Source organism: Leptopilina boulardi, unplaced genomic scaffold (genome assembly GCF_019393585.1).
Source record: "Leptopilina boulardi isolate dan_hultmark-lab unplaced genomic scaffold, ZJU_Lbou_2.1 LbouV2_120, whole genome shotgun sequence".
Classification (NCBI taxonomy): domain Eukaryota; kingdom Metazoa; phylum Arthropoda; class Insecta; order Hymenoptera; family Figitidae; genus Leptopilina; species Leptopilina boulardi.
The window spans coordinates 327406-399494 of record NW_026137664.1 but is presented as its reverse complement, the minus strand read 5'-3'; the positions used below and the strand labels follow the sequence as shown (position 1 = coordinate 399494).

Genomic DNA, 72089 nt, shown 5'->3' with positions numbered 1-72089 from the left:
TATTGCTACTGTAATACGTAATAATAAAATTATTATTTATTAAGAAAAGAAGAGTATAAAATGGTGGTTCTCTGTAGTTGTACATTCCCCTGTCCGAAAATGTTGTCAAAATGTCTATTTTCATAACACAAATAAATTTTTCTAGAAAGTTCTCATTCATCTGATGACAATGATGATTCTGGCTCCAGGAGAATTGAAAAAACTCCCTCTCCGAGCATAATAAAAAGATCTGCTGACAATTTTGGTAAAATAAAATTCATATCATAAGTTCTTATAATTTTTCTTCAGGGTTTGAAACACATAGTATAATAGACTATGGTTAAAAATTTTTACATCAAACATTACTTAATTAATAAAGTATTTCGTGTTATTTATTTTGTAAAATACTGTAATTATACAGTTTGGATAAATAGTTTCCCGATAAAAAGGAGTGGATTGAATAGGAGAGAAACGCTTCTATCTAGTTTAATGTCGTTGTTGTCCACAAACCGATGAATTCCAAATAGAGAAAAATCAGGAATTAGATGACATTAAAATGCTAACAGTCATTGCAATAGAATACTCTATTGAAAAACCCTGTACAAGAAAATGAACATGTTCAGCAGCTGAACTTGTACCTGTTCTGGTGAGAACATGTACACGATCCTGTACAATTTCAGCACCAGAATTTAATATTTGTATACAACAAAATGTACATGTTCTTGTAGAAGTGCATTAAAAATTTTTTTTTAAATTTGAGATTTTAATAATTTAGAATCATTAAAACCTTTTACTGATGCATGCCAAAAATTATTGCGCAAGAACAAGAACTTGTTCCATAGTCTGGTGCCGAAATTGTACAAGTTCAGGTGCTGAACATGTACACTTCCTTGTAAAAGATCTTGTACAGGGATTTTTAATAGAGTACAAATAGTATTTGTAAATTTAATTTAAAATTTCTTAAAAGTTACCATTAATCCTTAAAAAAATATAATTATGCATAAATTATTATATTTTTTAAATTTATTACATATTATATATTTATTATTTATCATATTTAATCCCCAGTGAAAGAACGACTTCTATACCAATGGTGATATACCAGTGAAAACTTGGTAAATGCTACCCACAAAAATAAGTATAATTAACCTGTTCAAAATGAGTCACAATAAATATTATAGTTATGGTTCAGGTATTTCAGTATTTATTCAAAATAAATTATTTACATAAGTCGAAATAAACATTTAATGACTTATTTTCTTTAATTTGAAATATAAAATTAAGAAACTATTTCACTCCGATGCAAAAAACAAGTAAAAACACTCCACAATGTACCAAAAGAAAGTAAGGTAAAATATTCTTTTACTAAAAGCATTTCACGTAATAAAAGCACGATTTCTAACCACGACGTGTTCATTTTTAAGGACAATTCTTCGAGTTTTAATGTTTTACTTTGATAATTAAGTACTAAACACAACACGATGTCCCTACGACACGCAACACAAGTGATACTGCAATTCCTCTTTGAAATGACAAACATGGTCATTTTTACCATAAATTTAGTGGTTGATTTTACTATACTTTTTTCTATCTTATTTTTTTAAAGCAATTAAAACAAACTCAATTTTAATGCGATTAATTTGATTACATTTTCTCTTACAGTTATGTCATAAAATTTATTTCAATATTAAATTAGATTTCTTTGCTACAATTCGTATTTTGATCACAAGAATTAAAATAATTTTAACTTTTGTAGTAATTTTACAGAACTCTACGGTTTTAAACTGATTTCAGTTTACGCTATTAAGATAACAGTCGTTTTACCAGAAAATGAATTGAAATGAAACTGGACAAAAACGACATTCATTAGAATTAAAATGTGTTAAATTTCATAACAATTTGAATTCACGTTTATCGATTTTAATTCACTCCTTCTTACCAGGTTGGTTGCCGTTACATTGCAAAAAAGAAGTATCTTATTTAAGACATTCTGATAGTCCTTTTTTAGTTATTTGAAATATCTCATATTAAAGTTAATTATTGGGCCTTATGTAAATTACTTTATGTATTTTGTACTTTAATGAATTAATATTCTGATCTATCTTATGATTCACAAATTTCTTATTAACTCAACATCTTGTATGAAACATCTTAGATATTAATAAGACACATTTCAAAACATCTTGTTCTAAGATAGAAGATACTAATTTTTCAACATTGCATATTACTTTAAGATATCAACTGAGTTGACTATTTTTACAGTGTATTGATGCACGACGAGAAAGTTTTCTTTCATAAAATTTCGCCGCCGCTGTTTCAGAAATTTTGACCTAGGAGGGGGGGGAGTCCCCCCTCCTAAATTTTGGGGTTATGTACGTTTCTAGACTCTGAATATAGCCGCAAGTCCCCTCCTCTCCCCCGCCAGAAATGACCTAAATTTTGAGGTTATGTTCGTTTCAAGGCTCTGAATATAGCCGCAAGTCCCCCCTCCCTCCTCTCATTTCCCCTCCTCCGCAAAAATGGCCTAAATTTTGAGGTTATGTTCGCTTCAAGTCTCTGAATATAGCCGCAAGCCCCCTTCCCTCCCCCGCTTGAAATGACCTAAATTTTGAGGTTATGTTCGTTTCAAGGCTCTGAATATAGCCGCAAGTCCCCCCTCCCTCCTCTCATTTCCCCTCCTCCGCCAAAATGGCCTACATTTTGAGGTTATGTTCGCTTCAAGTCTCTGAATATAGCCGCAAGTCCCCTCCCCTCCCCCGCTTGAAATGAAAATAATTTTTGAGGTTATGTTCGTTTCAAGGCTCTAAATATAGCCGCAAGTCCCCCCACCCTCCTCTCATTTCCCCTCCTCCGCCAAAAATGACCTAAATTTTGAGGTTATGTTTGCTTTAAGACTCTGAATAAAGCAGTAAGTCCTTCCCCCTTCCCTCAACTGTCACGTCCATGAAGTTGGCGTCGACGCTCAGCGCCGAAAATTGTTTTTCACAGGACCAAAAATGTAAAATTATTTTCAAAAAATAATTTTTGGTCCAAATAATGCCTTGAGAAATATTTTTCAAAGTATTATTTTGACCCAAAACCTTTTTAAAAATAAAATTTCATATTCTTGATCCCATAAAAAATAATTTTCAACGCTGAGCGTCGGCGCCAACTTCATGGAGGTAAACTGTCACCGTATTTCCCGCCAAAAATGACATAACTTTTGAGGTTATAAAAATTTCAAGACTTTCAATATAGCCGCAAATGGAGGTGGAGTTCCCGCCAAAAATGACTTGAATTTAAAGGTTATGTTCGTTTCAAGACTTTTTAATAATTTATTGGTTTTTAGGCAATTTCATTAAAATTATTTTTAAAAATAATTTCTTAATGTCGATTTTAATTTATTTAATTATTTATTTATTATTAATTTAATTAATTTATTAATTAAAATTTAATAATTTTAATTTTAATAATATTTATTCAGATTTCAATGAATTTGTAATAATAATTCTTTGAAATAGGTGGTTCATTTGGAAAAATAAGATCAACGGAAAATTTAAAAAGAAATGATTAAAACAGGGGGTTGGCGCGCGAAGCGCGCAGGGGGGCGGAGCCCCCCTAGTATATATATATATATCATAAAATTAAATGATTTTTTATGAAGCTACTTCATAGATTCAAAAAATACTTAATTATAGAAAACTTGTTAGTTTGTATTAGAAATTAAAAAAGTTTTCTGTGAAATATTTACAAAAAAAATTGCTTACAATATTAATAAATTTTTGTAGAAAGTTCTGAATCATCGGATAATGATGATAACGATAATGATGATATCAGCTGCAGAGGAATTGAGAAAACTCCCCCATCAAGCAAATTTAGAAGAACTGCTAACAATCTTGGTATAATAAATTCTAATGAATCCTTATAATATGTTACTTTATATTTCTAATTACACTATAACGCCGCTCATGCGAAATGTTCGTGGGTGTAGTCCGTACGAGCGACCAATACCTCAACAATACTTTATTGGTGACAGGTTGAAGAAAAGCTATGTTTTGATCCGACAACCCCTGAATTCCGCTCGAGCGACGTTCCAGTGTAGTACCTTAAACTATGGCACTTGTGGCAGGTTGTGTTAACTGAATTCTGATCCCACACATCAAAAGGATATCCCACGGATATTAAAATTTCCATCCCGTGGGTAATTCGTGCTGTATATACCAAGGATATCTTATAGGGGATTTACCGCAGTATTTGAAACGGAATATCTCACATTGGATATTTCATAAAGACTATCTAAAATAAATTGAGCTTTTTAAATTTTCTAAAATTGAAATAACAAAATTATGAAATGCACAATTATAATCATAATACTTTTTATTAAATTCTCTGTCCATCAAATATATAAATATTTTAAATGATTTACATTAAGTATTTTTGGAAAGACGATCCGGAAACTTTTACACTGTATACATCTTGTCAGCTGTGTGGAAATTTCAGGGATATTCCGTGCGATGTCACACAGAACGGAAATTTAGATATCCTATGTAGGTTATCTCAGGGATATCCCAGGCTGTAAGGGAACTGAATCGGACAATATTCGGTTGAGTGTACCCAAGTAGCACGATATATCAACCAGATGTCACGGTGATATCACCGGGGAATGTCACCGTGACATCAGGAAAATGTCAAAATGTCCGCCTTACGGTGATATCACACGGTGACATCGAGGTGATATCACAGTGATATCACATTCATATCACGGTGATATCATGGTGATATCATGTTGATATTTTACAGGGACTTAAAATTTTTAATAATTTAAAAAATAATAATAAATAAAAAAAATAAAAAAAAAAATAATAATTTTTTAAAAATTTTAAGTCCTTGTAAAATATCAACATGATATCACCATGATATCACCGTGATATGACTGTGATATCACCTTGATGTCACCATGATATCACCTCGATGTCACCGTGTGATATCACCGTAAGGCGGACATTTTGACATTTTCCTGATGTCACGGTGACATTCCCCGGTGATATCACCGTGACATCTGGTTGATATATCGTGCTACTTGGGTAAATTATTGATGTTAATCAGTAAAATAAACTATTGAGAATGTATATTCGAGAGGTTAATTTTTGCAATAATTAGGAACAGTCTATTAATAATTATTTAATAATATGTATAAAAGTGTTAATACTTTTTCTTAATTAATTACGTCTTAATTTATCCTAATTATTCCATAAATCAACTCTCAAAAAGTTTAGTTATAATTTCTAATATTTTATTTCATCATATTTTATCGATTAATATCAATATTTTTCATTTAGCTAAACCAAGAAGACTAGAGACAGGAGAGTCAAGTAATGGGGTGGAGATGAACTAGAAATGGAATACCGCTTGGGCGGCATCTCGTAACCTAGCCTGCGCTTAATGCCTTGTTTTGGCGTTCTGCGCATATAATACAAATTCGAAATTTCGTGCAACATGTAACACGTGCAATTTACATGTGTATATAAACTTAGTGCAAAAGTGAAAAATTATATACATATACAGTCATGTTTTCATGTCATCCTAATTGCAAATTAATTAAAGTTGTTGTGAGATCTTTATTTTTATTTATTACTCACAATAATTGTGTTTCACGATTAATTTCACAATAACATTCTACAACACTTTAAATGGATTTTCACTATTCTTAAAATTATATTTTGAAAATGATTAAAAATGATCAATTATTTTGCTTTCAATCGCTTTATGAAAAACAGCTGTCAGCTGAAAGTTGTTGTCATTCACTGATCACACGTGAACAGACTGCGCAGAAACCATAAGTGCTTTTGACGCAGCATAGGTTTCTATACAGTCACACCCAAGCGGTATCACGATGCAACTCCAAGCTCCCTGTGGAGAAATACCGAAGTTGACTCCCCTATCTCTACTCTTCTTGAGCTAAATCAATACTAATATTAACCGAATTAGATCAGAATTCTGTTTTCCTACAATCGACTAGAGAAGCTAGTAAGTTTATCTTAAACATTAAGAAACATACCCCACTATGTTTATAACAAAAATTATTCATAATATAAATACATTTTTACAGAAAGTTCTGTATTATCGGATGACAACGATGATCCCATCTCCAGGGAAATACAAAAAATTCCCTCGACGAGTAGTTTAAAATTTGCTGACAATTCTGGTATAATAAAATTTAATAAATTCTATATTTTTAATTTTTCTAAGCAAACTCGATTTGAACCACGATAGATTCATTTTGAGTAGCTTGAAGTTCGTTTCCTGCGTAGTTTTCAGATTGACAAGGGGGTTAAAAACTTAGACAAAATTAAAAATTTGCATTTTGTATTCTCCCAAATTGTTTTGTTGAAACCAGTATTTGTAGCTTTTACAGGGCTATTAAAACATAACATGAAGCCTAAATACATGTTTATACTGGCTACATCACCGGTGAGATACCAGGCCGATACTAATAATCCACCGGCAGGTATTGGTCTGGTAAACATACATCATTTGGCTTAACTCATTTGGCGGTATAAAAGAGAAATTCAAACTTGAGTATCGGACCTGTTATTTAAAAGTTATTTTTTTTCAACCGGCCCGGCACCAGTATATCGACACCGATAAAATATTTTTTTCACCGAGCCGGTATCATACCGGTCGTTTTACAGTATCTGGCCCGTTACCACATTGCCGGAACCGGTATTAGTGCAACTTTACCACCGAGCCGGTACCATGTCTCTTGACTCCTATTTTACAATTTTTATCCTCGAATATAGTAGATATTTTTAACCGTAAAATGGAAATATTATTTTTTTACCCTCTTATGGAAAAACGGGGTGGTTTGGCACTCCAGATTTATAACATGTGTGTAAGGTTTCTATTTTAATGAAAACAACTTTTATATAGTAGATTTTTTTCGTTTTTTAATAAGGAAGGCAATGACATAATGCATTTCTAGTAAAGTGGAAAGAAATTATAAAAATGATGCAAAAACCTAAAAAGACAGGAAAAAAAAATTTTGCAAAATTTATCTTTTAAAATTTCGAAATATTCAGCAGTTTTCAAAAGATGAATAGAGACATTTTAAATATGAAATATTGACGTTTGCATTACTTAAAAATATAAAATTTAAAAAAAAATTAAGCGACGAAAATTAAGGAAAAATGACGCTCCAATCACTTCCAGAAACATATCTATCGCTCTAACCCGCCAAAATCAATTGTCAGATGTATAAAATGAATTATGGTTAGGATTCCGAACCAAAAACAATAGTGGTTAGGTCGTGATCGCACCTTAAACTTTGCGTGCGGTTCCAAACCACCCCAGTTTTCCATTCTGGTTAGAATATGTATATTTAGAGTAATAAAAAGGCTAATAATTGTCCAAATGAAATAAAAAAAGCTAAAAGCAGGTCTTTGGAGACTTTATAAAGAGTTTAAAATTTCAACTGGTGTAAATGCAATACTTTCAGTATTACAATATTAAATTTTACTCATATTTCAATAATTTAATTACATTATTTAGGGGGTTGTATCGTGTGATAAGTCTGAAATAATATATAATTATTGATTCTTTATTTAATTTTATACATATAATGTTTAAAATAATCAATAATATTATAACTAAGTATTAAATTTCTTCACTGGAAGTTAAGGAATTTTTAAATTACTTTGCAATTAAAACTTATTGTATGGATTTTACTAAATATTTTGCAGTATTTTAAGTTCTTTCTAATGCAGAAATAGTCCATAAATTATAATTTTTTTGGACTGTTCTTCTGGAAAATATTAGAATTTTTATTAATTCTTCATTTTGCATTATATTTTACTTACCTATGTATGTTAGAACATTCACTATGATTAACTCCTTTTTTAATAAATAGAAGATGTTTCAAATCCCAAGATGTTTAGTTAATAAAACACTTCTTTATATATATAAAAAAACAAAAAAATGGATAACTAAAAAATAATTTTCATGAAAAGTATCTAAATCTAAATTGCATTAAGGGTATGTGGGCAAAGGACGTTTTTTGTGGTTTGAAACTTTCTTTAAAATAAAAAATAATTTCGGGTTAATATGTTGGAAAAATGATTTTGTTTGGTGCAAGGAATCTCGCTGTTCTTCTTATTTACTGTAACATAACGCAAAAATAATAAAAATAAAGCAATAAATAGTAAAATAATGTTTTTTATCATAGTTCATTCAGCGGCCACTTACTCAAATTGGCGCTATTTAATGAAGCACTGACACACTCAAGCAACGTCTGTGTATGCGCAGCCATGTCTATTTTCATTTTCGTTTAAAAATGACACTTTTTAAACTTCATTTTTTAATAATTTAACGCAAAATTATGTATTTTTCGGAGAACAGCGATATTCCTTGTACCCAAATCTATCATCCCTCAAAATTTTAGACAAAAATCTTTTCTTATTTTAGAGTAAGATGTATACTACCAAACCACATTTTCCCATACTAGGTCACGTGGGAGATTCCCACATACCCATAAAGTTAAAACCTACGTTACAACTTTTAAACCTATGGAAAACTTAAGGACTTTCAAAATTCTGGTTCAAAATAGGGCTTAAATTTTGACTCGGGATACTTTTCATAACAAATTTTTTTTGGTTATCCATTATTTAGTTATTTATACACTGAGAAAACTGTTTGGTATCATGTATCAAAGTTTGGTTTTCCCTACCAAATTTTTTATTTGATATATGTGCAACTAAACCGTTTGGTTGGGAGTACTAAATTTTTTTGTCCAACCGTTAAATTTCGCTCAATTGAATTATTTAGTAGGTGTAACCAAATAATTTAGTCTACGTAATAAATACATTTATTAGAATGAAAAAAAATGTGCTGTTGACGTAAATAAAATTTAGTTATTTCAACTTACTGTTTTCGTTGTTTAAAAAAAATTTTTTTGTAGAAATAACTAAATAATTTATTTTATCTAAAATAGTTTCTTTGGTCTTTTTTACGATTTTGCATAAAAAATAAGGTATTTTAATTCAAGAGAGATGAGATTAATAATATAACTTTATTAAATTCATTATGCTTAGACATTACAAAAATAATTTATCTTCCCGTAAGTACACACTACGCGCGTTTCATGAAATATCTCAAAATGATATCGCATAAAATTGAGGAGCAAGTTTTCAAAAGTTGATACATAAATCCATTTTCCAAAAAAATTTAAATAAATACTGATTTAACATATGTTAAATGTTGCCACGAGGCATTCTAACCCCCATTCTCTTAGCAAACGTTTTGTCACTTCGTCAGCCATTCTTTCGAAATAAAAGAAACACTTTCAGTACACTTTTAAAAAATATATATTTATAAAACTTTAATGACACTGCTACGATAATAGACCAGCCGAACAATAAAAACACATGACATAAATGATCGGATAAGCATAACGCGGAAGAGGTCCACGACTGACGCCACATTTACGAGAACAGCGCGTGCGCAATTCTGCGTGCCAGCGATTTAGTACGGAGAACCAAACTGTTTAGTTCGTAGACATGAAACCTTCAAAAATATTTTTTGGTAGAGCAAACTAAATTTTTCGATTGATTGCCACTTTCTTTTCTGTTGTGCCAACCATACTTTAGTAAGGCCAACTAAAAATGCTTAACTAAATTATTTTCTTATTATTACGATATTATTTTTCTCAGTGTATATAAAACAAGTGTTTTATTAACAAAATATTTTGGAACGCAACATACATCTTAATCTGAGATACTTTAAGTAGCTTTCTAAAGTAACTTAAATTCAAAGATAGAAAACGATAGTAGATAATTAAGGACAAAGTTCATTAGGAAACATCCACAGAAAAACTAATAAAATAAAGTAAGCTAATCTCACGACATGACCCTTTTTCTGTTTTAATTTCCATAACTAATAAACAAATATTACTTAGATTTGAAAAAATGTAATACAGATGATCACGGAGGTTACAATGCTTTTGAACCAAATAATGGTATGAATTTAACACTTAATTATATAAAAGAACAACTTCTTTAATTTCAATATTTTACATTAAAATTCGCTTTGGATGAAAAATTTGTAAAATTCTGACAATTACAGTCTCAAAAAAATCACTCTGCGATGCAGAGAAGAGTATCCTACTCCAAGTATTATGGTATAGAGAACAATAAAAAGTGAGATTCTCTCGACTGCATCAGAATTTTTCTTAGTTCGAAAAACATGGCAGATTTTATAGGAACGTCTAATTCTTTTACGCTTAAAGCCAAATTTTTTAAAATTAATATGGAAATCTAATAAAATTAGGTTGAAAAACCAAAAAAATTACATTCATAAACCTTTATTTCTAGAGGAAATTGGGATAATTTATTTCTGAGTGGAGTTAAAATAATAATAATAAATAATACCGGAGTTCAAATAATCAAATTTTATTAGATCGCCTTTTTCTACACAGTAGGCAAAAACCATGTTCGTTTTAAGAACGTTTCATGTCTGTCAAATAACGTTCTGAAAGATTTTAAGAACATAGATGTTCAAATAATGTTCTAGAACATTATTTGGCAGACATGAAACGTTTTTTAAACGAACATGGTTTTTTGCCCACAAGGTAGATACTAAATTTTTTAAAAATATAATAATTTAAAAAAAAACTCGCGCGCTGTATGAACCCTCATTTTAAACATTCGTAATCTGACATTATAATCGTGTTCAGCGACCTCAAACAACATCTAGACTCTAACTTTCATGTAAATCCATCAAACTTTAAACACATTCATCAGTAGAGAATAAAATCAGCCATGTTCTTTAATGTTAAAAATCTTTATATTAAAGAACAAATTTGACTGCAGATTCATGTTCAGTACACCAAAATATAAGTATGGGGGTAGGGTATTTTCTTCTGCCGCACAGAAATTTTTTATCCATCTTTCTTTTTCTAAGCTTAATAATTACTTATTAATTTTTATATAGGAATGCAAGAGGATATTTTATCTGATACGTCTAGCCATGGTAAGAATTTGGTTATGGTAAAATGAATAATAATATAACTATAGTTTAAATGTTTCAACTTAAATACTTACTTAAATATTATAATCATAATTATTAACACAGTAAAAAACGAGAAATTTACAGAATTTAATATTTTTATCTTTCCATAGAAAGGAGTAAATTTTTAAATCTTTTTGAATTACATTTAAGCTAAGTACTTGGATGTATTTTTAGTAAATACTAGCCTTGGGGCCTATAATTTACAAGAATTGAACTAAACTTATTTTCAGTCTTTCCAAATAGATACAAAACAATTGAAAAGACTTCAATTCAGAAGAATTCGAAAAAATTTTCAATTTTTAGTTTTTCGCTTTTTACTGAGAAATATGAATCTTGCTTTTAAAATTCAACTAAGGGTTGAAGAAAGACAAAAAAATTCATTTTCTTTATTCATGCCTGCAAAACTCTTATTTGCAAACCACTTTCAGCTATCTAAAATAGCAACTTTGCTCATTTTGCGCACCATGTAACAGTGTGCAAAATATTTTGCTCATCGTCCATGCGTGTGAGAGAGTCGGACATTTTGAATAGCTGTAAGTGATTTTCAAACGAGGTTATGCCTGCATTTATTATGAAATATATAGTTTGATACACGTAGCCTCCCTGCTTTAAATTTCGGATAAGAAACTGACACAAAAGTCTGGTTACTTTTCAGATAAGATCGTTCAAAATTCGGACAAAAGAAGTATAGCTTTCGAGCAAGAACGTATTAACTGCGGATAGTTTCTGATGAGCATCGTTTTATTCTCTTTTTTTAATTTTACTGACGGATAGGATTCGTGCAAAACCGTTCAAATGTCGTTTTTATAAATTAATTCTAAATTTCTTAGCCAGATTAAAGACAGACAAAACCTCAAAAAAGCGGACAAAATTCAGACTATTTTATGTGGTTCTGTCTTAAATGTTATCCGACTTTTGTGTCCTGTTCTTATCCGACATTTTAAGCAGGGCTCAGGAACGTTTTGCAACTTGTATCGAAATATACTATTGTGCACGGAGAAAATTTGTTCTGAGAGTTTTACTGAACTTAGTTCGGTAAAATTGGGATAAAACAGCAAAACGGTAATTTTCAATAATTAGTACAGTAAAATGAATTTCATAAAACTGTAATGCAAAAGCATAAAATATTATAACACATATATTAGTGTCTCAAGTTCAGTTCGGGAAACCGTAAGGTACTGGCAGTACATAAACTAGAACAATAGCTAAGAATATTAAGGTCCGTTTTTGATAAATCAGAATTGAAATTTCATAAATTATTTAAATTATTAATGAAGAGTTCAGTAAAACTTCAGGCAGAAATATAAAAAATAAATATTACCATTACTGGAAATCTCAATTCACCTACTTTAATGATTCTCTGATGGTTTACAATTTGATACTCACATATACGAATTGAAACAGTACATCATGTTAACCTTACACCTAATACACGCAACACATTTTTATTTAACGTAATACATACTAAACGCATACATATATAATCGCTCGCTTTACATTGCTTCAGAAGGTTTGACCTGTCCTTATATATTAACCAGGATTTTAGTTTACCGCTTGTGAGAAACGTTCAAACAATTTATTGTAAAAAAAATAAAATAATTTAGATTCAATTATTTCTGAATATGACAACTAATTTTAAGACTACATATGACAAAATTAGGAAGCAAACTTATTTTTTTAAATAATTAATTCATTTTTTCTGAAATTTTTATTTAAAATTTATTTGTGATTTAAATAGAAACAAATTAATGAAAAAAAATTATTTTCTTTGTATATTAAAAATAAATTATTTTCCCTAAAATTTAATTTAAAAATATGATTTAGTTTGAAAATACATCTGAGCAAAATTCAATTTTTTGTTTATTTCACCTCTAATAATAGTTAATGAATTAAAATAATTTTTATTATGTTTTCTAAAAAATTGAAAAAAGACTGTGTAATAATAATAATAATAATAATATATATATATATATATATATATATATATATATATATATATAAATACAAGGTATAAGTTCATAAAAAAGTACTTCAATCCTGAAAACAAATACGATTAGAATTGTACATAAGTTTTACCGAACTGGACTTGAATTATGTAGTGCACAGAAAGGAAATACTCAGGAGAGCTGGCTATAGTTATCGTAATATAAACCAATGTTTAATGATTCAAATTTTTCATATATTTACAGTACTAGCTTGTAATAAATTAAAATATCATATCAAGTTTAAACTATCATCACTACAAAAAATAAAAAAATATTTTGAAAAATTCCTTTTGTGCAACTATATCCCAACTTTCAGTTAAAATTCAGTAAAATATCCGGAACAAATTTTCTCCGTGTGGGTTAACCATCAATATTATTAGTAATGTAAAAATTAGGCTTTTTAAATGATAATCACTAATAGATATTTACTTTTAGATACTTCAATAGAAAATATTCCCACAAAAAAACAAAAAAAGAGAAAAAATTGTGACTCTGAATCAAAATTAGAAAAGAAAAAAAATTTTAAAATAAATACAGAAATTTTAAGTGAACCTGGTAAGCTTTTATTAGCTTTTCTTATTTTGAGAAAATAATTTGACGAATATTTTTTAATGTCAAATACATTTTCTTTTTAAGGTAGTATTACACTTTATACCGACAAATAAAACGATTTTTTTCTTGAATTTTCATTTTTCAAATCAACGCGATTTTTGGGAACAATATTATTAAAATTGGCGGACAACATAACTCGGGTTCAATTCATCCAAATAATAAATAAATTTGACCAAAACTTCAGTGCCCTCTGATGACCAGAAAGATCGAATAAAATTTTTTCATGAAGAACTATTTGTTCTTAATATTGTACAGAAGGTTTCTTTCCTTTAAATAAAGTAATTAACGAGAAACAAATTTTTGTTTCATTCTTTTTTTCCTGCTTGAAAACTGTAATACTACCTTAAATAATAATACTTATATTTAATCTGAAAAAAAATTTTACAGGCATTCAGAAAAAATAAAACTTTCTTTAAAAAATTATTTTCTTAACATTTTTAAACTTTCACAAAAATTCCATTAAAAAAATTTCTATATAACCCTGAAATTAATCAATTTTCAAATATTTCTCTATTTGCTTTGAAGCAAAAAATATTTTGTTTTTATTAACCCTGGAAGGAGTATATGAATTCAATAATCATTTAAGAAGTAATGGAGTGTTGCAACACATCTAACTTAAACCCTGACTTATAAAATTATTGTTTTGCCATTAGATGTATCAAAAACGTCGTTTTCAATGAAAAAAATAAATATTAAATTTATTTAACTTTTTAGAAAAATTCATTATTCAAACGGAAACAGACATCGGAAATTTTAATTTTGCTAACGTGATTAAAAAATTGACACAAAAGGCTTTTTTATTTCAAATTTATGATTCGATATCGCAGTTTTAAGATATTGCATCCTTTTTTGTCATTCTTCAGGTCCATTTTAATCATTTTTCCCCCTATCTCATTAATTCTCTACGTTGCCTCATCCTATGACAAAAATTTTCAATCTGGAGGAATTTTTTCATTTTTTGGAATACGTATAACTTATTAATTTTTTGTTCAATTATTTTCCAATATATAGCAAAAACATTGCATTTTGACAAATCTTTTCTGTCATATATTATCAGAAGCGAAATTTTTCCTACAACGAAAATTATAAACAAAAGTTAAAAATTTCTTTCACGTAGACGGTCTTTCCATATACTTTAAAATTAATTTGTTTAGTATTTATGAATAATAATCAATATTCTTTAGATTTTTCCGATGATAACGATAATATTCAATATGAAAAATATGCCGTTATATCAGTAAAAAACGCAACAGGAAATAAAGAGGTTAATATAAAATTTTTATAATTATTATAAAATAATAAAGTATTAGAAATATATATATATAAAGTATTATCCTATATTTATATACTTAAGGGCAGATTACGGTGATTTTGAGGTTTATTTCAAAATGTTTTTTTATAATAAAAAAAATATTTATTAGTTACAATTTTTTATAATAAAATATACATCTTAAAGGGTCGAGAACAATTTCTTTTTTAAATAATCTATTAAAAAATGTCTGTCAAAAGTGATACACTTCAAATACAATTCAAATTCAAATACTCTTCAATCTCAAATGAAAAAACCAAAATTTTTTTAAATCTGTACTATTTTGATTATCGTGTAAACTAGAATCAGAAATATTTATTTTAAAAAACGATAAGCAGACTTTTTTAATTTTTCGACAAGAATTTTGCAACTTAAATTTGTTTATAACTTTTAAAAATATTAATGGATTTTAAAAATCCTAGTTTACACGAAAACTACACATGCAGGGTCACATGTCTAAATTTGAAGTTAATTGGTTGAACAGTTTTAAAATAAAAGTGTGACAAAATTTAAAAATATGTGACCTGGACAGTTAAAAGGGACCTTTTGTCCGAAAAAATCGATTTTTTATTGATTGGTGTTTCTGATAGAGAAAATTTTTTTCTATCAGAATCACCAATCAATAAAAAATTAATTTTTTCGAACAACAGGTCCCTTTTAACTGTCCAGGTCACATATACAGTTTGAGTAAAACGCGTTTAAAGTTTCTAAAGATTATTTTCAAGTAATCTAATACCAGTCAAGTAGCAGTGAGTGTCTCTGGGTCATTTACTGCTGCCGGACCAGTATAAACGCGTACGTTCGTGCACTCGGTGAGTTGTTGCATCTTGCTGCTCAATTTATACCAGTTCTAGACCTTGGAAATACTTTACACTGATTTTTCCGTTTTCTTAAATAGTTATAAACTAAAAATGAAAAAAATCACCGTAATCTCCCATTAATCTAAATTTTTTTGACCGTTTTTTGTTGAACAAAACATTTTTAATTACAATTCATAACAGGTAGAAAAGATCCATTTAGGAAAGAATGTTTTAATTAAATATGAAACATGGAAAATAATAAATGTCCTAGATGATTCAAAATTTGTGAAATACCTAGCTACTGCTATATGGACTCGTCACGAATTAGCAAATAGATGTGTTAAAACAGTTAACAATATAATAAATATTCCTGGAAGATCACCAAGAAAAGTTTTAACTCCTCAAAAGAAACGTGTCTTAGAAGGTATGTTCTAATCAGTGACCCCAAAAGCCCCCCCAGTAGAGATTTTCAGGAGCTTAGCACCACTTATACTATTTTCGACTAACAGATTGGGTCCGCAATTTCGTATTTTTAAAAACTGATTTTGGATTTGTAATTAGCAATCCTAAAAAAATTAGGATAGTTTTTAATTTAAGGGATATATTTTAAGGTTGAATTTTTGAATTGGAACTATTTGATGGTTATGAAAATCAAGTCTGAAGTTGAGAAAAGTAAATTGTTTATTATTATGCGAATTCGTTATTCTTTTTTTTTAAACATCAATATGATCTTAAAAATTATTCTAATATAGTATTGTATAGTTTCTTCAAAACTTAAACTGCAATTAAAAATTTTTATTATCTTTGAATTTTAACAGCGAAAAAATTGTACTAATCTTAATCTTTCAAACTGATACAATTTTTTTGAGTCACTCAGCGGCTAGAAAGTTTTGCTAGTCGTAGTCACGCTACTGGACCTTATACTGTTAAAAACATAACCATAAAACAATAGTTAGTAATTTAAAAAATATAAGGGTCTGTTGGGGTAAATGGGGACAAGAGGTGTTGGAGCTTAATTTACAGTTTTTAAATTAAGTTCAACGTCAATATTTTAACATCAAATCACCTACAAGAGGTTCTGAGTATTGCCAAGCTTTTATTTTGACAATTGGTAGCAAGATAATTTAAGTTATCGCTTAATGCATAAAAAATTAAAAATCAAAGTCAAACTGTTTCAGTATATTTTGTCTCGCATTTCAAAGAAAACAGACTTAAAAATCATACAAAATTTTTTCTTTTCCTTATGACTCTTATAACAGAAATTCACTTAAATATTTGATTTTTGGCAATTTAATTAATTGAGCTGTCCCTATGTACCCTGAGTTTTCAAATTTTTGGGGTAAATAGAAACAGCTTGCTATTTTTAATCAAATTAACAAAAATAAAAAATGCAAGTGAATTTCTGTTATGGGAGTCATAAGGAATAAGAAAACATTTTTGTATGATTTTTAAGTCTATTTTTTCAAATGCGAGATAAAATACTGAAACAAAAAAAAAATAAAAAAAATTCAATTGGTTCAACTATTATATATCTACTACAAATTTTTTTAAGTTTTTTCATATCTTAATATAATATATACTTAAGGAAACTTTTTTCTTAAACCTTTCTTTAAAACTATGCCTCATTTACCCCAAATTTTAGGAAATTTTCTAAATCTTGTGGTAAATGGGGACAGTCAGTTTCATGTGTTTGAAGCTTATCTAAATTTTTTTCTGCTGCATAAAATTAATCCTGGGAATGTAAATAACAACTTAAAAAAGTAAACATGCAAATATTAGCTTTTAAAGGAAGAAACTTACGTAATTTATGAAAAATAGGGATTTTGTCCCCATTTATCCCAACTGATCCTATATCGGTAATTTTAAATAAATTTTCTGTAACATTTTTTAGATTGCTTTAAAGAATATTATTATTCTTTTACATTATATTTTGTTTCTTAGAATATAATCGAATGTAGTTTTGTAATTAATTTTGTAAAATACTTATGTACACAATCTTAATTATGATTCTTTTAGACATAAGTATTAAAAATTAATTTCCTATCATTTCTAAGTAATAAAGCAAGATATTTTATTAAATCAAAATAATTCTTTTTAGTTGCCAAAACTTCTTTATTTTACTACGTCTAATAATATTTTTAAGATGTAAATTGTATGTTGGTTAATAAAATTTTGTTCCTAAATAATAAATATGAATGTAATCAAATAAAGTATAAAAGACCCCGCACAAGAAGGGGAAAAAAAGCCTAAGTCAATTTTTTTTGTACTTTGCAGTTTTGTAGCTTATAATCCCCTAAACACAAAAATGTTAATGGAAAAACACACAAAAACCAATAGTTTTTGAGCTACATCACATTTAGTCTTAAAAACTGGTCTCAAGTCTTAACTGTGGGTTGAAGCCTGATTGTGGATCACGGCTTGATTAGGGCTCAAGGTTTGATCGTGGATTGAGTATTGATTCAAACTCTTTATCATGGATAAAGAGATGATCATGACTCAGAGGTTGATTCGGCTTCTGAATTATGGCTTAAGGCTTGATTCTGACTCTGAATCATGGCTCCAGGATTGACCATAGCTCGAGTCTATCCACACAGCACATTATATTTTCTAAAAATTTAATGAACATTTCCTTGAAAGATTTAAAATATTTCAATGCAAGATGCATGAAATATTGATGAAAACAGGAAAGAATTTAAAAGATTTTTTTCATAATATGTAACTGTTTCATTGTTGCATTATACAAACATTCAAAATATTGAGTTCAAAGAAAATAGAATTACAAGTTCCAGAAAGCATTTAATTTTTATCACATTCAAAGGAATTCCATGTCAAAATTTAAGAAATTGCAGATAAAAAAGTTAAGTAGCAAATATTTAATAGATTAAAATTTTAAAAATTAGAAGAATGTTGTTAGTTCTGGTTCTTTTTTTGTAAAATAAATCTGTGTATAAAAATGGTTATTGTAATAGATGTGCACAAGTGACCACCTAATTTTTCATTGTAATTACACATTTGACGTTTTAATGAATACAAACCGTCATTAAATTTAATTTACAGTTATTTTTAATGCATTTGAAAGATGTTTGGCTCCAATGTTATATAAAATAAGATAATGTTGCAAAAGTCAAGAAACAGTATAATAAAACGGAATTAAATGCTTAAAAAGTTTCATTTTTACCATTTTCATTAAATAATATTTCAATTAAATAAATAATTATTCAATGAATATTTAAATTATATGATATTTAATGAAATTTGAGAAGTTTTAAGATGATTTTTTCAAAGTAAATCACTCCCTGTCTATAAAAAAAGATGGGAAAAAACTTTGTAAAAAACGTCCAGAAAAATTTTCTATGGCAGCCCACACAGCACAGTATATTGCTGTAAACTTACCTCAAGCTTACATGTAATTTTTGTAAGCTAACCCTATAAGCTTCAGGTAAGGTCGAGGTAATATAAAAATGTCCGACATACAGTAAGCTTACACAGTAAGGCCATAGTAAACTAACATGGCAAAGTCACTGTAAGGTTACAGTAAGCTTACACGGCAAGTTTTCAAAGGTATCAATAAATAATTTTTTTTAAATATTTATGCGCAGTAGCTTTCTATGGCACTTACGAATGCGTAGTAAATTTTTTTAAGCAAACCCTACCGGGGTTTTTTATATAAATGACAAAATAAATATAATTGTGAAAAACAATTTATTGTTTACTGTAAGTTGATAAATTAATACTTTGTTATTTGTTAGCAATTAATATAAGCTTACCGTGTAAGCTTACTGTAACCTTACAATGATCTTACCGTGGATTCGTTCTGCGTGGATTTTTGAAAAACAGACAAAAAATTAAAGTGCAATATCCTCGTGGAATTCTCGAGGATTTTTCAAAAACAGATAAAAAATTTAAAGTTCAAAGTCCTCGTGGATTCCCTGAGAATTTTTGAAACTCAGAAAAAAAATTAAAGTACTAAGTCTTCATGGATTCCCTGAGGATTTATGGAACTTAGACAAAAAATTAAAGTACTAAGTCCTTGTGGATTCCGCGAGGATTTTAGAAAAAAAGAAAAAAATTAAAGTGCAATATCCTCGTGGAATCCTCGTGGATTTTTGAAAAAAGAAAAAAAAATTAAAGTACTAAGTCTTCATGGATTCCCTGAGGATTTATGGAACTTAGACAAAAAATTAAAGTACTAAGTCCTTGTGGATTCCGCGAGGATTTTAGAAAAAAAGAAAAAAATTAAAGTGCAATATCCTCGTGGAATCCTCGTGGATTTTTGAAAAAAGAAAAAAAATTAAAGTACTAAGTCTTCATGGATTCCCTGAGGATTTATGGAACTTAGACAAAAAATTAAAGTACTAAGTCCTTGTGGATTCCGCGAGGATTTTAGAAAAAAAGAAAAAATTAAAGTGCAGTATCCTCGTGGAATCCTCGTGGATTTTTGAAAAAAAGAAAAAAAAATTAAAGTACTAAGTCTTCATGGATTCCCTGAGGATTTATGGAACTTAGACAAAAAATTAATGTACTAAGTCCTTGTGGATTCCGCGAGGATTTTAGAAAAAAAGAAAAAAAATTAAAGTGCAACATCCTCGTGGAATCCTCGTGGATTTTTGAAAAGCATACAAAAAAATTAAAGTACTAAGTCCTTGTGGATTGCGCGTGGAATTTTGAAAGAAAAAAAATTAAAGTGCTATATCCTCATGTATTTCGCGTGGATTTTTGAAATACAGACAAAAAAAGAGGACAAAATCCTCTTGGATTATCTGAGGATTATTGAAATACAAAAAAAGAAAATTATAAAATCCTTATGGAAATCATAAAAAAGTTAAAAAAAATTTTTGCATTATATAATTTTACGAAAAATATGATAAGGAAAAAAATTCCACAAATGGTAATGTTACAATTGTTTGAAAATTAAAAAAAAATTTGAGGAATTGTCGAGGATTCCTCGTTTATTCCCTGCCCAAATTAACTCGCGGAATCCTCGTGTAAGTACGCGAGGATTCCACATGAATTACACGCGGATTTCCTCGCGGATTTTTTTGATAGGGAGAAAATATATTGTTTAAATAAGAGAATAATAAAGTATAAAAAAATGAAGTATTAGAAAAATAATATGAACAAAAGAATCTCTACAATGCAAATAAAATACTAAACTCTAGAAAACATTACTATAAAAAAACTAGCTGTTCCAGTGGAGCGTTCGCTGAGGCTCCGATCACGCTCGTCATTAATCCACAATAAATTGGATTCAAATATTAACACGTTTGCGATGATGTTGGTCACGAAGGCGAATATTACTTTCACGTGGGGTACTTTCTAGAATTTACCCCCTAGACGACGGTACGGACGGATACTAGAGTCGTGCACGCGAGGTCGATTATTATTCGTAATCGGGGAGAAGCTAGATATTGGATTCGATTCCAATATTCATTCCCGACGCGAAGCTAGTGCAAAGTAATATTCACTACGTGTCTCCTCCACCCGAGGGGCGCTCGAGATGGGGAATCGACCAAGTGCATGATCTTTGTCAAGAGAGGAGCGCCTCAACTCGACAAGGACTGTCCTGGTAGATGTGTGGGTAACCTGATTCACCAGTCTTCCACGGGAGCGCCCATAAGAAGTCCGGTTCACCAGGTGGAAGGAGGGCGAAAGGTGTTACTGTTCCGCAGGAGCGCCTACAAGAACAAGTAAAGCTCCTTCTAGGAAGTGAGGAAAGCTCTGCACATCTACTGACCACCAGGTAGCCAGGAGTAAGTCGCTTCCACTTGGTCAGAGAGGCACCTCTAGACGAGTCGGAAGAAGACTGAGGAAGAAGGTGCGAGACGAAAGGTATATCACTTGCAGCTGGGTGACCGCGAGTGGTGGGGAAGAGAGTAACACTACTACTTACGCTGTCTACTTTCTCTCTTTTCGCCGGGCGACTATACTACGATACTCTATCGCTACAAAGTGTTTAAGCAAAAAAATTTGAGGTCCTGAGTTAAAACATCTAAAAATGCTAACTTGACTGGTCTATTCCAAATTCCGCTAATTAAATCTTTTACGCAATTAGTTAAGCATCTCAATAACACTGAAACTAATTTTTTACTTTATTAGATTTTAATTCTAAACTGTCATTCTTCACTTTGCGGATAATATGTAAGAACTAAAAACATCTTAAAAAATTTGTTGCTAATAAAAATAGAAATGTATTTGTAGGAATTTATGTATTCGTTTTTTATTTTATTTTTTTACACAATAATAATAATATTAATTTATATTAATTTCATAAGTTACTTAAGCCAATTATAATAAATTAATTGAAGATTCTACTTTAAATCAATATTTCATCTCAAAGTGGAACAAATATTATTTCATTCAACTAATATTCTTTAGCGTTAAAAATATTTTTATGATCCTCGATTATTTCTTTGGACAAGTAGTAGTTTATTCAGGTTTTACTTATTTTGTGTCGTAAGTTCTACGATTTTTTCTTCTTTTTCAAGTTTTGAAATTTTAATAGATTCGTCAAACGAATCTTTGTGTTTTTTTGTTTCAGTTGATACTTTTTCATTATTTCCTATATTAGAAGGTATATGTCCATTCAAAGATTCTTCCTCTATAACTTCAATTCCATCAACTTGAGAAGATTGTTGTGCAGGTTTAATAGTAGGGTTTACAATATAACTACAATCATCTTGTCTCGTCTTCACAAAAAATGTTTTGGAGATCTTATATTTATCGAAGACAGCATAAGCCTGAAAACATAAATGTACATAGAAGTGTTAGAAATTTGTTCTTTAATTAATATGATTAATGTAATTTTTTGGTTTCTTGTAAACAAAATAGTCTGGAGCTTTTAAATCTATGGATGGAAATTCAAAAAAACTAATTTTATTAATAATAACAATAAATAAATAGGGGAAATGGTGTCAAGACGGGGGAGGACACGATGGAACATGGAGTTTATTTTATCATTAAAAATGTATAAATGTAAATACAAGCGTTGAATAGTTTTGTATAAATGTTTCATTATTCTTACACACGAAAAAAATAGTTCGCGAAACTTTTGTAAACTAGTTTTTCACTTTTGAACGATCCCAAAGTTTAGAAATCTTTCATTAACTTTTTTCAAGATTTCACGAACGTTCATCACTCTCTTCATGACAATCAATGTTTGCGCACGCGCACAAAAAAAGTTAATGAAAGATCTCGAACTATTTTTTTCCATGTAGAAAAGTAAAAAATTATAAAAGAAGGATAACCAATAGTTATATTTAACTAGCGATATATTCCTCGCTCCCTAGCGCTCTCTCGGTTGAACTTGTACTTTTTGTTCTTTACGTATTGTAGTTTATTTATACGTAATATTTTTTTTTCTGTTTTAAATTATTATTTCATTATTATTTTATAGAACAAAATCTCGATTTTGATAATTCTTATTGATGGATAAAATAACAATTGATATCAAATACTAATTCATAAAAATGTGTATTGAAATTATCGCTTCTAACGAACAAACAGAATTGAGTTATTCTCGATTATTGGAAGTGAGAAATGAAACACCAAATTATTATTATAACAAAAGTAGTAATAACACAGGTCTATAAGGTATTTTTTTTGAAATATCAAAGTGGTTTCCAATGTATTTTTGTAGGATAAACACGTTCCCGGGTTTCAAAATTGCGTATCACTTCAGGATTTTGAGTAAAGTGGGAGTAAAGTCTCCAAAAACCGTGTCTTTGAGGGTTTTCAGTATTTTTTTCTCCTTAACCTGACGTGATAGACACTTCTATATAGGCTTAAATTAAAGCTTATATCTTACACTTTAAGACTCAAATGCTCAAGATAAAAAAAAATTTTCATTTCGAAAAAAAATTAGGTTTAAATCACCCAAAAAGATTATTGGGGTCATTACCTCCATTTTTTCAAAATTAAAAAAAAAATTTATTATGCGCATATGGGACTTAAAATGTACGTTTTTAACTCTAATTTAAGCCTACATAAAGGTCTCTATCACGTTTGGTTAAGGAGAAAAAAATACTGGAAACCATAAAACATACATTTTTGGGGGTCTTTACCCAAATTTTTTTTTTAAAACAAAAAAAGATGATTGATGAATTACATAATTAAAAATAAGTTAATAAAAAAGGACCGTAAAATATAAATGGTTAAAAAGTTTGAAAATTTAATTTAAGAATACATAAAATATGAATTATGAAGAAATGTTAAGTATTAAGGTGCGTAATAATAAATTTGAGATATTCTACTTTTAACAACAAAAATGGAAACACAAAAAATTAATAATTTGTTATTTATTAATTATTAAATAAACAATATTAATTAAAAATCATCGTTTTCAACCTATTAGAACAATTTTAAGACTTTTTATTTAATGTTTTTTATCAGCGACATAGTACTAATTCGGTGTGTATGACAGTCTACTTCCAGTACTGGTTTTAATATTTTTTTACCTCCGACATAGTACTGATTCGGTGTATAAGTCAGTGCACTGTCAGTATTGAAAGTCAATACCGAGGTCAGCATTGGATCAGTACCATACTTGTGTTTAATTCCGGCGAGCTACGGACATTTCTACTTGTGATGTGATTGCTTTTGACAAAAAGTTAGGAAAAATAACTTGCTTAATTACCTTTTGAAGAACATCTCCTGGTGCAAATGGTTTTCTAGTCATAATCCATGCACTTTGTGCATTAAATGGTCCAAAACCATTACAATTCCATAGAACAGCGTAACTTTTATAATCAGTTTCTAAGATTGAATATTTGTATTCAGGTGTTAATGGTATTCCAGTATACTTTATATGTAGTTTTCCTTCCTCAGCTTTAATTGTTGGTGGTTTAATTTCTCCATCCCAAACTCTTTTAATTCCAGTTCTAAAAAATAAACATAATAATTAAAAACACTCTTTATCTATAATAATTTTGTAGTGTACAAGCGAGCATTAACAAAGAGAAGAATACAGTGAAAGAAATATATTATTTAAAAAAAAGTGTTTTAATATTTTATAGCGTACATATAGTTTGCCAATTAACATATCGAATTGTACAAATCTACAGTGAAAGGTACATATTTATCATTACATTTATCCATGAACGTGCATGGAGAAATAAGAAGAACATATGGGTGTACTTCCGAATAAAGGGGACCACCGATTTTAATAAAACTTGGTATTCTAACGTATTTTGATGCGCTGCTTATAAAAATGATAGTGAAAATTGCCTCCTCCCGCCAAGGTTTTTTAAACATGCAAAGGGATAGAAGTCTAAGCGGCCCAAGGCCGCGTACTTTGTATCGCGTTTTTTTAAACGCTAACGAGAAAAACCGTACATGGCCGAAGGCTGCGTACATCGTGATATATTATTATGTATTAATTAAAACACCCAATATTTTTACTAGCATTAAGGAATAACACCACTCTAGAGGCAGAAAAAAAGACCTATCTGTGATAATGTATTTTGGGAAAATGAAAAAAGGAATAGGATTTCTTTTTAATGTGCTTATTAACTACATATTGAAGTGTAAAAAAATTTTTACTTGAAATTTTACTACACAATGGCGGCGATAGTTGCCATATATTAGATCGACTACTTATTTTTCAGACCAAAACCGGCGGAAAGGTTTCATGAGCAGTTTAAGACCTGGAATAAAAAACCAAGAAAAATGTACTAAAAAGTTGTGACATTTCAATAAAAATTGATATAAAAAAACCATATGTACATCCAAAGCTAATACTTAGGGGAGGATGGGGCATGAATAGTTAGATAAGACGTTTCCGAATCTAGCGACCAAACCTTAATTTGTATCTACAAACGAGTAGTACCTTTGGAAAGCCTGGTTATTTGGCTATAATTTTGCTATACATTATTTTGCTGTAGACTGCTATCCCTACGAGATACGAATGAAAAAGTAAAAAAAATTTTAACTATTCTTGCCCAGTACCGGGGCAAGGATAGTTAAAAAAATCCTGTTGCTCAAAATGTCATAGAAAATCAGTAAATTTTCGTTTTCTTTTTTTTATTGGATTTAGACTATTCAATATTGATATATCAAGTATTAATAACATGTTTTGAACATTTTCTAAATATCAATTATTGCATTAAAATTCGTCTGAACTAGAATCTGAGGTTTAACCAATTTTTTTCAGATGATCAATTTCTTGGTCAATAAGCTTCGTTTTTCGTATATAATTACGCACCAGTATGTATATCAACCTAAAAAGAACAATTAAACATTTTTGGTTCCTCGTGGAGGAAGCTTTGTAGTCCTTTCGTTTATAAAATTTTTAAAAATGGTAAAAACAAATTTTCCTCTATATAGAAACATGTTATATGAGATCCTGATCAATTGTCCGGATGTATGTATGTGTGTGTGGATCGTTTTTGTGAACACGGTATCTTTAACAGGTTTTAATCGATATGTATATATAAAGTATATGTTACACCCAAAATTAATTAAAATTTTTTTAATTTTTAAAAAAATTTAATTAATTTAAAACAGTTTTCAACTCAAAATTTTTTAAATCAATCAATCGAATTTGAGAAATTCATAGCTTCCTCCACGAGGAAGCAAATTTTTTGCTTCACACAATGAGGAAGCAAAATGTTTATGAAATAAACATAAAGGACCCCCTCCTTTTTTTTGTATTAATTTTATAGAGGAGTGTTTAGCCAACGAGATGTAAAGCGCGAAATCTGTAGAGAAATTAATAGTACAATTTCCCAAAATTGTTATTAACCTGTGTTTTTGCCATTAAATTATTGTAAATTTAATAAATTTGTAACTTATACTTAATTAAAATTGAAGTTTTAATCAAAATTTAATTTTACTTAGACATTTAAATAATTTTTAAATATTTTAATAACATTTTCAATTTAAAATAAATTTTATAACTCAATATTTTTTGTTTAAATTTATTTTTTCCATTATTTTATTATTATTTAATTAAATATTAAATTTATAATGCTGCTTCAAAATTATATCAGGTGAAATTCATAATATGACATTGTAATTTTCAAATCCGTATAACTATGACAAAAGTTAATGGATTTTAATTTACCTATAATGAATTTTAATGCATTTTTCACGTACTTTTCAAAACTGTATACGAAATTAAAAAAAAAATTTTTTGACCCCTTTTTTTTAAAATCAACCCTTATTTTTCAATTTTCACCCCTTCGGGTATTTTTTTTTTATTTTCATTGGAAAGCTGAGGTTTTTTCCCATGAGCTATGTAAATATGAAAGTGGGACAACAATAATTTTGTGAGAAACATAATATTAAATTATGCGGTGCCTACCTAAATCCTCGAAGATGATCTCCAGGTATACCCGTTCTCGGCACCGCCTACATTAATATTCTGTTTCTCACAAAATTATTGTTGTCCTACTTTAATATAAACATAGCTCATGGGAAAAAACCTCAGCTTTCCAATGAAAATAAAAAAATAAATAAATAAATACCCGGAGGGGTGAAAATTGAAAAATAAGGGTTGATTTTGAAAAAAAGGGGTCAAAAATGTTTTTTTAAATTTCGTATACATGTTTGAAAAGTACGTGAAAAATGCATTAACATTCATTATAGATAAATTAAAATGCATTAACTTTTGTCATAGTTATACGGATTTGAAAATGACAATGTTACCCTTAACGTCAAAACTTCAACCCCCTCTACTTTCTACAAATATTTTTTTAATGAGTTTATATTTTAGGGATTTGTTACTATCATATAGGACAACAATTTACCAAAGTATGAAGCCAATCCCAGAACATTGACTTTTTGGGCTGGGTCGATTGAAAAAGAATCTCTCATATATATTTTTTTAAATTTTTATTAAAAATAAATAAAAGTTTTTTTTTATATATATGAGGCAAAATTCCTGAAATGTCCGAACAAAAAATTAAAAGTTCTCGAATTTAATCCATACTTTTCTAAAATGTTGTTATTGTTGGTGAAAGTCTAAAAATCAATTATTATTGAATTTAATAAAATAGTTTTTAAATTACAACGTTTTTAATTTTTGACTTTTGAAAAAAAAAATTTTTTTCAATGTACAATATTTATAAGTAGAATGCATAAAAGTTAACATATATATAATGATTTTTAAAGCTTTTTTGACGAGCTACACGCTGTTAATAAAAATTTTTTTTTTTAAATAACATTTGACCTTGAAATTCAAGGTCAAAATGTTAATTTACATTTATCTCAAAATCGGATTTTTTAAAATTATTTTTAACTATCTCAATGGAAAGCTTGACTAATTTCCTACAAAACATGTAATTTTCAGAGTGGGATCTTTTAAAGTTTTTGAGATATTAATTAATTAATTAATTAATGTTCATAACAAATGAAATATTTTACAAACGAATAAAGTTACCGTAATTCTGAAGTTAATAATTGAAAGTTAACGTAATTCCGCATCCAACGAGCCCTATATGAAGTATTTTGGATAAGTAGATTGTTAATAAACAATTAGTTAACATTGCAATTGTTTATTAACAATCTACTTATCCAAAATACTTCATATAGGGCTCGTTGGATGCGGAATTAGCTTAACTTTCAACTGGTAAGTTTAGATTTACGATAACTTTATTTGTTTGTAAGATATTTCATTTTTTATTGTTATTTAACTAAAATTGAACAAAAATACTTCATATAGGGCTTTTGGATGCTTCTTGTTAGTAAAAAATAAAATATTTTACAAACAAATAAAGTTATGGTAATTCTGAACTTACCAATTGAAAGTTAAGCTAATTCCGCATCCAACGAGCCCTATATGAAGTATTTTGGATAAGTAGATTGTTAATAAACAATTGCAATGTTAACTAATTGTTTATTAACAATCTACTTATCCAAAATACTTCATATAGGGCTCGTTGGATGCGGAATTACGTTAACTTTCAATTACTAACTTCAGAATTACGGTAACTTTATTCGTTTGTAAAATATTTCATTTGTTATAAACATTAATTAATTAATTAATTAATATCTCAAAAACTTTAAAAGATCCCACTCTGAAAATTACATGTTTTGTAGGAAATTAGTCAAGCTTTCCATTGAGATAGTTAAAAATAATTTTAAAAAATCCGATTTTGAGATAAATGTAAATTAACATTTTGACCTTGAATTTCAAGGTCAAATGTTATTTAAAAAAAAAATTTTATTAACAGCGTGTAGCTCGTCAAAAAAGCTTTAAAAATCATTATATATATGTTAACTTTTATGCATTCTACTTATAAATATTGTACATTGAAAAAAAATTTTTTTTTCAAAAGTCAAAAATTAAAAACGTTGTAATTTAAAAACTATTTTATTAAATTCAATAATAATTGATTTTTAGACTTTTACCAACAATAACAACATTTTAGAAAAGTATGGATTAAATTCGAGAACTTTTAATTTTTTGTTCGGACATTTCAGGAATTTTGCCTCATATGTATATTATTTAAAAAAGGAGACAAATTTTTTTAAAAAATATTTTTTATATTGAAGGTGAAAAGGTCAAGACAGTATATTTTGTACATCCTTTTTATAATTTGCAGTCGCATTAGGAGGATTTTATCGAGCCGAAATAGCTCTAACTATGCTTGCTCCATGAGCCCATATTTCAGTTTTTTCTAAATTTTAAGGAACGACGTGAAAATTCCACTCCGGAAAACACATACGTAAAAAAATATTCGCAAGCACTAATATGGAAAACAATATGATGAACACTACGTTGACATTTTAGCAAAACAGACTTTTTACAAAAATAAACTCCTGACTTCGCAAATGGTGGCAGATTGACTTCCAATATTTCCTATCATCTATTGGTGTAAAGATGCAAATATACCATGAAGGACGCGATTTTTGAGCAAGCCGTCTAAGCATAACAGCAACTAACTATCCTTGCCCCCCAAAATACATCATCACAGATAGGTTTTTTTCTGCCTCTAGTGTGGTGTTACCTATTAAGTGTATAAGGGTTTTTAGTTTCGCTGTATTCAAATTTGACCTTTAAATTCAAAAATTCAAAATGGCAGACATAATTTTTAATATTTTAACGCATTTTAATAAAACTTGGTATAAGGGTGTTTTTGAGAGTGCTGAATTCGAATTTGTGCCATCCTCCTGTTTGGTTCCAGTTTAAAAAAAAATTTTTGCCAAATCACAGACCGATTGATTAATATTAACCCGTAACACAGGTTTACAAAATAAGACTTTCTTTTTTGTTTTAGATGTCGGAATGGTTTCTAAAGTATTTTTGTGTGCTGAACACGATCTCAGGTTTTATAATTGCATATCGCGTCAGGATTTTTAGTAAAGTGGAGATAAAGTGTCCAAAACTAGTGTTTTTGAGGGTTTTCATTTTTTTTTCCTTAAAGGACTCATCCCGTGTGACGGACGTTTTTTTAGCGTTTTTGGGTAATTTTTGTTAAAGAACAATGAAAACTTAGAACTTCAAATATTTTACCATATATTTATTAGCATTTTAACTACAAATAAAAATTTTTTCAAAATGAAATTTATTTATTATGATTTATAATATTTAAAAGTTTCTTTGATTAAAAAAACGGCGTTACACGTTTCTGGCTAATTGGCTGAACTAAAAGGTTTTTTTAAGGTAAGTGTTGTCGACAGTATGAAGTATGAGTGTGTATTGTAAAGAGTGGGGACTATTGCACAGTCCTTTAAAACTAATGCATAAGCAGGTGTGGTCAGATTAATTAGTCGCTACTCAAAGTGATAGCACGGTTAGTAAATTGTCTTCCAAAAAGACTCAGTGAAGCTTTGGAAGGATTGATTATCTCCAAGTTTTTGTACTTTGCTTGTTAAATAAATAAAGTAGAGTTTGTTCTCAGTTGAGTAACCAACTCCCAAAAATAATATTATTAGTTGTTTCTTACGGCGACAACATAATTGGTGGCAGCGGTGAAATATTTAAAATTATTTGGAAGTTCATCCAAGTTTTAAATATCCAGAACCAAGAACTAGTTCCAGATAAACAAAGTGATAATTCAAAGTGAACGAGAGAATCAACAAAAGAGATATCCAGAGAGTTATCCAGATCTACAAAGACGTATCCAGAGAGTTATCCAGTTCTACGAAGTGTTATCCAGAGTGTTAACCAAGCAGCGATCCAGATATCCATATCTACGAAGTGTTATCCAGAGTGTTAGCCAAGCAGCGATACAGATATCCAGGTCTACAGAGAGGTATCCAGAGAGTTATCCAAGTATACGAAACAGAATTCGAGATTTTCCAGTACTACGATCCAGACCAACATTCAAAAGCAACATTGAAGTAAGGTATATAAAACAAAACTACGAATCTTTAGAACAAGAGTATAAGTCCACTTTACGTACGTTGAACGGCGACCTTCATAGGGTGTGGCTAAGTTTGTTTTAAAGCGTTGGTATACTCCGTGATTTTATCAGTATTTCCATCGTCAATAAACAAAAAAAAACAAATTTCATATTCTTGTGTACTCCTTGTAGCAGGATTGCAAGAAATGAAATTTTAAATTAGAAAACGCGAACGGTTATAAAATAAAATTGTTCGAAACGATATAGGAAATTTATTAAATCAAACTGGATTTAAATTCATTTAGAGAAAGTAGGGAAAACGAAACTATAGACACAGACAGTTCATCCCCTTCAATATCACTGACTGACAGACTTAAATTAGACAATATTCTAAAAATCATGCCAGAAACATCAACAAGTTCAAATGACCTTTTTCAAACAATTCTTGCAAAATTGGAAAGATTTGAAACAAGATTGTTAGCTATGGAACAACCAGTTAGAAGAGAGTTAGGTTTACCCTTAAATGAGAATGAATTAAACAGCGATCATGAAGAATTAGAAGAAGTTACAGAATATGATTTTGGAAAAAGTATAAAATTAATACCAGAATTTAACGGGAGCGGTTTAGAAAACTTCATTCATTTAATAAGATTGTCCAAAAAGAAAACAAAAACAAATGATAGACTAACATTACTTCATGCAATAATTGCACAAAAATTAGTAGGAAAAGCGGCAAACAGAATTAGAGCCGATGCAGTTAAAACATTTGCTGATTTTTTTGAAAGATTACGAATTTTATTTGGAGAAAAGGATAGTTTAGAATCACTTCAAAGGGCTCGCGATTCATGTATAATGGGCAAAAATGAAGGTTTAGAGTCATTCACCTCAAGATTTATGCAGTGTCAGGACAAAATCAGGCAGTCTATAGATAGTATGAATATAACACCTGAAGAAACTTTCGTAAGACAGGAAATAGAAACAAGTGCAAGCGTCAGCACATTCTTAAGAAATATACGTGAAGAATTTGAAATTAGAATCCGTCCTCAGAAACCGAAAACTCTGAATGAATGTTTTAATATTGCCTCAGAAATTAACGTGAATATAAAAGATAAAAGAAGAATAGAAAATTTTACAAGAAACCCAAGAAATGAGAACCCAGTTCCAAAACCAAGATTTAGTAAACAGACAAATATAGAAAAATGCAACCATTGCAAAAATGTAGGACATACAGAAGATGTCTGTAGAGGAAAATTGAGAGGTTTACCACCACGTCAAGAGAAAACTCAAAATTTTCAGTCACGATCGATCAACAGCAAACCACCAGACCGAGTGCAGCTAAGCGAAGAATTTTCTTTATCGGAGAACCCGCTAAGCACAACCTTCCACCGATCCCGAGAGAACGAAGAAGACACGACACACCTATTGTGGCTTTAAAATTTGATAAATTAAAATCGGGAAAATTTGTAGTTGATACAGGATCGAATATATTAATCATAAAAAACAGTATGTTAGAAGAAAAAAACTTTAAAAAATACGCACCTCATAATGTTTTAACAATAGGAAACAATCCCATAACATTTGAATATTCTATTTGTTTAAAACTTTATGGTAAAGAATCAGTTTTTCAAGTTACGAAAGATGAAAATGCATTTAGAGAAAATGGTTTAATTGGAATGAATTTACTTTACGATCAAAATTTTAAAATTGACTTAGAAAAAGGTATTTTAAACTTAGGACCTAAAATACTTCATCCACAACCTAGTGCAGATAAGAAAGATAAAATCTGTTTTATTAACTTTGAAGGAGGATATTCAGCAGTCACAAAATATGATTATCAAGGAAATCCAATTTTACCACCTAATACAGCAAAAATTGAAAGTATGTATGATGCTTATGAAGACTTATGGATAGATTTATAAAAAAACTGACTGACGAAAAAATGTACCAATTCAGCAATAATGAAAGAATTAAAGAATTATTATCTAAAACACGACTAGACCATATCAAAGAAGGAAAAGAAGACTTACTAAGAATCATAACAGAATTTCACGACATTTTCCTATTAGGAAACGATCCTTTACCTTTAACTAAATTAACTGAGCATACAATTAGAACAACAGACGATCAACCTGTAAATACAAAACAATATAGATATCCACCTATGTTACAAGAAGAAGTTTACCAACAAATTAAAGAAATGTTAAAGAAAAATATACTTCGAGAAAGTATGTCTCCTTTCAATTCACCGTTATGGATAGTCCCAAAAAAGAAAGACGCTTCAGGCAAATTAAAATGGCGAATTGTTATAGATTATCGAAAACTAAATGAAAAAACCATTTTAGACAAATATCCTTTACCGTGTATTGATGAGATAATTCAGCAGTTAGGAAATTCTAAATTCTTTTCTTGTTTTGATCTTGCTTCCGGATTTCATCAAATAGGAATGAATCCTAAGGACAAAGAAAAAACAGCTTTTAGCACAAACGAAGGTCATTATGAATATAATAGAATGCCTTTTGGTTTAAAAAATGCCCCTCCAACATTTCAAAGAATGATAAATAATGGATTAAAACGACTAATAGGTAATGGATGTTTTGCATATATTGACGATATTATTGTTTACGGAAGAACGTTGGAAGAACATAATAAAAATTTGAAGAATTTATTTATAAGACTACGACAAGTTGGACTCAAATTACAGCCAGATAAATGCGAATATCTGCGTCCAGAACTGGAATATTTAGGGCATGTTATTACAAAAGAAGGTATAAAGCCAAACCCAGATAGAATTGACAAAGTAAAAAATTATCCAAGACCAAAAACTCAAAAACAGATTAAGCAATTCTTAGGACTTTTTGGTTATTACAGGAAGTTCATAAAAAACTTCTCTAAAATAGCAAATCCACTAACTAAATTACTACGAAAGGAAACTACATTTGAGTGGACACAGAAAGAAGAAAACGCGTTTTCCGAATTAAGAGATAAATTAATAACAGCACCGATACTACAATTTCCAAATTGGAATCAAGTTTTTGTTCTAACAACTGATGCATCAAATGAAGGATTAGGAGCAATTTTATCACAAGGACACATCGGAGAAGATAAACCAATAGCATTTGCTTCAAGAACTTTAAATAAGGCAGAAATAAATTACACGACTACTGAAAAAGAATTATTATCAATAGTATGGGCAGTTAAACATTTTAGACACCATCTTTTTGGACGAAGATTTAAAATTGTAACAGATCACAAACCCTTAGTTTGGTTATTTAATGTAAAAGATCCGACAAGCAGATTAATGAGATGGAGACTAAAATTAGAAGAATACGATTATGAAATTATTTACAAAAAAGGAATTGCCAACACAAACGCTGACGCCTTATCGCGCATTCCAAGGGTTCAGATGACAACAGACGGTACATATGATACGTTACAACAGCAGAACGCGCTTACTACAGGTGTAAACGAGGAAAATGAGAACCTGGAAGTAGATACGCAAACAGAAGACGACAACTCAATCATTGATGACGAAAATAAATACGAAAATATGGAAATAAATTCACAGACAGAAGAAAGTGATCAATCAATAATTAAAGACGAATTCAAGGTAATAAAAACTATAAAATTGATTACAGGTACTAAAGAAAAAAGGCAAGGGTATGCAAATTATTCTCTTTTGGAACCGATAAGTAACTTGAGAGATATACTTGAACCTATAAGAGACACAAATTATATTTGGAAAATATTAGTTTATGGAAGAAAAACAATACCTAAAGAAAGAGCTATATACAAAGTATTAAGAGATTTTAACGAGGAAACAGAAGTACAATGGATCAGAGATATACCTCAAATAGATAATGATGACGCGAATAAAATACGATTAAAAAGAAACAAAATAGAACAAACAGGACAGTTAATTATAAAACGAGAATTTGGACCGACAAGGATAAAAGAAATTTGGATCACTAACGAAGAAACAGAAGAAAATGACAAAATAAAAATTAGTCCTCAGGTGACAGATGATCAATTATCAGAATTTTTAGAAAAAGAAACTAAAGAAGAAAGATTAAGAATCATTTACGAGGATATAGATAAAAGGAAAATATCGAGGATTCTTTTTAAAAGATGGAAAGGAGGTGACAAGAAAATATATTTAATAAAGAAACACATTGAAACGAATAGAAGAAAAATTATAGCAGAAGCACATGAAGGAATATTAGGAGGACACTATTCTAAAGATATTACAGTACAAAAGATAAGAAATATGACAAACTGGCCCAACATTACAAAAGATGTTGAAGACTTCATCAAAACATGTGATTTATGTCAACGATTTAAACAAAATGAAAGAAAACAAGAATATTATGAAGAATCAGACATACCAGAAGGACCAAATGTAAAGACTTCAGTTTATCACCCACAAAGTAATGGAAAGCGATGAAAGAAACTATCAACATATTATAGACATTAGTGAAATTACTACAATTATAAAAAAATCATCACTTAGTATACATAATTAAAATTCCGATTTTAGATGAAAAAGAAATGACAATAGTAAGAAGTTTACCAATTCCAGAACGAATAATTAATGGTCAAGCTATGGTGTTTTTACCAAACCACGAATATATTTTGCAAACGAAAACTGAATACGTACCGATTGACAAGACAGATTTAGAAAAATGTAGTAATATAGAAGACTATAAAATTTGTAAGAGAAATCAACCGAATTATTTAATATATCAAACAGAAAATTGTGACGCGGATTTAATAAAAATGTCTAACAGAAATTGTCTAAAATCTCCATTACTACTCAGCGATGAAACATTTATGAAAACAGAAACAGGTTATATATGTATATTTGTAAAAGAAACAGTTATAGATATAGTATGCGAAAATAATAATTATAATGGTAAAAAATTGGGTACTTATCTAATAACAGGGAATAGATGTAAGCTATATACGAATGAAATAAAGCTAGATCTTAATAAACCAATGAAAAATATAAGTAGATACTTTGAGGATAAAATCACAATAGAATTAGATTTTGAGAAAGACGATTTAAAATTAATTAATGATAAATTACCAAAATTACCAAGATTTCTTAATTTAGATAGAATAAAAGAAGCGAAAATTAGTATGGAAGATACCGAAGCGATGCTAGATAAATTAAAGACACATGAAAGATTTAAGAGTTGGACAGAAAAGTCTTTGACGTATTTAGAGTACATAGGATATGCAAGTATTGTAATTATAATCTTCTATATAATGTTTAAAACGGGAATTATACAGTGTATTTTAAATTTAATAAGATATTGTATTGGGAACTGTTATACAAATCGTAGTTTTAACAATACAGGTCCAACGCAGTTTGTAGCTACTGATTGTGAGAAAAATCTACCAGGATTAAATTTTGAATTACATTCGAAACCTCCTAGAAGGAAACCTGCATCGAATTTTTAAATAAATGTTAGTTTGAAAATCATCGATAGTTTAAAGGGGGGAGGTGTCGACAGTATGAAGTATGAGTGTGTATTGTAAAGAGTGGGGACTATTGCACAGTCCTTTAAAACTAATGCATAAGCAGGTGTGGTCAGATTAATTAGTCGCTACTCAAAGTGATAGCACGGTTAGTAAATTGTCTTCCAAAAAGACTCAGTGAAGCTTTGGAAGGATTGATTATCTCCAAGTTTTTGTACTTTGCTTGTTAAATAAATAAAGTAGAGTTTGTTCTCAGTTGAGTAACCAACTCACAAAAATAATATTATTAGTTGTTTCTTACGGCGACAACAGTGTTTTCAGTATTTTTTTCCACTTTAATCTGACGTGCTAGAGACTTCTATATAGGCCTAAATTAAACCTTAAATCGTATTCTGTAAGACGCGTATGCGCAAAAAAAAGAATTTTTGAAAAAATTGGGGTAAAGATCCTAAAAAGTGTGTGTTTGAGGGTTTTCAGTATTTTTTTCTCCTTAACCTCAGGTGCTAGAAACTTCTATATAGGCTTAAATTAAATTTTGAAACGTATATTTTTAGACCCATATGGGCTTAATAAAAAAATTAGAAAAAAATGGGGGTAATTACCCCAATAATATATAGGGGAGGATGGGGCAAGGATAGTTAGTTGCTGTTATGCTTAGACTCAAAAAACACCCTTATACCAAGTTTTATTAAAATGCGTTAAAATATTAAAAATTATGTCTGCCATTTTGAATTTTTGAATTTAAAGGTCAAATTTGAATACAGCGACACTAAAAACCCTTATACACTTAATAGGTAACACCACACTAGAGGCAGAAAAAAACCTATCTGTGATGATGTATTTTGGGGGGCAAGGATAGTTAGTTGCTGTTATGCTTAGACGGCATGCTCAAAAATCGCGTCCTTCATGGTATATTTGCGTCTTTACACCAATAGATGATAGGAAATATTGGAAGTCAATCTGCCACCATTTGCGAAGTCAGGAGTTTATTTTTGTAAAAAGTCTGTTTTGCTAAAATGTCAACGTAGTGTTCATCATATTGTTTTCCATATTAGTGCTTGCGAATATTTTTTTACGTATGTGTTTTCCGGAGTGGAATTTCCTGCTGAACACGAATATCGTATTTATTTTCAAATTAATTCACGTCGTTCCTTAAAAATTAGAAGAAACTGAAATATGGGCTCATGGGGCAGGGAAATTAAAGGACGATAAAATCCTCCTAATGCGACTACAAATTATAAAAAAATGTTTAATTGTTCTTTTTAGGTTGATATACATACTGGTGCGTAATTACATACGAAAAACGAAGCTTATTGACCAAGAAATTGATCATCTGAAAAAAATTGGTTAAACCTCATATTCTAGTTCAGACGAATTTTAATGCAATAATTGATATTTAGAAAATGTTCAAAACATGTTATTAATACTTGATATATCAATATTGAATAGTCTAAATCCAATAAAAAAAAGAAAACGAAAATTTACTGATTTTCTATGACATTTTGAGCAACAGGATTCTTTTAACTATCCTTGCCCCGGTACTGGGCAAGAATAGTTAAAATTTTTTTTTTACTTTTTCATTCGTATCTCGTAGGGATAGCAGTCTACAGCAAAATAATGTATAGCAAAATTATAGCCAAATAACCAGGCTTTCCAAAGGTACTACTCGTTTGTAGATACAAATTCAGGTTTGGTCGCTAGATTCGGAAACGTCTTATCTAACTATTCATGCCCCATCCTCCCCTAAGTATTAATAATAATATATAAGCCTATATATAAGACTCGGTAATAATGCAGTTAAGGGGCTCCTGTCCTATCTAAAAATATACAGCTTTACAGATGGGGTCTCTATCACGTTAGGTTAAGGAGCAAAAAATACTGGAATCCCTCAAAACACGGTTTTTGGAGACTTTTTCCCTACTTTACTTAAAATCTTGACGTGATACGCAATTGAGGAGTTGGATCGAAGAACCGACGCTTCGCTCGGACTGGACGCGCTCATGTCAGTCGGGTAGCAGTGTGCGGGTGATTAAATATTGGCCTTAAAAATGTATTGCAATCTAATCAATCATTTATCACAAAAATATTCAAAATAATTTAACAAATTTTTATACTTTGGGGGTTCTTGAGTCTCTAGTCAAGATTCGGATTTCAAAATTTAATTTTTCATAAATCTATATTCAATATGTCGGATAAAAAATTTTGCCTTTCCACATTTTTGAAATAAACGTCCTGGTTCATCGTGATCTGGATTTGTTTCAAAAATGTCTAAAGACAAAATTTTTCGTTCGCCATATTAAATCCAAAATTTTAAAAAATTAAATTTTGAAATCCGAATCTTGATTAGTGACTCAAAAACCCTCAAGTATGAAGATTTCTTGAATTATTTTGAATATTTTTGTGATAAATGATTGATAACATTGCAACACATTTTTAAGGCCAATATCACAAGCCTGCAAAAAAATTTCCGTTGTTAGAGATCGGGAAGTCATTTCCCATTGTTTTTGGTGCGCTGAATTCGAATCTGGCAACGAAAACATTCCATCACGTCAGGATTTTGAGATAAATGGGGATAAATATCTCAAAAATCTCGTTTTTGTCAGTTTTTGAAAATTTCTACCGTGTAAATCCGACGTGCTGTAGGCTTGTCATAGGAGTCAAATGACTTTGGTTTCGCGAAAAGTAACTTTTTAGAATTAAATTTAATAAAAAAACACGTATTTCATTATTTTTCATATAGAATTCGAAAAAAATTGTTCCAATTAAAAAAAAATTTTGAATGAAAATGTCACGTGAAATGCTCCATATATATATATAGGATCTTATGTAAGATACTACATAAGATTTTACATGGATTCCTACATACATGACGGAATCCATATAGAATCTTACATAAGATCCTATATATGTTCTCAGACGGATTCCTATATAAGATCCCATGAATGAATTCACCATATAGGAATATATACAAAAATCCATGTAAAATCTTATGTAGTATCTTACATAAGATCCAATATATGTTCTCATGGATTCCTACATAGGATCGCATGTAAGAATTCATCATATAAGAATACATATGGGATGTCATGTGTGGATTTCACTATTTTAGTTGTCCACTTAAGATACCAATTCGGAAATTATATGAGAAATTATATAGGAAATTGTATGAAAAATTTTAATATAGATGTAGATCATCATAGTTTCACTCTTACGCCGCCAGATGGTGATAACTTTTTTTCTCACAGTTGAGATCAGTCTTGAATATTATAAAAGCTGAGACTCTAACTGAGAAGGCGTATTGCAAAGCACAAATTTTTTTCTTTTCAGATAAATTGCAGTAATATTATTTGATTTTTAATTAAATAATTTTTAATTTTTATAAACTTCCGTCTACCAACTGAAAATTCCTATATGAAATCATATATTGTTTCCTTTATATAATTTCATGTGAAATCTTAGATATATATTTCAGAATCTACATGACATCCTATATGATTTCTTATGTTTAAATCAATCATATATATGATCCCACAATTCTTATCCAAAACAAAATTTTTTCTTCCATCGTACATTATCACATTCGACTTTAAAAAAATAATTTATTCATACAGAAGGCACTAATGTACGATTGAAGAAAAAAATTTTTTGTTTTTGATAAGAATCGTGGACCCTAGATTGAACGCAATGGGAAAATTTCAGCAGCGAGTATATGACGTTTATTTTATTATTAAATTTTATTTATTTTTTTAAAATTATATTTCGAAGGTTTAAATATATAAGAAAACATCTACAAAAACTCGTATCAATTTATTTCAATGTGTTTGAGAAAAAAATTCCTGAAATTTACACAGTTTTTGACTTTATATAAAGTTGGCGCCCCCTAAAGATGCAACATTTTTAAAGGTGCTCTCACACTTTTTTGGCTGTCTGCAGGTTACCATGGCAAAGCATGAGAGTGAGTGCGACAGAAAATTTAAAAATTTGAATATTCAAATTTTCTGTCTCACTCACACTCGTCTGTTGCGATGGTAACCTGCAGGCAGGCAGGCAGGCAGCCGAAAAGGTGTGAGTGCGCCATAAGGCAGCTTTGCTGAATTTACGCAATGACATTTCCAATACAACTACTAGCGCTGATTTTAAGACTAATCTTAAAATAAGATTTTCTTTTTTCTAATAAAAAATTATCATTATTAGTTGATTACTAAAAACTGTGCATTACGTATTAAGTATTTTGTACATATATATTGTATATATATACAATTTCATTGATCTTTCATTGAATAGTATCTGTGTATATATTTGCTAGATTACAAAACATGTACATATTTAGGCAAATTATTTATGAAGTCAAATATAAAAATGTAAGAAATTTATTTTTTATTATTTTAAATTCATTTTTAATACAAATTAATCCTCTTCAAACTTTATTTTTACGGTAATTTTTAAGTTAAAAACTGACGATTTCTACATTTATCTGCATGAAATGTAGAGAGGTATTCGAGTACCTTGTCCGCCTTTTAAGGGTGAAGGAACTTTGTTTATAATTTCCAAATAAATGAATGAAAAAGGTACATTATAAATAATATTAAAACACTTTATATGGATAAATTTGAGATGACAAAAAACCTTAGGTCGGTACGATTTTAAAAATTACGAAAAAAACCAATTAGAAGATGCAAAAGGTACACTGAGAAAACTGTTTGATATCATCTACTGAAGTTTGGTTCTCCAAACCAAATTTTTTATTTGATATATGTGCAACTAATCCGTTTGGTTCGGGCTACTAAATTTTTTCGTTAAATCATTTTGTTCGGTCTACCAAATTTTTTGTTTTGCACAACTAACTTATTGTTTTTAAGCAAACAAAAAATTTAGTTAAATGAAAAAAAATTTTTTCTTTTCTCAACCAAATTATTTTTTGGCTCACACTTATATTTTTTATTTTTCACTTAATTTTATCACTTTTGTTATCCTCTTTTATTCTTTTCGCTTTATATTACCTACCACCCTATGTCTACTTAAATTAATTTCTATTGCGGAAAAACCTAACACTGCTGGGGATCGAACCCTCAGACTACGCAACGCAAATCAAGAACGCTGACCACTACACTAAGAATCCTAGTGACAATGTGAGTGTAAATTATTTTCATAAAGTATACAGGCTGGAGAAAAACTTCAGTTCTTTTAACAAGCTTTATTCTCTCTGTTCGATATGCATCACTACACACACTTTTTTACCGAATTTCTGAAACACATAAAAATCCCGAAAACACTTGAATAAAACTGGACGACACGAAGAGCGAAGCATGGTTAACGTGTGACATCCGTAAACAGAGAAAGAAGCCATATTTACGAGAACAGCGCATGCGCAATTCAGCATTCAGACGGTTTGGTTTGGAGAACCAAATTATTCAGTTAACAGACGCAAAAGCTTGAACGAAATTTTTGGTACAGCCAACTAAATTTCTCGATTGATTGCTTCTTTCGTTACTGTTATGCCAACTAAATTTTTGTAATCTTAACTAAAAGTGCTCCACCAAATTATTTTGTTAACATTACATTATTATTTTTCTCAGTGTACCCGGGTACTCGTCAGTCCCATAAAGGTTAATAAAATGATTAAATAAAGTTGAGTATATGAAATTTACACATTAATAATTACCAATAACAATCCTTCTAAAAAAAACCGAATAATGTGTTTTTAACTATTCACAGCGTAATTATCAAAAAATATATAGGGGGTAAAATTCCTGCAGCGAACTAAGTAAAAAAAAAGTTGATCGGATCGGGCTGTAACTTGCACATAGTTTAGCCCTAGAGGTGAGTAATTTAACCACGAAGTAATGTTAGGTTTTTTCAAAAACTGTTGGAGAGTAAGGGTGTTGAATTTTTTTGAAAAATTTAAACAGTGAATTTTTGAAAACTTGTAACTTTTAAACAGAAAGATGAAAAAATATTTGTCCTGTATGTTTTGGAAAGTTTTTTTCCTGCTCTTTCAAATGGTGGAACAAAATTTTCAAAAAATTTAAATTTTAACCCTTTTTAGGGTTCCGTACCCGAAGGGGGAACCTTATTAATGAGACTAGTGAAGCAAGGCATGTACCCCCCCTAGCGGCCACACGAATATATCTAGAGGGCTGAAATTTGGTACACATATGTATTTTGGCGTGTATATTACAGGAAAAATATAACGAATCTCATAGGAATTGATTATCATAGCGTTGTCAAGGAAAAACCATAAATTTTTACGAAAAATCCCTAAAAATGACTATGTACCCCCCCCCCTGGTGGCCACATTTTTTCACATAGAGAGCTCAAATTTGGTACACTTATGTATTTTTACGTGAAAATTACAGGAAATATATAGCGAACATGATTCGGATCGATTTACATAGCGTTGTCAAGGAAAAATCAAAAATTTTGAAAAAAAGCGTTTAATCCTCCTAGCTCATACACTATTTGACCAATACAGTTCATATTTGGTATACATGCGTATTTTTGCGTATAGATTACAGAAAAAATTCAGCGAGCACGGTTGGAGTTGATGATCATATTGTTTTTAAGAAAAACTCATATATTTAGAAAAAATCATGTATTTTTCGAATAAAAAAAGAAGAAAATTTTATCTTAAGGGAATCAAATTTATATATTTTTACGTGTAGATTTCAAAAAAAATATAGCGAGAACGATTGGAGTTGATTATCATAGCAATTTCAAGAAAAAACTGATAATTTTCGATAAAAATCATGAATTTTCTTCAAAAAACGAAGAAAATTTTATCTAAAGGGCTTCATATTTATACATTTTTACGTATTTTTACGTGTAGATTACAAGAAAAATATAGTGAGTATGATTAGAGTTGATAATCATAGCGTTTTCAAGGAAAAACTGATAATTTTTGTTATATGTGACTAATGTGTATATCTATGTGCTTTTATGCTCACATTACAGAAAAAATTAAGCAAAATTGGATTTTTTCCACCAGCCTTCACACTTTAACCCACTTAAATTTTAGGTTTAATGGTACGGAACCCTCGGTTTTAATGCGAGTGTAACTCGCACTTGTCCGATTTTTTTAAATTAAACTTTTTTTCAAATTTTTTTTAAGTTCGTTCCTTTTTATTTATTTTTTTTTAAAGCTAAAAATGTGTATTTACACAACAAATAATATTGAGTTGTTCGATTTTGTTATTTTCGAGATTTTAATTAATTAATGTTAATAAAAAATGAAACATTACACAAATAAATAAAGTTATTGCAATTCTAAAGCTACTAATTAAAAGCTGACGTAATACCGCATCCAGCGAGCCCTATATGAACTATTTTGTATTCCCTGGCGGATTTGATTTACCTAAATTCGACCCAGCTGGGGCGAATCTAAGTCGAATTTAGGTAATTATCAAAAAAAAGCTTTAAATTGATGAAAATTTATAAAAATTAGTATTGTGAGGTTAAATGAACATTTATAGAGTTAATTTTTGTAAGAATTTTAATTATTAACGTGATAAATAATAAATAATCACTTGATATGTGCAAGTGGTAACTGTAGATTTTAACTCGTTATCAGTTTTCATAATATTTTCAAGAAATTAGTGTAAAATGTGTGAAAAAATAATTTATATTTAATAGAAATTGCAAATTTTATTAAATTATTTTATTATTTATCGAGCACAGTTTAAAATAATTGCAATTTAATTTAAAAAAAAGTTTTCTTAAAAGTGATAAGAACTCTACTATACCGACAGCAAGAGGATATTTTCAGGTAAGTAAAGTTATTGTAGCGTGTAGTTTTGTTGTGACTAAAAGATGTCGCTTTAGTTTCTATAGTGATCAGATATAAGATAGAACAGAGATGAATATTCATGAATATTTGATCATGAGATTCGATGTTCCTGTCTGATCACTATAGAAACTAAAGCGACATCTTTTAGTCACAACAAAACTACACGCTACAATAACTTTACTTACCTGAAAATATCCTCTTGCTGTCGGTATAGTAGAGTTCTTATCACTTTTAAGAAAACTTTTTTTTAAATTAAATTGCAATTATTTTAAACTGTGCTCGATAAATAATAAAATAATTTAATAAAATTTGCAATTTCTATTAAATATAAATTATTTTTTCACACATTTTACACTAATTTCTTGAAAATATTATGAAAACTGATAACGAGTTAAAATCTACAGTTACCACTTGCACATATCAAGTGATTATTTATTATTTATCACGTTAATAATTAAAATTCTTACAAAAATTAACTCTATAAATGTTCATTTAACCTCACAATACTAATTTTTATAAATTTTCATCAATTTAAAGCTTTTTTTTGATAATTACCTAAATTCGACTTAGATTCGCCCCAGCTGGGTCGAATTTAGGTAAATCAAATCCGCCAGGGTTAGAGGATTTTTACATTCTCATCACATGAGAAGGTATTATAATTGGTCGAAAATTGTTTATAAACAATTTCAATGTTAGCTAATTGTTTATTAACAATCCACTAATCCAAGTACTTCATATAGGGCTCGCTGGATGCGGTATTACATCAGCTTTTACTTAGTAGCTTTAGAATTGCAATAACTTTATTTGTTTATAAAAGATATCATTTTTATTAACCTTAAGATTGGTGAAAAAAAAAAAATTTAATTAAAAATTTTACTCACATTTTATAAAAAACAAAAATTTTTTTGACTTTTTTTCAAAATTGTTTTTTTTAATTTTTAAATTATTTTTAGAAAATTTAAAGCGTATACTTGCCAAACAAAAAATATGGAAATGTCTTTTTTTTGTCTTCGAGTTATTTATTAATTAATAAATTTGTGTTAATAAAAAATGATATATTTTATAATCAAATAAAGTTATCGTAATTATGTTACTAAATGAAAGTTGACATAATTCCGCATGCAACGAGCCCTATGTGAAGTATTTTGTATTAGTGGATTGTTAATAAACAATTGGCTCACATTGGAATTGTTTATAAAAAATCCTCTAATTCAAAATAGTTCATTTAGAGCTCGTTGGATGCGGAATTACGTCAGCTTTCAATTGGTAGTTTCAGAAATTTTATAACTTTATTTATTTGTAAAAAATTCATTTTTGATTAACATTAATTAATTACTTAATTAATATCTCGAAAATCACAAAAAAGGACAACTTAATATTTTTTGTAGTGAAAATACACATTTTTAACTTTAAAAAAATAAAATAAAACAAGTAGGGGGTCCTTTATGTTTATTTCATAAACATTATGCTTCCTCATTGTGTGAAGCAAAAAATTCGCTTCCTCGTGAAGGAATCAATGAATTTGTCCAATTCAATTGATTGATTTAAAAACTTTCGAATTAAAAATGTTTTAAATTAATTAAATTTTTTGAAAAATAAAGAAAATTTTAATTAATTTTGAGTGTAACATAAACTTTATATATACGAATCGATTCGTTTTAATGCAAGGAATACAATTATTTTATTCATCAACTTGAATTAAAAAAAAACACAAAATTTTTTAGCTAAAATATGAATTTTCGATTTTTCAATTTTTATTAATTCTCAAATTTTAAATCAAATCTATACTTTATATATAGCAACCAATTCGTTTCAATGCAGGGAATAAAATTATTTCATATATAAACATGAATTTAAATAAACACATCATTTTTTAGCTAAAATGAGAATTTTTGATTTTTTAACTTTCTTTAATTCTTTAAATTTCAATCAAATCTATACTTTATATATATCAATCGATTCATCTTGACATAAAGAAGACGATTATATTATATATTACCTTAAATTTTTCGATTTAAAAATTTTTTCAATTAAAAAAAATTTTTTAGAAAAAAGACGATAAAATTTTTTTTTTTGGGTATTTTTAAAAATCCTCTCGTCATTTTTGAGAGATTAATGTGTTAAATAAGCCTACCAAATTTTATCCAAATCCATTAAAACCTGTTAAAGATATCGTGTTCACAAAAACGATCCACACACACATACACACACACACACACACACACACATACACACACACATACATACATCCGGACAATTGATCAGGATCTCATATAACATGTTTCTATATAGAGGAAAATTTGTTTTCACCATTTTTAAAAAGTTTATAAACGAAAGGACTACATAGCTTCCTCCACGAGGAAGCAAAAAAGACCGATCTTTAAAAAAAAGTGAAAAAATTTTTTGATTTTCAGAAAAGGTCAATTTTTGAATTCTTTGAAAAAATTTTTACACTATTCGAAAGATCAGGAAAAACCTTTCGAAAACATATAGGTCAAATTTTTTTTTCATTTTTCTGTTTATGTTGTTAAATTTTCTATTCTCATTGCTTAAATTTTTCAAAAAAATTGAACCCCTTCCCTCTTCTATAGTTTTTGAAAAAACCCCTGAGGCTGATCTATGTGCAAGATATACCCCGATCCGATCAACATTTTTTTTCACTTAGTACGTTACAGGAATTTTACCCCATATATTAAATGTTTATTTTTTAGTTTTGCTGAGTTTTTTACGATGAACTTCAAATTTGGCTAATACTTTACTACAAAAGTCATATTTTTTAATGCTTTTCTTACATTTCTTATTAAATAATACTTACGCAACATTAGTCACTTCGTTGCTAACATGATATTTCCCATCAGGTCCTATAGTATAGTTTGCCCTTACACAACGGGAACCCACTTCCGAAAGTTGAAAAGACCTTTCGGTTTCATACCAGATTCCCAAAAACTGTAACATTTAAGAGACTTGTAACTGATAGATAATTTTCAGTTTTTGAAACTTCATATTTTTAAAACAATGTTTATTAATACAATATTTTTTCGATTTATTATATTAAAAAAATTAAAATAAAAAAAGTTTTCAAAAAAAAATTATTTTTTAAAATGAATTCCATTTTTATTCATTAAATTATTTGATGCGAAAGGTAAATCGTAGATTTTTAACATAACGATTTTTCTTTCAATTATGGAACTTATACTTGCATGATTTACATTTAAAATGAAAGAAGCTTTAATAATGATAAAAGTTTACCTTTGACATATCAAAGTTCGTCATGGGTACGTATTCTGGACACCAGCCCAAATTTGGTATTTGTCCCCTGACCATTGTCAAGGCCGAAATAAGAGCAACGATCTTTTTCATTATTTGTTGAAGACGATCTGTGTTTAGGATCTCTGATCTCCGTTCCTTTTATACATTTTCTGCAGTGGTCAGGAGCGATGACCGCACGTTTTTGCCCCTTTCCTCGCACACAACTTACACATGTATATGGCTTTATGTTACACTTTACGGTATTTACTTCTTCTTGGTTCGAGAACCTTTTAAGTTGCTGCTCATTGGTCGATAATTCTGCACACTTCTTTACGAGAAGATTCAGTAATCTTGCGACACTCTAAAATAATAATAAAACCTCTAAAGAAAGAACAAACTGGATTTCTAACAACGGTACTTTTTATATGTTGTTACCATCCTTACATTATATAGACACATTCAACAGCAGCTATCAAAAATTGAAGTTCGAATTAATGTGTTCCTTATAATAATAAATTTCAAACGCAATTTAAAAATATTATTATTGTTTTTTTTAAATGCTTCTTATCTAAGTTTAAATTGATTTATAGAAATAAACTAAACTTTATATAAAAAAAATTATTCTTATTTAGCAACAATGTTTAAATTCTTTTTTTGTCCTTAAGGGTCAGAGGTATTATCCTATATAATCTATTGTAGTGACATTTCTACTTCATTTTAAATTTTGGCTAGCTCCATCAGTAAAATTTAAATAATTTTCACAACTAGTCAGTGAAATTTCACTGATAATATGGCGCAGGCATTGAGGATTAAAGGTATATCCATTAAATCATAAGTAAAACTTTAAACGCGTTTTTCTCAAAACTACTTTTTTTGAAATAACCAGAAATATAACTTTCACAAATCTCAACCAATTTACCTGAAAATTTAACTGTATTTTTTTAATAACATTATCCACAGAAAGGCGTACAGATTTTTTTTAAGTTTCATATTTATAAAGTTATAAACAATTTAGTGCCTATTTTTTTTAGAAAAAACTCTGTTTTTCCAAAAAATGTACGCCATTTTTGCAAAAATCGATAAAAAAACCCCCATAGCACCGAAACTTTCCTAAAGATATCCTAAAGATTTTTTTGAAATGTTCGGAATGTTTATTTGTAATGTTTAGTTCAGAAAAGTTTCACAAAATTCCACACTAAACATTTATTTAATCAGGATATTTAAATCTTTACGCAATTTTCACTAAACGTTGCAATTAAATATTTCGAACATTTCAAATAAATCTTTAGGAAAGTTTCAGTGCTATGGGGGAAGAAATCCCCCACACTTGTAAAAAAGTTAAAAATTTGTTTATTTCATGACCATTTAGCTTCTTCATAAAGATAAACACTTATATATTATTAGTTTAAAAAAAATTCAAAATTTCAACTTTTTTGTTAAAATAAAAATACCGACAAATTTTATAAATGTTGGTAAAATGTAAACTTAATGTAGATTAATAGTTTTGTTTTGATGCCAGGAATACAACACTGACAAAATTTATTAAAAATTTTTATGAAGAAAAACGTTATTTCAAAAAATACGAAAATCGATTTTTTTAAATTAAAAAATTATTTAATTTATAGATTTTAAGTAAAATATAGACTTTATATAAGTTAATCAATTCGTTTCAATGTGAGAAATCAGTTTTTTTGACAAAAAAATTAAATGAAAAAAATTGTAAAAAATTTTTTGGTTAAAAAACGTATTTTCAAATGTTTGAAAAAATGACATAAAAAAAATTATATCGATATTTTTGGAAATCCTTGTGTCTGATTTTAGATATTGATGATTGCAATAAGCCTATATTTCAGGACAGTCCATCAAAGCGTGTTGAAGATAATTTGTACACAACATTTTGTGACATACGCACACACATACATCTCGACATTTGTTTAAAACTTCAAATATATACATTCTAGATAAAAATAAGCCCATATAACCCATTTTTAGAAAATCTAAAATCGTCACGAATACAAAGCTTTCTCGGGAGAAAAGGAAGCAAAAAGAAAAAAAAATTATTTTGTTCTAGGATGAAAATTGTAGCAAAATCTTTCCTGTCAAGTTTTAGTTATTCTCCTCAGAAACATTTTTAACAAATTTAAATTATGAACAGATGATTATTGAAAATCAATGTTTCAGCACCCCACGACACAAGTTGGAGGAGGTTGTCTACCTACTCGGCATGGTATTTTTTAGTCTTTTTCTAAATAACATTTTATAATTAATTTTTGATTCTTAGTAATACTTAATATTCGTTTTTTGACACAGAATTAGATGATCTTCCAAGTAAAAAAAGAATTGACGATTAATTTTGTTTGTTAGTAAAATATTTTATTTTTATTAACTTTTGTTAGTTAATTAATTAATATCTCGAAAACAAAAGCTAATGCCAACTCAAAAATTTAACCATCTATTTATTATGACTTAAACAATATTCATGATTTTTTTCGCGCTTCTAAATGAGGGAGAATATGTTTAAAAGTTATAAACAAATTTTATTTTTTAAATAAATTGTTTAAAAATTAATATTTTTTTTAAAAAATACTTTTTTTCTAAAAGTTTAAGGTCTTTTGCGTAAAATACATTTTTTCTATTTTTAGTAGGAAAAAAGTTATAAGTAAATTAAAAAAATATTGCTCAAATTTGTTATTGTAAATATCTCGAAAAATATTAAAAATTTTAAATTCAAAATTTGTACACTTATTTAGCACCACTATCACTACAATTTACGGAATTTTGAGAAAAATCCGAGACATGACCCCGTATTTTCATATGAAATGCCTCATATATGAGTCAAAATTCCTGAAGTGATTTAACTTTAAAATTAAAGGTTTTCGGATCGGCCTGAAATTTGCACAAACTTTACTACTATGGGTGAGTACTTCACCCACAAATTATTATTAATTTTTATGCAAAACTGTAGATGGGGGAGGGTGTTCAAGTCTTTCCTCAAATGTGAACGCCAATTTTCACTATCATTTTCGTAATCATATCATAAAAATTCGTTAATATATACTTACAAGTACTAAATTTTCCTCTAGTTATGATGTGCACTGTATTTCCGTCATTTTTCATGATGTTTTATGGTTTTTTGGATTTTTCTCGAAAAATATCCGCTTTTAGTAAAAAATGCAGACAACATAAAATGTGTGTTTTTTTGAGACCTACAACTTTTATTTGAATCATTTTTCGAAATATTGCGTTTTTTACGAGATAATCGCAAAAAACCATGATTTTATGGTGTTTTTTATGGTTTTTACCATGTTAATCACATTTGAGCCAATTTTCACTATCATTTTCGTAATCAGGGCACCAAAATACGTTAGTATATCAAATTTCATTAAGATCGGAGATGATACGCTTTCGGAACTTCACCCAAATTTTCAAAAAATTTAAATTTTGACCCTTTTTTTGAAAATTAAACTTTTTTTCAAACTGTTTTTTAAGATTGGTCGTTTTATTTTTTTTTTAAATTTTTTTTAAAGCTAAAAATGTGTATTTTCACGACAAAAAATATTGAGATATCCTTTTTTGTTATTTTCGAGATATTTATTAATTAATTAATTATTAAGGTTAATAAAAAATGAAACATTTTACAAATAAATAAAGTTATTGCAATTCTAAAGCTACTAAGTAAAAGCTGATGTAATACCGCATCCAGCGTGCCCTATATAAAGTACTTGGATTAGTGGATTGTTAATAAACAATTGACTAAAATTGAAATTGTTTATAAAAAATCCTCTAATCCAAAATAGTTCATATAGGGCTCGCTGGATGCGGTATTACGTCAGCTTTTAATTAGTAGCTTTAGAATTGCAATAACTTTATTTATTTGTGAAATATTTCATTTTTTATTAACATTAATTAATTAATTAATTAAATAATAAATTAATATCTCGAAAATAACAGAAAAGGACATCTCAATATTTGTTGTGGTGAAAATACACATTTTTAGCTTTAAAAAAATAAAATAAAAAAAAGACCGATCTTTAAAAAAAAGTGAAAAATTTTTTGATTTTCAGAAAAGGTCAATTTTTGAATTCTTTGAAAAAATTTTTACACTATTCGAAAGATCAGGAAAAACCTTTCGAAAACATATAGGTCAAATTTTTTTTTCATTTTTCTGTTTATGTTGTTAAATTTTCTGTTCTCATTGCTTAAATTTTTCAAAAAAATTGAACCCCTTCCCTCTTCTATAGTTTTTGAAAAAACCCCTAAGGCTGAACTATGTGCAAGATATACCCCGATCCGATCAACATTTTTTTTCACTTAGTACGTTACAGGAATTTTACCCCATATATTAAATGTTTATTTTTTAGTTTTGCTGAGTTTTTTACGATGAACTTCAAATTTGGCTAATACTTTACTACAAAAGTCATATTTTTTAATGCTTTTCTTACATTTCTTATTAAATAATACTTACGCAACATTAGTCACTTCGTTGCTAACATGATATTTCCCATCAGGTCCTATAGTATAGTTTGCCCTTACACAACGGGAACCCACTTCCGAAAGTTGAAAAGACCTTTCGGTTTGAAAGTTACAAGTCTTCAAGAATTCATTGTTTAAGTTTTCCAAAAAAATTCAACCCCATCCTTCTTCTACAGTTTTTGAAAAAACCTAACAATACTTCGTGCACGGTACGCCTGAAAAAATTTAACCCAACAGTCAAAACATTTGAAATTTTATTTTGGATTTTGGAAGTGTTATGTTCGTGGATTAAAAAAATCGCTGAACCAAAATATTCCATCGAGAGCTTTTTGAGAAAAACACCTTAAAAATTTTTTAAGTGTCAGTTTATTTTACAAATTCTATCTTATCATATGCAAATTAAGAATAAAACACACACATATATATTACATTTTTACTATGTATAAATTAATATTATTCAGATTTATTCTTTTAAAATGCATTTAATATGTACACTCACCCCCACAGCACCGAAACTTTCCTAAAGATTTCTTAAAGATTTATTTGAAATGTTCGAAATATTTAATTGCAATGTTTAGTGAAAATTGTGTAAAGATTTAAATGTCCCGATTAAATAAATGTTTAGTGTGAAACTTTGTGAAACTTTCCTGAACATTTATTCAAGTGGGACATTTAAATCTTTACACAATTTTCACTAAACATTGCAATTAATATTCCGAACATTTCAAATAAATCTTCCCACATAGCACAATATCTCGCAGTAAGGTTGATGTAAGTTTGTTTGAACGGTTTGTAACGTTACATAGTAAAAAAAAAAAAAAAAAACTTCCGCCATGACAGTAATGTTACATGTATAGGTTGAGATAAGGTTACATGTATACGTTGAGGTAAGGTTACATGTATAGGTTGATGTAAGGTTACATATATAGGTTGAAGTAAAGTTACAAGTATAGGATATATAATATAATATATATAATTTCTTATGTGAGTATTTGACATAGGTCACTATGTAGGATCCTACGTGAGTTCGTATATAAGTTCTTATGTTCAAATTAATAATTTTTTATTCATAGAATGAATTGTATATATTATAGAAAAGAGAACGTGTTTCTTTATAAAAAGGATTAAAGTTCTAAAAAATACTTTTTCTTTATGCTTTACCAATAAAATGTTAAATAAAATTAAAGAAATGAGATTACGTTAACCATCGCTACATATTAAATTCTTCCGAATAAAGAGACAAAAAGTATATAATTCATGACATTGTTTTATTAAATCAATGCTATAACGTTACAGAATTTGTAATATTCACACACTTATAAATAAAACTCAATCCTAAATTTTCTGAATATTAAAAATTCTAACAATGAAATAGCATGTCTTCGCTGGTTTTTAGTTTGTAATTATTAGTTTATAAAAAAACATGTTTGAGTTGTATAATATATTTAAATTATTAACAGTTATCAATGTTGTACTTAAATTACTTGTAATGAAAAATTTGTACAATTTTCAATAACTACAAGAGATATGGACATGTTTTGGAAGGTTTCAGTGAATATAATATAATATGAATTAAATATGGAACTCATATTAAACAGTCTGTGGTTCAAGAACAAGTAAACAAATTATTCGTTTGACTTTATATGCAAAATATAAACGAATACTTTGACTTCGTTATAATTAGTGAATTAGATTTTTAGTCATTCAGAAAATTGTTTTAAATGTCATTAATAAATACAGCTTAATTAAATGAATTATAAAACAGAAAACACAAAAAAGACAAACAAAATTATTATTATGGTTATTATTATGTCCCGGGGTTAAGAGGTTAATAAAATTAATTGAAATACAAATTCGGCAAAGGACAAATATATTCTTCATTCTGTAACTTTGTATGGACGCATACAGTTTTAATACTGTATGTTGGAAATGCTACTTTGTCAGGATTAATTTGTATAATCTGTTTCTGCATGCTGCATTTTTCTTCAATGATATTTCTACAAACAAGATTTGCACTATTACAAATTCTTTTTTATTAAAATCATCCACAATTAATTCATTAATTTTGACATAAATATCATTGTTAAGTTGGGCAAAACTGTTATCAGAACGTTTATTTTCTTTCTGGGAAGACATGTATAGACATCCATTTTTAATCATTTTATTAAATGAACGAGCATGGGAACTTGATAATTCTAACTGTTGAATCCATGAAGCTTCTACATGAGATCCAATTCCAAAATATCTACATTCGGAACTTTGAAGAGTTTTTAGAATTGTATTAGTACCGATGTTATTACAGAATGATTTTACAATTGGCGAAGAATTTTCAAAAATATTGTCTTTTATTTTTGACATGCTGTATTTTAAATTAATAGATCTGCATATTTGATGTTGGACTCCTTTAGCAGAATGAATGACTTGCAAAAGTTCACCATTACCCGATTCAAAACCGTATGCATCGTGAGCCCATAAAGGCCCCCAATTATATACGCTTCTTGCTAAATGTCGCAAGGATTCAACATTGAAGGTCATAGCTACTTTTGTGTACAAAAGCTCTGTGTCATATACAAATTCGTGCAATAATTTATCAGCATAATCTACTTCAACCGTCGAAATGTCCGTTTTTAATAGAATATGCACCGCTTCCACGAGAAAGGACCAATGTATCCACAGTTTGTAATCTAACACATTTTTTAAAACTGGTAGACTATAAAATAACAACCAATTTTCCCAATCTCTAGCTTTCCAAAATTCTCTCTCCGACAAAGGACGGGTTAACTTTGACACATTATGAGGAGCTTTTATTGCTGTTAGAAGTTTGTCTAACTCAATAATGTCACTTTTTCGAATTAACCCCGAAATCCCTTTGCAGCCAAACCATATTTTTCCGAAAAGTTTTGCAACTCCGGACAAAAGATGTAACCGTTCTGGTGGGCAACCGTCAATTATATCAAATCTGATTAAATTAATTAAGGGCGACGGACTTTTAATACCGAGTACTGGTTTTCCACTTTTTTTAATTTTATTCATACATTTTATGGTGTCTTTTTCATTTCTTTCTTGTGGAGGTGGATTAATAATTGGGTATTTTATACAACCAGTCTTCGGGTTTTTTTTGTTTGGCACCCACTCACCAGGATGGAGGCATAAATTACAACCGTATTTCCCATTAAATTGAATAAATCCTTGCATTGCTGGTCTAGCTACAGAATCAACAGAACATAATAAAGGGAAAACTTTGACATTTTTTTCAATTCCCTTTATAATGCATGGGATTCCTTTTGTAGAATGATCATACATTTTATCGACAAATGGTTGTAAAAATATACGCATTTCTGGTTTATTTTTCCCAAACCACAGACCTGCAAGTATGAGTTCCTTTGTTCTAACAGACATTGGGACTTCATTCACCATTAAAAAAATTGGCCATATAGAGTAATTTGACGATTTAAATAAAGGAGCTCCGTCTGAATTAAAAGTAACAGTGGCATAATTTTGACTGTCATTTTCACTTAAACCAGAGAGAAATTTTCTGTAACATTTACCGTCAAATATGTCTTTGATTCTACCTTTTTCATAAACACTCTCATTTACAATATAATTATAATAATCATCGTTTGATTGAAGTAGCATTGAAATCGGTGACGAAGTATCCAAGGTAACAAAAAAATCGCTGTTATCATTATTCTTTACGCTAATATCTTTCTGGCATTTAACGCATTTAATAAATTTATCTTTAGCAGTAAATTTTCCCAAATAGACATTACAGTCTTTACAAATTCCGTGTAATTCTGTGCAATTCTTAGGATAAAATAGTTTATCTACTAAATATCGAGTGCTTGGGAGAATCGGAGTTACAAACATGCAATTAATAAGTTTTATCAAATTACAAAATTGCGTTAAAGGCAGAGCATTCACAAGGGAATATCGTATTACCATCATTAATATTTCTCCAAGAGTTTTGTTCACAGGAACATCGACACATTTATTAAATTCTTCACTTTTCATGAAATTGTCAAGGTCATTATAATCTTGTTTTGAAGAAGTTAAGTTCTCAAATACGTCATCTTCAAAATTTAAATCAATGTTATTTAATTCATCGATCAATAAATCTTCATCACCATGGTTGAAAATTTCAATATTTTCCGAATACCTCTAAAATTTGACAAATATATGCTATTTTCAATTAAAGTGTTAAAATTGAGTAAAAAATTTGCCCTCACAATACCTTTAGGACATCCTATGGATATCAATATTTTTTCGGCGGTTTGAATATCCTCAAGATATCTTTGGAACTTATTTGAAATATCAATGGAAATCTCAAAAACATTTTATGGATATCCAAATCGCAGAAGGCGATTATCCTCAATATCCTCAATATCAATAATAAATAAAAAATTAATGACTTTTCTCTTAATTCTACTGAAAGATAAATACCCTCATAATATACTGATATTTCGGGATATCTTGCAGACGTCTTAGATATCGGACAATTAGAATATCGATAAAATGTCCCAAGGATATTTGTGTATTTGCTGAAAATATCCTAGAGATATCCTAATTTTCGAATAGCTCTATAAGGCGTCCATAGGATATCCTGAAACATTTTTAATGATACTTATAACTCTAAAATTATTGAATTCAAAGATTTCGTCAAGAGAAGGAAAGTAAAAATGTTCTTTAACTTTAGAATAATGATAATACAAAAAATGTTTATGAATTTCTGTTTTAAAAATAATAATTTTTCACCAATTAATTTTTTTAATATAAGCATTTTTTAAAAAAAATTTTGTTTTATTTCTTATCTGAAAATAATCACTTAAAGCTTTAAAAAACATTTAGACACGTACAAAATTTAGTAAACATGGAATTTTTGTTCGTTATTTATGTGATATATATATAGAAAATCTGGGTAATAAAAAACAAAAGTATATTATAGTTAAAATTGAATTCGCTAAGTACCTCAGAATATTGTAATGAATACTGTTCTGTGTCATCAACTTCTTCATACAATTGATCGAGAATATTTTTAATTTGATCTAAACGGTTTTCATTCTCTACAGGACTTAATATAGGTTCATTCCATTCGAGTGCATCATTTTTCGAACTTATATTCTGTTTAACAATAGGTTTAAAAATTTAATTAGGATTTATTAAATATGATTTTAATTGTGCATTCATTTGTGGCGATCGCAGGCTTCTTTTATTTATTTATTTAAGTTTATTCAAGTTTATCATTTTACATTTTATGTATTAAAGTTTACTTAAGCAAGTTATTGTTAAATTTATTTATTTATTTAAGCAAGTTTATTGAAGCATATTTGAAATATATATAAAAATAATTAAGTGTAAAAGCAAAATATAAATGTTAAATTATCAAAAGTATATGTTGTTAAATTTTAGGATAGGATTAATCTCATATTAGTTACACCGTAGAAAAAATTATACCGTAATAATATATATTTATATTTATTTATATTATTTTATATACTATATTTGCAAACTTGATAACCTCAAAATTTACTTCTGAGGATAAATTATCTTCCAAAGGAAACTTTTTTGTTATATCTTCAGAAGTCGTTTCATTTTCAATTAATAAGTTTTCAATGCCAAATGCAGGTTCTTGATTTTCATTCTATGAAATAATGCCATTATTATAATTGATGTATAAATAAATTGATTTATTAGAAAAATTGTTTTTCAAAAATTTTTTGTTATAATTTAATATAGCAAAAATTAAAATTTTATTAGCGATTAATTAAAATACATTTTAAGGTTAAGAATTTGTTGTACTTTTTGAAGGGCACGTTTTCGACTCCGATATAATGTACATAAAGGAATAGGTTCCTCTGATTGTGGTCCTAAATATTTTAAATATTTATTCGGTGGTCCGTTCATTATAATCTGAAAGGAAAGCCGCTTTAGTAAATGTAGCTATCCTTATATTCACAAATAACAACACTGTAAAAAATAATGGAAAATTTCCCATACAAATGTAAGGATTTTTTTCATTACTTTGTATGGAAATATTCTTTTCCATACATAAGTATGGAAAAATTTCAAGACAGTATAGAATATTTTCCATTTTATGGTAAAATTCCAAATCCCCGTATGGAAAAATTCCAATACGTATAAAATGTATGTATGGAAAAATGCTTTTCCATACACATGTATAGAAATATTTCATTACAATATGGAATATTTTCAATTATGTGTGGAAAAATTGCAAAATACATTGTGTGATGAACATTTTATTATATGTATAATATATTTCATTAAGTTATAAAACTCTTTTCATTAACTAATAATAATAATAATAATAATAAGAGTATTTTAGGTTTTGTGTCTTCGTTTTCATCAAAAGTACAATGTTGTAAAAAAGTAAGGTAAGTTTTAATGCATTTGTAATAGTTCAAAAATTTTAATTATAGTTGTAAACATTGTAGTTGTATAAATAAAAAATATTTTTATTTCAGAAATATTGTTTGCAACATTTTTATTTACTGTGTACCTTATTAAAAATAAGTTTTTAAAAGTTCAACGAATTTTATAAAACTATGATAACAACTTATGTTATTTAACAAATAGTTAAATACAGTTCTTTTTATTATTACTATAAATAATAGTTTTATAAAAGATTTATGTTATATACCCTGAAATATTTTTACTCTAAAGTAACTATAGAATTTTTTTTTTATTTTTTATAGTACATACATATTTTCTTATTTTAAAACGTTTGTCACATCTGGTTTGGCTTAAGCTGGACGGCCAAGGGTTTTTTATTTCAAAAGAGACAATTTTATGAGTTTTCCTTACCCGTTTTTTTCATAGTTTTTTGTAAATAGAAAGTTTGTGAGATTTTTCAAATAGAAATATAGCAAATTTTGGAATATTTTAAATATTCCCTACGAAATTCCCGAAAAAAGCCATTTTGACCGTCAGTTGCTCTCCAGCATTAGTCTGGGAAACATACTACAAGTAAATAAAAACGGTGGTGTTAAGTCTTTTAAAATTGTGTTCTTTCTGTGTTTTTGGATTTGTAAATTGTGGACTATTCAAGGATAACATTTACGTTACTTATTTGTGGTATGTTTCAAAATCTAATTTTAATTGTATGTGATAAGATTTATATTCTGAAGGGAAATTTTGTTTCTAGTTTATACATTTTTTCTTCAAAAATTTCCAAATTCTATAAATGTGAATAAGTAGAATTTCATTTATTTAAAATTGTAAGTCTCTCTCTCAATCAATGAGTGAAATTCCAATTAATAAGTAAAAAATTTACAAATTGTATGTGCATATTACTCTTACTGAATGAGAAAGCTACTAATAACTTTAAATAAGTGTAATTTAACTTTCTTAGATTTATAGAGAACAAAACAATGAACTGGTCCAGAAGAACTTAAATTTTAATTATTTTGCATTACATTTTTGAAGTCAAATACACGAAAATTATTTATTTGATTCAAATAATTGGTTACTTCGCTATTATAAAAGATATATATATATATACATATATATATATATGTATATATATATACATATATATATATATTTGTCACAAATAATGATTATTTGTGTCAACAGAATGGTATTCGTTTCAAATACAGAAATTATTTATTAATTCAAATCCAGTTTATTGGATATAGATAAAAATTTTTTGTTTCAAGTAAATATTTAAAACCAAAAATTGCATTATTATACCGGAGATCACTATTGGCGCAGCCGAGGCTGGACAGTCTGTATTAAACACTAGTACAGGTATACATATTTACAGTGAATTAGTGCTGTATCAGTACCGCCCTTCCAGTACTGAGCCAACATTGAGCCAGTACTGGCTAAAATAGATTTACTATGTATTTGATTATTTTTTAATGTAACTTATAAAAACTTATAAAAAATATTAAAGAAAAAAAATATTTTTGAACTTTTATTTTAAAAAGCAATTATTATTTATAAACAACTTTTTTTTTTTTAATTTATACATTTTTCAATTTAATTTTTATTTCATGCCTGTCAACAATAAAAATATTTCACAAAAAATTTTAAAGTAAAGTTGGGTTTATTTAATAATAGTCAAGTAATTGATTATTTGAATCAAATATATTTTTTAATGCAATTCGATCGCTCCTAAATGAAAACGCATTATACGCGAGCAGATAGAAAACACATTTTTGAGAAAAACAAATAAAAAAAATGTTAATCATACTCTATAAAACTGAATCAGTGAAATTTACATTTGAGGTCAAATTTAATAAATTAATGAAAGTTAAAAAATAAAAAATTCACAATTTAGCTAAAAAATTTTGTATTTATTTGAATTTAAGTTTAAATACAAAATAATTGTGTTCCTTGCATTGAAACGAATCGATATAATTGTAAATAATTATAAATTATATATTATTTTTTATTAATTTTTAGAAATTTCATCTAAAATGTGCATTTTTGATTTTTTAACTTCCATTAATTCTTTAAATTTAACTCAAATGTTTATATTATTATATTATTTTTGTATGTTTATTTCAATGTTACTTCTTTCTCTACGAGGAAGCAAATCTTTCTGCTGATCGTAAAGAGGAAGCAAAATGTTCCATGTAATGAACATCTGAATTTACAACTTGTTTAACTGATCTTCAGTGATAATCCACTGATTAAAATCGCGAGAATAGAGTCACTGAAAATCAGTCAAATTTCACTGATCTGTAGTGGAATTTCACTGATTCAGGTTTAGAGAGTATGAAATATTTTTTAGATTAATTTTCTTAACTTTTGTCATTTATTTTATGCCAATATTAATTGTCAAATTAAATTATTTTAATAATGTAAAGTTAATTTAGCATTAATTAAGCAATTTAGATAATTTACAATTTCATTATTTGTGTACACTTTAAAAACAATCATTAATTAAAATTTCAACATATCCTCAAAAAACCTGTCATTTTAAATAAGCATATTTTCTATTTGTTTTTCTGAATAACGTGTTTTCTATCTCATCTTGTAAAATTAATTTTATATTAGTACAAATTGTTGGAAATAAAACTAAAGTTGGCTCTGTATTGAATTGTCCGTGCGGCTTGCAATTAAAAAAAAAAGGTCGCTCTTAAATAATACAGGTCCTACCTCCCGTGATGCTAGTTAACGTTAGATCCAAAGTCAGGAAAACCCAGCCCTTTACGCGCAGAAAATTATAAAAGGAGGCTATATTATTTTCCGTTTCAGCAAATAAGCTTTCTTTTTCAATTTCTTTTAAATTTAAAGAAACATGTGTATTGACAACTAAATTTTTTTTATCCGTTTTAGGGTCGTTTAGATTTTATGGCATTTTGGTGCAAAATAAAAAAATATTTAAATCCAAAAAAATAATTTTGTAAATATTAAATTTACTATTTGTAGATTTTAACGATTTCAATGATACAAATTTTTACGTCTAAATATTAAAATTTACTTTTGGAAAAGTTGGATAATTTCATGATTTACATATGTACATACTCCAATTTTATAGTATTTGCAAAAAATTTTATACCGTTGTAATTGTTTTAACCTGTACATTGCAAATATAATATTTATATAATTTTTTTTTAAATGCCAACAATTTTTAATTTTGCAATGAAAAGCCATAAAACCATAAAAGACCCTTCCGACTATCTGTTGGAGACCAGGCTCGCAGGTCACAAAAATTTTAAATATGTTTGCTTGATTTTAGGTATAGGAAAAGCAACACATGTTACAATCCTTTTCATATCATTGGTTATATTGTTCAGAAAAAAAAATCTAAAAAACGCCTTTTTCACTTAAAAATACACCCTTTTACAACTAGATGAGTATAAATATTGTGTGTAAACTTTAGTGGTGTAACTATTTTATTTAGATCTTATCCTAGCGAATCACATTTTTTTAAATTTAAAAATTTTAAATGCCATTTAAATAAAATTTATTTTTGAATTTTTTCGTAAAGTTTTTTTCTGGGCCACTCAAATATATTATATAAGGTAAATGCACTAGTAATGCTGCCGATAACTAATGCACTGACGATTACTAGTGCATTTACCTTAGTATATATAAACTGAAAAAAAAATTTATTTGGATCAAATAAAAAGTATTTGATCCAAATACATCATTTACTTGTCTATTATCCAATAAATATGTATTTGAACCAAATACACATTTACTCAACCTAAGTATTTTATTTCATCGTATCAAATAAATAGTTATTTGAATCAAATACAAAGTATATATATTTTTATTAAAAATGCGTTTTTCGTTGTTCTGAATCATTGTAAATATTAATTTTTTGTAGATGAAAAAATATTTGACTTTTGGACTTAGAATATTATTAAACAATATATATAAATAAATGAATAGTATCAAATAACTGATTATTCTCATTACACTTAAATATTTAATTAATCAAAATATTTTATTTTCCTTTAATAAAATAGTGTATTATTTAAATAACGCATTATTTATATTAAATAATGTAATTAATTAGAATTAATAAATTTATTGTATCAAATACTTTTTATTTGTATCAAAAAAATGAAATAATTGAGTGAAATAAATAAATAAATTAATAGTTGCAAGTAACTCATTATTTTCGTTTCAAATGAACATTTAATTGATTAAAATATTTTTTTATTTATCTTGATAAAATAGTGTATTAGTATTAAATAATTTAGTTTACTTGAATCCATTAAATAAAGTTATTGTATCAAATACTTTTTATTTGTTTCAATAAAACGAAATATTTGAGTGAAATAAATAAATTAATTGTTTCAAGTAAATCATTATTATCGTTTTAAATAAATATTTAATTGATTGAAATATTTTTTTATTTGTCTTAATAAAATAGTGTATTAGGATTAAATAACGAATTATTTGTATTAAATAATTCAGTTTATTTGAATCAATTACAAAAATTTATTGTGTCAAATACTTTTTATTTGTACCAAATAAATGAAATATTTGAGTGAAATAAATGAATGAATAGTTTCAAGTAGCTCATTATTTGTATTAAATAAATTCATTTACTCAATTCAATTAATTATTTAATTGAACCAAATACGATTTATTTGGTTCAAATAAATGCGATTCAAATAATTCAAGTTATTTGAATCAAATACATATTTTTTTGATCCAAATAAAAAGTATTTGAACCAATTAAATATTTTTCAAATAATTTAAAGTATTTGAATCAAATAAATTTTTTTTTCAGTGTAGTATATTTATATTATATATACACATATATCTTTCAGTATGATGGCGTACGTATGTCGTTTCTGCGACCATAGTACACGAGTTTTAAAACAACACCTGGATCACCATAAATATCACACAAATTTAAGTAGTAGTTTTCAATGTGGTTACAATGGGTGCAAAGAATTTTTTCAAACTCTAGCGTCTCTTAGAATGCATCTTATTAGAATACATAACTTATTGATTAAAAAAATAGATTTGCAACCTCAGTATTTGAATGTTATGAACGAATTCTCAAAGTTTATATGCAACGTTTCAATATGTAATAAAGAAGTAGATAATTACCAGCTCTTGCTTAAACATCTTAAACAACACATTTCTCATGGATTATCGATAAAGTGCATCTTTCCTAACTGCAGAACGAAGGGAAAATATAGTACAGTAAATTCATTTACAAGCCATATATCGAAATATCATAGAAAAAAAGAAAACATTCTAAACAGAGATAGTGATGTATTTTCGGATGTAAATGAAGTTATTCCTCCACATGATTTACATAATTTTGAAGAGATGCAAGATATAAGTCAACAATCCATAGCTATGGAAGTAGATTTACCTACAAATGTACGAAATAGTTTACTTTTGCAAGGAACAGCTGAACTTTTTCTGAAATTAGAAACTCGATATATGATTCCAGCCAGTACGATTCAATATCTTATCGAAGAATTGCAGAGTATAGAAAAGCAAAATTTGGTAACTTGGAAAAAAATTTTAGAGGAGACCTTATTAAATGAGAATGTATCAATTTCAAAAATTGAAAAAATTAATAAATGTATTGAAGCGGAGCATCCATTTTTAATAAATTGCAAAAAATTAAAAACTAATTATAAACGAAAAAAATTCTATCAAGAACATTTTACATATGTGCAGCCTGTACAAAAATTACTATGTACATTAAATGGAAAAAGACATTATTTTCATTATATTCCAATTCAAGAAACTATAAAAGCTATGTTCAGAGATAAATCATTACCTAATATTTCATTAATTTCTAAAAGTTCGAATGATGATATTCTTAGGGATTTTACAGACGGTAGCGTTTATCGATCAAATAATTTTTTTCAAACAAATCCTGAATCTTTAAAAATTATTTTATATCAAGATAGTTTTGAAGTAGTAAATCCTTTGGGTTCTGCGAAAGGAAAATATAAATTACTTGCAGTGTATATGAGTTTAGGTAATCTTCCAGAATATGTTCGGTCACACATTGATTCTATTCAGTTAGTTGCTTTGTGTCGGGAAAAGTATTTTAACCATCAAAAAGTGTACGGTATAATTGTAGAAGATTTAAAACAGATTGAACAAGAAGGACTAGAATTCGAATGTAATAAATGGATCAAAGGAACAATAGCATTTATTGCTGGCGACAATCTTGGTAATCATGAATTAGGCGGATTTTGTCAAAACTTCAGTCGGTTAAAATTTTTCTGCAGATACTGTTTGATTGATCGAAATGAAAAAAAAAGTATTCCAACCGAAAATGATGCTCGTCGCGAAAAAAATATAGATCAAGAATTAAAAGAAAACGATTCTATTGAAGATTTATCTGATACATCTAGTTTATATGAGTCATCTGATAGTAGATCTGATATTGAATCAGGTGAGTCTGCTGATGAGGAATCTTCTACTGAGAGTTTAAAGGAAGAAGATTTAGACGATCGCTATTTTTTAAAAACTTACAAAAAAAGAACTATGGAAACGTATTGCGAAGCGCTCACACATATAGTTAAAGACAAAAACTATCAAGGAATAAAGTTTAATTCGGAATTTAACAAACTTAATTATTTTCATGTGTGCATGCCTGGTTTATGTCCTTGTTGTGGTCATGACTTGTTAGAAGGTGTAGTTGCAAAAGATGTCGCACTTTTTACAAAATATTTTGTGGAGTTAAAATGGTTTACATATGCAGATCTAAATCACAGAATTGAAAGTTTCAAATACTCATCGACTGATGGAAGGGACAAACCATCAAAATTAAAAGAAAATTGTTTAAGATTGTCAGGTAGCGCCTGGCAAAATTGGACATTTCTAAGGCTGTATCCACTTTTAATTGGCGATAAAATAAAAAACTTTGATGATAAAGTATGGCTTTGTCTTTTAAAACTGTCGGAGATAGTAGAAATAATATTTGCTCCAGAAATTCATAAAAGTTTCGTAGCATATCTTCAGGTTATTATTAATGAATATTTATACTTAAGAATGGCTTTATTCCCAACCCAAAAGTTAGTTCCAAAGCATCATTACATTTACCACTATCCGAAATTAATTATGGAATTTGGTCCTCTTTTAAGAGTTTGGACTCTTCGTTTTGAAAGCAAACATACTTTCTTCAAAACGTGCATTAGGCATCTCAGAAATTTTAAAAATATAACATTTTCCCTTTCTGAAAAACATGAATTATTTCAAAGTTTATTACGGCAAGGTGCTGGTTTACGTCATTTACAGAATGTCAAAGATGAAATAAAATTGCAACCAAATTTGTATTGTTTCGATATACAAACAGCAATTCATCAGAAGGGTTTAAATAATATGATGGAATGCAGTTCAGTCGTGATTAAAGGAACTTCTTACAAAAGAGGAGACGTGGTTGTTTTAAGACAAGAGCATTACCAATTTAATATCGAATTCGGAAAAATTTGCTTAATATTGTATGACTCTCAAGAGAAAATTTCTTTTGTGTTGGAAATATTAGAGGCAACATTTATGCCACATCTTAGAGTTTACGAACTTGGATCAATTTTAAATTATGAATGCGTATTTGTAGATGAACTTCTGTCTTTTGAACCACTTCATATTTATTATTTAAACGCTGTTCAGCAAGTACGTTTAAAACATGGGTTAGTTAAAAATATTAGACAATAATGAGAAAAAATTCTTTGACACTGTTTATTCAACTGCATGAAAACGATAAAATTTTTAATATAAGTAAGTATGCTTTTGGAGAATCAAAAATTATTTACAATGTTATTAATTGTTATGTTAATTAAAACATTAAAGGACATAAATATTTGTTTATTTAAAATTCTTTTATTGTTTCATTTACAAACTTTTTTTATTCTTCTAGGATCAATATGCCTCTATTTACTGTTATGGATTCAAAAAGAAAAATGAAATACCTTGTATCTGCTGATAAAATCAACGATATTATTACAAAAGCATGCGAAAAAATGATATTACCTCATGAAGATTATAAGGTATCTATAATTTAATTTTGCCTAAATTTTTGTTATCTATATCTCTACAATATGCTTATTACTCAAGTAACTATAATGGATTTTTTCAGCTTGTATTGGAAGAAAATGGAGCTGTTATGGACGAAGATGAATTTTTGTTAGCCTTGCCTGTTTTGACTAATATTATGATTCTTAAAAAACAAGAAGATTGGCAAACAAAAGAAGACGCTCTTAGACAAAGCCAAACCTTTTCTCCTACAGCAGAAAATAATTTTAATAGATGCCCCAGCGAGGAACAATTATCTGTTAGAAGAGAAGGTATTATAAAATGTCGATATGAAACATTACTAAAATATGCAGTATGTCACATAATTGCTTTGTATTTTTATTTGTTTTACAGTTTTAAATATTACTACTGTTTATGAGAAAAGAAGTCCTCTTTCATTTCCTTGGAGTGCACTACCTGATTCGATGAAAGAGAAACTAGAAATACACGAAACTTTGTCCAACAAAGATTGTAGGGAGTTAAGGAAAATTATGGGCATTCATATGATTGGAACACTAAAAGATTACAGAAGAAATACAGCTAGTTCTCTAATTAATATATTTGTCAATAAATATCCACAAGCTCTAAAAATAGTTGATGCTGATGGAGAAAAGTTAAGCGATGGAAAAGAAGTTTTTCTTATTAGGCTGTATGATCACATCAATTATAAAAAGCCATCAAACGAAAAAAATCCAAAGAAAAGAAGAGCTACTTCAGATAATATCATTGAAGAAGAAATTAATCAGAGTAATAAGGAAAATATATATCACGATGAATACGGCTGTGTGGCTTACCAAATGCCATTACCTCTCAATGAAACAAAAAGAACGCAAGAGGAGAAACGTTTAAATTTAATAGAAAAAAGATCTTTGTGGAAGAATTTAAATGAAGTCGAATCCGTACAGATAGAAATTGAAGGTTTGATGGAAGTCACATACGCTACTCAGCGAAGGGATATTATTGACAGGAAAACTATAACAGAAGTTTTGGAAAAATGGCCTTGCCTTCAAGATGTGCCATTTTTTATTAATCATGCATCTGTTTTGTTCGGCAAAAATGCAAAAGATGTTTGGTGTGAACAAGAATCAAAAGGAATAGCCTTATTTCATTTTTTCCAATCTGAAGTAATGAAAAAAAATCAAGTTTCAGAAAAAAGAAAAGATGCCAGAATGAAAATGAAAAATATAATCAGCGAGGCGTGTACGGCATGTAAGAATTTGCACACTGACACTCCAAAATTAATAGCTGTGTTTTCTTTACTGCCTCTTTACTTTTTGGAGAATGAAATGGAACTCTTTCACCTTCTACCTGTAAGACCATTAAAACATTTAAATAAATATATTATTAATTTCATTAGATACGATTATAAGAGCTTTTGAATTTTTATTTTTCAGGATATCTCAGCTGCAGAAACAATAAAATCATTCGGAGAAACTGAAAGACCTATATTGATTATAACAGGTATAATAAATTAATAATTAAACTAGTAATTTTATATTCAGTGTGATGAAAATTGAGAAATTTTAATTAATTCATGTTTTCTTCATTACAGGAAAATCTTTGTTTGACGAAGAAGCCAAAGGTGAAATCTTTGTAGCGGGGGAAAAGATTGTAGAGCCTAAAACTTTAATACAAGGGTTCTTTTGCCTACTTTTAACTTATTATATATATGGATATACGTACGGTGAAAACAGTAAAAAGACGTTAGAGTTTATACAAAGGTAAGTATTTTATTTTATATTATATCCATATATATATATATATATATATATATAACACATAACAAAATTATATCAAAATTAATTATTTTTTCCTGATTTTTCCAGAGTTTTCCAAAAAATAAACCCAACTAATGGACACAAAAGAGGAAAAAACGCAAAACGAAACTTGCATACAATCAATCCCCAAGTAAAAGGATTAATGGATAGAATTGGGGAAGTTATCTAGGGAAGAAATAGAATTATTAACTAGCATTCAGTACAGTTAAACAGTAATTGTTATATCTTTATGAAATAAAAAATAATTTTTAATATTTAAAACACAAATATACTCTACAGTTTATTGTACCAAATATTCCAAATACCAAAAAATAATATATTGCAAAAAATTGTATGGAAAAATTACCATCCAATTTATTAATAATACCACACATTGTTTGGTTTTTTTCCCATACAATTGTAGAGCAAAATTACCACAGTGTATATTAAGTTTCTCATACACTGTATGGGTTTTTTTCCACACAATTGTACGGAAAAATTACCATCGTATATATTAATTTTTCCACACATGTATGGGTTTTTTCATATACAATTGTATGGCAAAATTACCATCGTGTATACTAATTTTCCCATATGCTGTATGGGTTTTTTCCCATACACGTATGGAAAAATTACCATCGTGTATATTAATTTTGCTATACAATGTATGGATTTTTTTCCATACTATTGTATGGAAAATTTACCATCGTGTGTATTAATTTTGCCATAAAATGTATGAGTTTTTTCCCATACAAATGTATGGAAAAATTACCATCGTGTATATTACTTTTGCCATACAATGTATGAGTTTTTTTCCATACAACTGTATGGAAAAATTACCATCGTGTATATTACTTTTACCATACAATGTATGAGTTTTTTCCCATACAATTGTATGGAAAAAATCCAATACTGTATGGGTTAATTACGTCCAATACATGTATGGGAAATTTACCATAAAAATTTTTTACAGTGAATACAAAAACACGAAAAAATTATAGTTAAATGTATTATAAATTTATTTAAATTTTTTTAATCTTTTATGAAATGTATGTACGTAATTTTTTATTTTAGATATCACAATTGTTTAAATTTTCAGATAAAAATTTAGGAAATTAAATCTATAACTATAATAATAGTTTTTGAATTTTTAATTTAATAATGGAGTAGTGTTTGTTGTAATTATAAATTCAGTATAAGATAATTATTTTTAATTACTTGCAAAACATTTGTTGATTCCTTCAAAAGAATCTTGTTTAAATAAAAAAATATATAAATTCTATTCTGTTTTTTCGATTATAAACGAAATTTCCAAACTGTTTAATAAATTGGAACTGAATGTTTTTGAAAAGTAACTTTTTCAAAATATTTTGCATTTAATTTGAATTTAAAAAAATACAATTACAAATGATTGACATTATTTTTTATATTTAAATGTCATTATTACAAAATAATAGAACTGTCAAACGTAACTATGGCAAATAACAATAAAATATCAACCGTTGTTACGTGTCTATTGTTTATTAACTTTTGACATGTCGATTGGAATAATTCAACCTCAAAAATGGAAAGTCAATCTGCTGCTACTCAAGAATTATTAAATGAAAAATCTCCAATGTTTGCTCTCGTTCGGTACTTGGATGATGATATTAGGAAAATAGTACCTGTATCTGACATTAAACATTTTAAACCAAAAAATTTGGAGGATTTTAGCACAACAAAAGCGTATTCGGTTTGGTGGTCCCAAGAAAATTCCGAAAGCGATGATGGAGATTTTTACAAAGCTAATGTAGTTTTACTGGGTAGTGAGTGCATTGAAATTTATTTCACATATTATTGTATTATAAATAAATTTTTGTTTATTATTTGTTACAATTTGTCTTAAAATAGCCAATTTTTATAGTTTTTATTTTTAAATGATTATTAAATATTATCAAAAAATTATTTATTTGAAGTATTATTAATGATTTTAGCAAGCAAATTAGATTTGGAAAATCAATCCAATAATCGTAGGTTGAGATTACCAAATAAAGAGAATCTCAGTTTCTCTAGTACTATATCTACAGACGCAGAGAATGGAGGCAACGGCAAAAAGAAACAAGTAGTAAAATCAATAAATAATAATAACTCATTTTTATTTATAAATAACATAACCATGTCTCTAAAATATATAATAAAAATAATTGAAAAAGTATAGTATAATAATAATCATAACAACAATAACAGTTCCAAATACAATAAAATTAATTTATTTATAAAAATTTATTTAGTCCTTCTTTTATTTGAGCAAAAATAAACCGAACTATTTAAATATACAAAAGTATAATAAAATTAAATTAATTTTTTCCAAATAAACATAGATTGCAAAAAAAGCGAAAGTGACCAAACATTGTGACTTTGAAAATAACAGAATTATGGAAAAGCACAAAGCTCTTAAAGAGCGTCAATCTCTTGGTAGTTCTACATCAGAAGTAGAGAGTAGCAATGAAGAATCAGATTTTGAAGTGGAAAACTATCTAAACCTAAAAAGAAAACTTGAAAAGTACGAAGAAGTACTAAAGTTAAAAAAACAACGTTTACAAGAAAAAAGTACGAAGGAAACTAATGGTCTTGAAGAGCATATCAGTTCTTTAATTGATTCAGATAATGATACCGGATTAGGAAACAATAATTCTTTTGTCAAAGGTAGACAATAAATTTTATCTCAATTTTTACATTTAATTAAATAAATATTAAACCTTTTTTCGTTTTAAAGAAAAATAATTTTTGAAAATTGGATTATTAGCTTATTCTAACCACAAAAATAAAAATTATGTATCTGTCAGAGAAAAAACAAATTATTTATTCTCCTTCAAAAATTTATCGATAAAGAAATTTGTTTAAATATATTTTACATAAAGTTTTAATTTAAAAACTGTGACAAAAATTATATGTCAATTGGTAAAGAAAAGAATTTATTGTACTTCAAAATTTTATTAACAAAAAAATTATATAAGAATATTTTAAAAAAATTTCAATTGAAGAATTTGAAACAACATCGCCACCAAGCCATCAGAAATCGCATTCACAATCAGGGCGAGAGAAATCATCTGCTCTACCATGTCCATTAAATAATAATTCGTCAAAAACTTTACAAGAAGGAAATTCTTCTCCAAAATCTGGTTCCGAAAATCCAGAAATTCCCAAACCAGTAAACTTTATTTTATAAATTTTCTTTAGTGATGTATCTGTTATTTTCTATTATAATAGATTTTTTAGTCTTTATTTATGAATGTAAGTTGACTTACTTACTTGAGCCCGACTTACAGCCAGGCCCCGACCAGCGCCCGACTTGTATTGGGGCTAACCTGGGCTTTTTCTACACGGGAGAATTAAGTAAAAAATTTTATTTGGTATTTTCCATAATTAGACCGAAGAAGGTGAGGAAATTCTGATTCCTGGTGCAGAAAGAAATAGAAGATTAATCGATAGAAGTACACTTGAATTTGATGCATTTGCTGGGCCCAATGAAACAATTGATTTGACAGATAGGGAAGTTCCGGAAAATGTAAATATTATATCTCCCCCCTCTCTATCTCTCCCTCTGTCTATATAAATAAATTAATTATTAGTAGCGTACATTTTTGAAATTTATATACGAATTTTTATTAGTAATTGTAATTATTGTAATTTTCAATAAATTAAAATTAATTAATTCAGTTACCCTTTTAAGCTTTAAAGTTAAATCATTTTCTATATTTAAACAATATTCAAATTAACTTTTTCTGAATATTAGAGGACCCAAAACGAACCAAATGAAAGTGAGTCAGATATGATTACTGATCCTGCTAATAAGCGACTTTCTGCATCTGAGTATGTGAACAAT

The 72089-nt window shown here is 28.1% G+C and overlaps 1 protein-coding gene across 1 annotated transcript; it reads right to left on the bottom strand.

The window, feature by feature from the left end:
* Nucleotides 1–21916: 21916 nt before the first annotated feature.
* On the bottom strand, nucleotides 21917–47687 carry LOC127284612 (apolipoprotein D-like). The gene is made up of 4 exons (XM_051310147.1): nucleotides 47520–47687; nucleotides 47086–47216; nucleotides 24358–24601; nucleotides 21917–22462 (listed from the first exon to the last, which is right to left on the bottom strand). Exons 1-4 carry the CDS (start codon nucleotides 47628–47630, stop codon nucleotides 22163–22165), a joined length of 786 nt encoding a protein of 261 aa, XP_051166104.1. The 5' UTR covers nucleotides 47631–47687; the 3' UTR covers nucleotides 21917–22162.
* Nucleotides 47688–72089: the final 24402 nt, after the last annotated feature.

Coding starts and splice junctions, on each gene's coding strand:
- LOC127284612 (XM_051310147.1), bottom strand. CDS start 47,630: ATGAAAAAGATCGTTGCTCTTATTTCGGCCTTGACAATGGTCAGGGGA. Junction 24,602..47,085: donor AACGAAGTGACTAATGTTGC/GTAAGTATTATT, acceptor TTTATTTTTTAG/AACTGGAATTAAAAGAGTTT. Junction 22,463..24,357: donor CAGGAGATGTTCTTCAAAAG/GTAATTAAGCAA, acceptor TTATGTTTTCAG/GCTTATGCTGTCTTCGATAA.